The 71,547-nt window shown below is 48.7% G+C and overlaps 1 protein-coding gene across 2 annotated transcripts; it reads right to left on the bottom strand.

The window, feature by feature from the left end:
* Positions 1-31,359: 31,359 nt before the first annotated feature.
* Positions 31,360-63,231, bottom strand: LGI2 (leucine rich repeat LGI family member 2). 2 transcript variants are annotated; one of them, XM_025922107.2, is made up of 8 exons: positions 63,011-63,231; positions 61,016-61,087; positions 59,387-59,458; positions 56,956-57,027; positions 51,495-51,566; positions 50,386-50,555; positions 43,804-43,968; positions 31,360-36,668 (listed from the first exon to the last, which is right to left on the bottom strand). In XM_025922107.2, exons 1-8 carry the CDS (start codon positions 63,214-63,216, stop codon positions 35,851-35,853), a joined length of 1,647 nt encoding a protein of 548 aa, XP_025777892.2. In that variant the 5' UTR covers positions 63,217-63,231; the 3' UTR covers positions 31,360-35,850. The 2 variants fall into 2 exon arrangements, with proteins under 2 accessions (XP_025777892.2, XP_086561439.1); XM_086705313.1 differs by lacking the exon at positions 63,011-63,231 and adding an exon at positions 62,636-62,664.
* Between the last annotated feature and the right edge of the window lie 8,316 nt (positions 63,232-71,547).

The following is a 71,547-nucleotide window of genomic DNA, read 5'->3' as shown; positions in this document are numbered from 1 at the left end:
TGGCTTTGGGACGCTCAGAACACCCGTCTCCTGAAAGTATTACGCAGCCTGAGTATACACATTCACGTGTGGAACGTGTAAACGGACATGCCTTGAACACCCGGCCTTGTTTATACATATGCGTGTTCTATTGTTAACCCTTTGGGGCCACCTGGGTTTGCAGTAGGTGAGGATTCAATGACTTCTAAAGATATCTTTTATTCTGTAGAAAACCATATTCACTGACACCTGTCAGTCTACATCTGTCCAGAAGCACAGAGTGCACACCACCAATTGTGAACATGATGTGATCCGTGCCCTTGGGGCGATCATGATGTGTCCGGGGAAGTTCATCGGTCGTAACCAAGGTACCACTCTGCTGGGGGTGGGGACAGTGCGGGGAGGCTGTGCGTGGAAAAACACATAACTTAAAAGTTGCCGTCCTGGGGCACCCGGGGGGCTCAGTTGGCTAAGCATCTGACTCTTAGATTTCAGCTCGGGTCATAATCTCACGGTCACGAGATCGAGCCCACCAGGAGGCTCTGGGCTGACAGTGTGGAACCTGCTTGGGATCCCCTCTCTCCCTCTCTCTCTGCCCTTCTCCCACTTGTGCTCCTTCTTTCTCAAAATAAATAAATAAACTGAAAAGAAATCTTTCACTGTGACCATTCAAACTTAAAACAAAACATTTACCATCTTAACCATCTTTAAGAGCTCAGTAGTCTTAAGCATATCGATACACTGTCGTGAAACGGATCTCCAGAACTCTTAAATTAAGACTTTTTTACAGAGAGAGACAGAGCATGAACAGGGGAGAGGCAGAGAGAGAGGGAGACACAGAATCTGAAACAGGCTCCAGGCTCTGAGCTGTCAGCACGGAGCCCGACACAGGGCTCGAACCCACGGACCGCAAGATCATAACCTGAGCCGAAGTTGGCCGCTTAACCGACTCAGCCACCCAGGCGCCCCAAGACTTTATTTTTTAAACCACTTTCAGGTTCACAGTAAAAGTCAGGGGATGACACAGAGATTTCCACGTACCCCCGCCCTTGCACACGCACACCTCCCCCGCTCATCCACACCCCCCAGCAGAGTGGTACCTTGGTTACAACTGACGAACTTCCCCTGACACATCATAATGGCCCCCAAGGGCACAGATCACACCGTGTTCACAATTGGTGGTGCGCACTCTGTGGGTCTGGACAGACGTAGAATGACGTGTATCCATTAATGTGGTTTTCTGCAGAATGTTCTCACTGCCCCCAATCCCTGTTTGTTTCACCTCTTCATTCCCCCCCCCCCCCGCCCCACCCCCTCCGGCGCTGTTCATCTTGTAAAACTGAAACTCTACATCCCTCCCCACCTCCCCTCCCCCCAACCCCAGCAACCACCGTTGTTCTTTCTTTCTACGAATCTGACTTTTTTGGATCCCTCATGTAAGTGGAATCATGGAGTGTTTGTCTTTCTGGAAATGACTTTTTATCAGAAGTTTGGATTTGAGAATTTCCGCTGTGCTGCTCTGTGAGAGCCACCCGCCCCTCCGGGAAAAGGCTCAGTGACAGAAGTCATGCCCTTTCCCATTGTCGCCCACTGTCCACCGTCTGTTTGGTCTGGAGGGGACTGGCCAGTGGGTGATGGCTGGGGAAGGGACAAAGAGCCCTTCATAGGGTCTGGTGGGGAGCAGAGCGGATGCTGTGGGGCACGGCTCACTCCAGCGTCCTGTCCTGCTGTCTGGATTCCTAAAGGCGCCGACCCAGTTATCAGCAGCCCTGGAAGGCCCCAGGGCTCCGCGGTGGCCAGGGCAACTCCCTCCAGGCCCGAGAGGCCATGAGACCGACTTCCTCGGGTGGAAAGAAAAGCAGTGGCATACCTAGGTTTCATTTGAAAGCAACTTTTTGAAGAAACAAAGATAAAATTCTTCTCGAACTTCAGTCAAACACCCCCTCCACACACCTTCCCTCCACCTCCCCACAAAACAGAGGAAAACAATCCTTGCTTTAATCTTCCCCCAAGAAGGTGGCAGGAAGCTTAATATACACTCCCGAGGTGGTTCTGAAAAGATTTTAGCACAACTGTCAGACTATTAAGAGGCAAAAACACAAACCTCAGGGTTTTCATGTAGCTCCTGGCAAATCAATTGGATGTACGCTGAGTCATTTCTCCCTTTGCTGAGGTAGAAGCTGAAATAGTTCTGGGGAGATGACGGAAAACCTAGTTAACCCAACTCGACCCCATAACAAGGATTTCTCTGAACTTGCCCCAGGCCTGATGGTCCCAACGCACCCTCTTGGTGACCCTCTATTAACATATGTAAAGACTTTCAAAGTGACTTCTAAAGCTGTCCTGTTTTGTTTAAAGTCTGCAGACAGCCTCCTGACTCCATTCTCCAGCCGAAACTTGCGGGTTTACAGCACTGCCAGCCTGTGAGGACTGAGTCGGATGTAGGCAATCTCAGGCTATTAGTGTGAATTATTTGAGCGACCCGTTGCCTCAGTTACGCCAGGCCTTCACCTCCACTGTTTGGCCCACAGAACATCGTGTTTCTAGGGGCGAGATGGATGCACGGCCAATAAGGGTGTTGTTTAGTATGTGTGATCAAGGGATCCAGGATGGATACAGAAAAGACCAAGGTCAGCTGCCTTGGTGGAAAGTCATGATCCTTTGCCCAGTTTCCGGACCAGAGCCGCATCTCAGACCCAGAACCTCACCGACTGAAGGAGCAGCCAAGTCCTCGTGAAGACAGAGCCTACAATCACCGAGTAGATGTCAGTCCTTCCTGAAAGCATCTATGTCCGTTAATGCAGGTAACTTGGGGAAAGGAGAACCCAGAGATTTCAAGGGCTTTTGGGCACAAGGTCTAGATCGACCCTGACACCCAGAGTCATAAATCAACACTATTAGAGAAGACATATGACGTCGGTAATAAACGGAATCTCGGGGCAGGTCTGTTCCACAGTGGGTCCACTGGGCAATTTCTCTGGTCAAATGTACATAATGTGCATGGACGTACTTAGCGATTGTCAGAGACTTCACATCGGCTTCTTGATCTGTAAACACCAAGTGGAAGCCCCTGAAATTTCAGCAACCCCTCACTCCTGCCACGACGTGACGGTAAAGAATATACACATATTTGACATAAATTTTTATAAACATAAATATCAACCTATTTGCCTGTCGGTCTGTCTAATCTTGTGAGAGGGGAATGGCTAAGATTAGTGCCATCTTCAAAGGCCTAGGTGTAGGTGATGTAGGTGATGGTCCCTATCATCCCTTGGTTCACTTCCCCAGTCTAGCCCCTGCAACAATCAGACGGATCTAGGTGGATGAAAAGGGACCATCACAAACTTGACAAGGTAATAGCCTCAATTTCAGCTAATATACCATATATGATATATTTACTAGAGCAAACTTACATGACCTTGGGAATATGGTAGGTGGCTGTTATTACGGTGGATGTGGTTTTTTCCACACCCATCAAGACGGACGGTCAGAAGCGGTGTGCTTTTGCACAAGATGGACGATGGCATAGTCACAATTTTGCTCTGGAATTATACTCACGGTTTGCCCCCAGACTATCCTGCTTTCTGTCCTCATATAGTCCGAAGGGACCTGGGCTATGTGGACGACCTCAAGAACAACCCATTGGTTTGTTGCATCAGTGATATCATACAAATTGGGCCCAATGAACAAGAAGAATGCTACCGGGAATGGGAGATAAGACCCATAAAGGATCTGGGGTCTGTTACATTGGCGAACTTTACAGCCGTTTAGTAGTTCGAGGCAGGAGGGGACCTCCTACCGCTAAGAAGGAAACGCAAACTTGTTAGGCGTTTGGGTCCCAGAGGCAGCGCGTTTCACGCTTGAGAAAAGTGATGCGATCCAATTCATCAGGTGCGCTGGAAAGCTTCTAGCTTTGAGCGGGGCCCAGAGGACAGAAGGGTTCTGAAGAAGGACTACGCCGTAGCCTAAGCATCCTTGTTGTTCATGCTATGTGACCAAGAAGTCCCATGTCACTAGAGGTATTTGTGCAAGAGAAAGATCTTTGTGGAATCGCTCGTCCTGATAGTAAGGACACGACACAAACCCCTAGAGTTTAGGAAGGAGGCCATGAAGGCAACCACAGAGAACTATAGGCCATTCAAAACACAGCCGCTGGCATATAACTGGGCTTTGGTGGAAACTGAGTTGTGACCACGGGACATCAAGGGACTATATGACTGGAACTGCCTGTCCTAACTGGGAGGTGTCAACCAAGCAATAAAATGAGCAGACCTAGTGACCATCCATGGCAAGACAGCAACGGACCTTGGGGGTCAGACACAAGTGAGGTCAGAGGGTACACGCTTCACAAACGAGTAGCCCAGATCTCATCTCACCTGTTTCACCGATTCTTCTCCTGCAGCGCCCAGCTTGAACCTCGTGGGAAGTTACCTACAACTCTCTGAAAGAGGAGGAATTAGCCCAAGCCCAGGCCACTGCTTCTCTGACTTGATATGTACACGTGGGCCTGAAACGGACCCCTGCTGCAAGACAGCTCCACTTGGCAGTGGCCCTGAAAATGGCGAGAGGAAATCTTCCTTCGGGCAACGTAGCCACTCATCCATTTTTGCACGGAACAGTTAAGAGAGGGAGTCCAGGGAATGCATCTTTTCTTTTCTTTTTATTTTTTTTATTTTTTTTAATGTGTATTTCTGAGACAGAGAGAGACAGAGCATGAGCGGGAGAGGGGCAGAGAGAGAGGGAGACACAGAATCTGGAGGGGCTCCAGGCTCCGAGCTGTCAGCACAGAGCCCGACGCGGGGCTCGAACTCACGAACCACAAGATCATGACCTGAGCCGAAGTCGGACGCTCAAATGACTGAGCCACCCAGGCGCCCCAAAGAGGGAGTCAAGGGAATGCATCCTTTCATGGGCAATGGTGAGTGCCTTAGATCACGGCTGGCCAACTCTGGCACGGGTTGGAGGGGGGGGGACCAAACCCAGCCCCGTGCCTGTTTTATAACAAAGTTTTATTGGAACACGGCCACACCCATTCATTTTCATGTTGTTTGTTAGCACCTCTGTACTACAAGGGTAGAGTTGAGTGCGACAGAGACCATACGTATGGCCTGCAAAGTCTAAAATACATACTCTCTGGCCCTTTAGAGAAAAGGTCAGCTGACTCCCGACTTAGGCAGTTGAGAAGAGGATTGGAAGGGGCAGGATTGGAAGGCAGGGAACAGGAGGGTCTGGGGAAGAAGCATGTGAATGGAGCCCGGAGAGCGGACATAAAGTGCAGCATCTTTGAACAGTTCCTTAAATGTACGGTGGACATTAAACAGCCCCGGGGACCAATGGCTCAGCCATCAGACTGCCAAACTCTGTCCTTGGTCAGACTTCTAGGGATATTGTAATACCTTCAACAGCCCCTTAAAAAAATCCTATAAGAAGATTCAAGTCGAATCAAGTACGTGCTCTGACCACAGTGGAGACAATTTGAAATCAATAGCAGAAGTATCTCTGGAAAATTCCCAAACGTTTGAAACTAAATTACACACTTCTAAATAGCACGGGTCAGAGAAGAAATTAACAGTTACGTCAGAGAAGATTCCGAAGGGAAGGGAACTGAAAACACAACACAGGATTTGTGACGTGTGACTAAAGCAGCTCTCGGGAAGAGATTTCTAGCACTGAGCACAGACGTCAGACAGAAGACAGGTCTCAGATCAACGGTATCAATTTCTACCTTAGGGAACTTGAGAAACAGGAGCCGATTAAACTCGGAGTAACCCAGGACTCCTCCTTCCCCCAAGGGATACATACTGTGTGATTCCATTTATAGAAAACTCTAGAATAGGCCAACTCATCTGAAGTGACAAAAAGCAGATCAGTAGTGACTTGGGGGTGGGGAAGAAGGAAGACGAAGGGGAAATCGTGAAGGGGCACAAGGAAACTTTTGGGGGCCGTAGATCTACTTGTTACCTTGATTGTGGTGCTTGGTTTCATGGGTGTGCCTAGCTGTGAAAATTTATCAAATCGTGCACTGTAAATATACACAGTTTATGCATATGAACTATGCCTCAACAAAACTGTTGAAAAAATTACCAGAGAAAAAAAGCCCTCTTTTGGTTGAGCTTGGAGCTGTGAATATGTAAGCCTGAGGCTACCGGCAGCCAGAGGGGAAATCTTGCTTGAGAGTGAAGCCAACCCCGAAGAGAGTAGAACTGAAAGAAGGCCAGAGAAAGATGGATTCCGGTGATCTGTTGAGCACCTGGATCCAGCTGCACCTGAAGCTACCCCTGGAGTCTTTGTTCACTGAGACAGTACGTGTGTGTGTGTGCATGTGTGTGTGTGTGAGACTAACTCAGTCTGAGCTGAATTTACTCTGTTGCAACTGACGAGTCTGCACAAAACGGTCCACAGTCAGCCAGAGAGGCCCTTCCTAATGGACACACATCTTAGGAGGGATTTGGGAGTGACCGGTGCTGCCTGTCTTAAGGCTGGAAGGCCTCACCCGTCCTCCTGCGGTCCCTGAACCCAGAGGCCCCGGGAGAGGCTTCCATGCCTGTTCGCTGGGCTGTTTCACGGAGAGTCACGGTCAGTTGTGCCTCTGCTCCGGAGGAGTATTTTTAGCGACAAATAGAGTGGTTTGCAAATAAACGCCTGGAACAAATCCTGAGGAGGACAGCGACTGTGTGCAGCCCACTGCCAAACTAGGTCAGCCTCAGGCACAACTACTTCTGACAGTCTGTTCCCGAAGGTGACCCCCAGGTGCCGGCTCTTTGGCCCACCAGTCAGCCATCTGTGGTTTGCGACTCGGACCTGGGAGAGGCCTGGGACGCCGTCCACGGCGGGGGGTGTACTCCCAGCCACCCCAGAACCCAGGGGGATGAAAATCCCTTGAATTCCACCAAGGGTCCCCACGCTGCTTTGCTCTGTCAGCAATTCCAGCAGGTGTCATGTGTTTTTAAGTGGCAGATGTGTGGGGTCCAGAGGGCCAAGCGACCACTTTGGAGCCAGGCAGACCCGAGAAGACCTCCCCGCTCCTCGGCTACACCGGGAGGTGAGTGGCGTCTCTACCTCTTCCTGGCTGACTCATCCTAAGGACTCAGTGCCGTAATTCCCCAGGACTTAGGACGCGCTCGAGCACTGTGACTTTCCCTTTCCTTGTCACTAGATTCTGAGCGTCTCTTGTGTGTGTGAGGGGGGATCATGTCCAGCTCGTTGTAGGCCACCACACCGATGCCTGCACACAGCGAGTGCTCAATAAATGCGTGCTGAATGAGTGTATGACTGAATCACATCTTCTCGTATCGGCCGCATGGCCTCCAGCGGTGCAGTTCTGTGGGGCTCAGGGCCTCCCTGATCCTGAGGGTGTCTACGTCAGCGGTTCCACCCAAAGCTGCCGCGAAGCTTCTCGGAGTCTATGGGGACCTCCATTTGTGTTCCCCGCACCGAGGCCTCCTTGGGGTCAGAGCTGATACCTCAAAGCAGAGACATCGGGGAGTACCTCGGGAGGTAGGTGTACTTTGATCACAGCACTCCCCTGCTTGGAACCTTCCAGTAGCTTTCCCTGGCACTTAGAAGCAACTTCAGACTCCTCAGCAGGATCTTCAGAGCCCTTGTGACCGGACCTCATCTCTCAAATGCCACCGCCTTCAGCGCTGCCTGACTCAGCGTGTCTCAGATACAGTTCTGTCTCCTGCTCTTTCCTCAGTCTAGAACGTTCTGCCGCTGGCTTTGTGTGAAGCTGGCTCCTGCTCTCACTCAGGGCTCAGCTCAGCTACCGCCTCCTCAGAGAGGCCTCCCTGGTGCCCACTGCCCAAGGGGGACCCTCCCTCCATCTCTGACCTCATTAAATAGGCCACCCTCTGAAATTATCTTGTTCCCTCTTGTGCACTTCTTCTTTTTTTTAATGTTTATTTATTTTTGAGAGAGAGACAGACAGAGAGAGACAGAGCGTGAGTGGGGGAGGGGCAGAGAGAGAGGGAGACAACAGACTCCGAGGCAGGCTCCAGGCTCCGAGCCATCAGCACAGAGCCCGATGCAGGGCTCCAACACAGGAACCGTGAGATCATGACCTGAGCCAAAGTCGCACCCTTAACCGTGGGCCACCCGGGCGCCCCTCCTGTTGTGCCCTTCTTGCCTGTCCCTCTCTCCCAAACACAAATGCTTGTCCATTTTACGAGGGGAGGGAAGAGATCCAGTGACAATCCCCCAAGCCCTCTCTGTTCAGCCTGGGCTTCCCTTGGGCTTTTCATACAACCGTTGGGTTATACGAGCAATCAATTACCTTTTCCCTAAAGTCATTTTAGGGTTTTGCAACAGTACCTGGTACGCGAAGGGATCCTGACGGACATGTCTGGGCCCCTCGGGGTCAGGCCAGGGCTCACTGAGCCATCAAAGCAACACGGGGAGTGGGGTGCAGCCGCCTGGCTGGGGCGGTCTGCTGGGCCTGTGTGGAGAGACCTGCGTGTGGAAGGTGTGAGTCTAAGAAGGGGGAGGGGAAGGCTGGGGGAGGGGGGTCATCAGGACACAGTTACCCAAACTGTGCCATCATCTGGCCCATGCTGGTCCTGTGTCCCGCCCAAAAGGATGTCACCAGAAGCATCGCCAACTGTGCCACGCGATTCCCCTAGGCGCCGGGCCACGGGGGGATGGGGAAGTGATGCCTCATTGTGGGGACATCTGGCCTCCATCGGATCACCCCCGAGCAGAGGCCCTGCGCTTCCGGTGACTGCTCTGCAGGCTTCAGTTGACTGAGGACCCTGACCAGAAAAATCTCATTCTTGATCACAGAAACCTCAAGATAGGCACGCAAGATCCACGGGACAGATATCTGTGCCTTCTGTCTGCAGAGCATTCATTATTTCCTTGGTCTTTGGGGGAACTCCTGTGCTCCTGTGCCAGGGGTAGACACGTGACTTAGTACCTGTACGTAGATACCGGGTCAACGATGTGCATCGGCCACACCAGACTGAGGCGATCCCTCTGCACAAGACTTTTGCCATAACTACCAGGAAAGAGGTAGACCTTCTTCTTCCACCGAGAAGATCCAGCTGGCAGGACAGTGATCCTCTTTGCCATCTTGTGGGGAGATCCTGCCTGTGAATGATACCGAGCGTAGACGAAAGCAGAGTGATGAGGCGGAAAACATCAGTTTTTACACTCTGATCCAACCATTCCTGAAACCACACGCGTTCATTTCATAAACCAAAAACTCTCTCCCCTCCCCCACTCTCTCTCTCTCTCTCTGCATTTAAGCCCATTTGCATTAAGTTTCTGCCATTTGTGGCCAAATAAATTCTGAACGATATCATCCGTTAATCAAAAAACATCTGTAGCAACTACTTGATATTGAAGAAGATAAAAAAAGATGATATGAACCCAGATGAAATACTTGTGTGTGTTGAAAGGGCACACAACACTGGAGTGTGGCTCATGTGCCAGTCTCATCATCCCCAAGGGGTAGAAAATAGCTGAACCACTCCTGATAATAACTGTCCCTAAGGTATCATTGACCTGGGGATGACTCTTAGGGAGGGTCTGCCTCTCAGCAATATTGACCGAGTGGTAATGTGCATACGAAAGCCTTTTGGAATGCTAAAGCCCAATGTAAACACAGCAACAAATTATGTTCTAAATCGGTTCTGTCCAACACAGTAGCCACTAGCCACATGAAGCTATCACGCGCTCAAAAGAGGGCGAGTTTAGATTGAAATGTGCCAGAAGTGTAAAATGCACACCAGCTTTCAAAGGCTCAGTATTTTTTTAAATAACGTGGCTCTCACATCAGCGATTTCTGTAATGATTTCCTGCTGAAAGGATGATATTTGTGATATATTGGGTTAAATATAATACATTACCAAAATTAATTTTACCTATTATTTTCCCCTTATTTCAAGTCGATACTAGAAAAATTTGAATCGCACATACGACTCGAATTTGGGCTCATGCCATACATTCATTGGACACCACTAGTCTACATTGTGAGGGTTGGCATGTTGGTGTGGGAGGTCAGTGAGGTCTAGAGCAGTCAGGAAAATCAGACAAACCTCACATCAGGCGATTGGGTTGGGGGTGGGATGCCATTTCGAAATGACCTCTTTTGGTTGCCTCGAATTTGCCCTGTGAATAAAATGGACTGTCTCCCCGTTTCCCATCACACATGCCCCCCACTCTCCACCCACTGCCCTCCACTAGCTTAAATGGGTTCAGCCTTCTATGCACTGTTCACCATGGAAATACTGGCAATCTTTCTGTAAGGTTCTGTTCTCACTGTTTCCTTCCCTGAAATGCCCCACATCCTGAAGGGAGGTCCCCTGGCTTCTCCGATGTAGGAGTGTCTTCAGGATTTCTCGATAGGGTGACTTTTGTGGTCTCCTGGCCCAACATCCAAGCTCCTCCTTCTGAAAATCGTGAGTTTTGTCCTTAGCCTGGGTTACCCCCCAAAAAGAGATCCTGAGACAAGGATTTGGGTGCAGGTGATTTGGGGGAAAAGGGATGCCAAAAAGCACCGTGTGGGAGTAGGGGAGGAGACAAGGAAAAGATGGGTGCCCCTAAAGGATAGATTGATAAGACCACTGTAGGCAACAGGGCTCAGTCCCTTGGGGGACACTTGGAGAAACGGTGTGGAGCACATCTCAATAGTCCCACTGGGGGTGAGTGAGCCGGGATATTTAGTCATTAACTTTTATTTCTTGAAGATGAGGATCAGTCTTGAGAAACTAACTCTCCGGTATGTCCAGCTTGTTGATTACACTACTGAGGACGGAGAATGCCCTCAGGCAGAAAGCTACAAGGAAACTTAAGGAGAGTATACAGGAAACGTCTGCCAGTGACCTTCAGGAAAGGCTGAAACAAGCAAAATGGGCAGAGCGCAGAAGGTGGGTGCTACAAAGAAGACAGAGATGAGAGATGGAGGGAAGGGAGGTCTTAGGTGATATTTCTGATCTGCTCTGCTGGATCAAGACTTACCTGAAGGCTATCTCTAGACTTCTTATTTACCTGTACCTAGAAATTTCACATACCGTTCAATCTGGTTTGAGTTTTCTGTTATTTATAACATAATTATTCCTAACTCATTTCTTTCCTGGCTTTGTTCCTATAACTGGGAATACTGCCTGTGGCTTCAAAACCAGGAAACAGCGCTGACGGGTAAGTCACGCTATCTCGTCCTTCCTGAAACAAGAATGCAATGGTAAGAGAATGAGAGCTACACGAGTTGGGGGCCAAGTTCTTTTTGTGATCCAGTGGCCATTCCAGTGAAGGGGATCTTATAAGGGAACACGTCCAGCTCTCTCTAAACACAGGCCCTGTTCCAAACCAAGTTCTATGTCCAATGCACTGATGTTTATTCCAGAAAACTAAATTCGTACCAAAAATCTTCCCGTGGAAACACAAAGGTTTAAATTTTTCTTTGACACGCCACAGATACTTACAGAGCAATAAATAAAAAAATAAGGAAGTTATTTTTCTATGCAGTATAAGATAATTATTTCCACAAATAATTTATGAAAAACAACCAAGGAGGAACGTAAGCGGGAAAAGAAAGGAAGAAATTTCTCCTGACATTCACATCATTTCACAAAGCTTCATGGATTCGGGAGGACACCCAGGCTCCAGGTAGATTCAGTGTAATGTCTGACACTCCCCCAAAGCCTGCCTCTCTAGTATCCACTTCCAGACCCACCAGCTTGGGTCATTTGGGACGGCTCTGTTTTGCATTTGGGGGTGAGAGGGGAGGCGGGCAGATACGTACACTTCCATACCTGACATGGCCACAAGAGGGAGCTCCCAATGGTTGGCTGTACCTGAAAAGGAATTGTAGTCCAGGCCGTGGAAACTGACAAAGAAAACTTGATTTAAAAGGTGTCTTGTGATAAACCTCAGCATTTTCTTGCTAACATGCCAAGAACAATCACTGAACACTTTCAGTCTGTTCTATGCATCCTCCTGGGATCTGAGCGGCACTGTCCTATTAAATCTAGGTCATTTGATTTCGGGCATCCTTTTATCTTGGGAGCTGCTCCTACATTTTACAAGGTGAATTTTGGAGCAACAATATTAAAGATTCAGAAAGTGGGTAAGGTTAACACGGAGCCCTTGGGCCTGGTAAATTGACAATTGAGCCAGAATAACTATTTACCATTCTAAAGCTCTGATCTTCACTTCACAATTGTTTCTGAAGAATGCCACTATCACCTCCCTTCCCCACACTCGTCTGCGTCTTTTCAACTCCTATCTGAATTGATTCTCTCTCTTTCTCTCGTTCTCTCTCTCTTTTTTATTATTACCATTTTGCCAGGGACTTTGGATCATTACAAGATTGCGGGTAATGACAGAGTATAATTAAGCTTAAAACAGATTTTTCTTTTAGGAGGAGAGAAGAATCCGCTCGAGCTGAGACTCCAGATTGCCTCGGCTGTAATTTGCGTTGCTGTCACAAAGGGGTCCTTTTTCCGCGTGGTGCGCTGTGATGATGAGCAAGGAGCCCAAGTTGAGGGGTGGGTGCCTCTCCCGGCACTCTCTCTGGAGCCGGCAGAATGGACGCCTAAATAGCTGAGTATAGTTCCAGGCTGATTACAGGCCACATCCTGCTATTGTGCCTCATCAGTTGTCATTGTGGAGGCTGCAGTTGCGCTGGGATATTTCTCTTTGTCGCCTGCTCCACGCTCATTTCTAGGACAGGAGTGAGCCCGAGGCCCAAGGTGGGGAGAATTGTTCTTCCCGGGGTGTCAGTGCCTCGCCCCGGGTAGGGCCGGGCAGATCTTTGGAAATGGAAAACGCACTGGCCCTGGCCACGTGCCTGGAGTCTTGGCATCGGTACGACTCCCAGGCTAACGGATAACCTTGAACGAAGAAGGCTGAAGTCACACTCACTGGCTGTGCAAACGTAAGCAACCAGCTTAACTTCTCTGGCCTCGGTTTTCTCATCTGTACAATGGGACTAATAATGCTTACCTATTCCCACGGCAGAGTTGAGGACCAATGAAATGAAGTATGAAGAGCCTGGAGATAGTTACACATATACACATACATGTATATTGACACACATATGTATACACACATCTATATATACATACACACGTGTAATACAGTAGCTTATGTGTGTGTATAGTTTCTTATAAGCCAGGAGATAACACCTGGACTTGACCGTTACTAAATAACAATAAACTTGCATCCAGTGCTCACTATGGGCCAGGCACTGTTCTGAGCACGTTGTGGGTGTTAAAGCAGTGACGGTCCATAGTGGCCCTACCAGCATTCGGCAGAACAGCTCTTCACCCTCTTTGGGACTGTCCCGACCTCGAATGATCGTCAAGGGACTTGCAGGGCCCCCAGCATCTCTACTCACGGAGCACAGCCAGTGCACCCTCACTTAGGACTTTGGACTCTCCTGCACTTTTAAAAACGCCCAGCTGGGAACCAGGTGGGTGGTGTGGACAGAAGCTGGCCACATTGTGGCCGTGGAGTGCTTGGAACGAAGCTCGTCCAAACTGAGACGTGCCATAGGTTTCATAATAACACCCACCGGACCCTGAAGCCTCGGCATGAAAGAAAACCCTGAAGCATCTCATGAACGTTTTTAAATATTGATTACACGATGAAGTGATGACACCTTGAATACATTGTGTTAACGAAGATCTTTAAATTCATTTCACCTGTTTCTTTTTTTTTTTTTTTTTGAGAGAGAGAGCATGCATGAGTGGGGGAGGGGAGAGAGAGAGGGAGAGAGAGAGAATCCCAAGCAGGCTCCACCTCCGGCGCAGAGCTCGATGCAGGGGTCCATCTCGCCACCGCGAGATCACGACCTCAGCCGAAATCAAGAGTCGGACGCTTAACTGACTGAGCCACACCAGGCGCCCCACTTTTTACTTTCTGTAACGTGGCTATGGGAGAATGTCCAAGTCCACCTGAAGCTCGCATCTGTGGTTTCTGTTATATTCCTCTCTGGACGGTGCTGGTGGACAGTGGGGTATTGTCGGAGAGTTTGAAGCCTACCGGTGTTGGAGCTGCTGTGGCCAACACAGCCAGACCCGCCCCGCTGATACCTGCGTCTGTTCCTTCCGTACTAACAAAACCCTGACTTGTGTTTTGGACGGCCTTGTGTCAGAACGCCTTTTCCTTGGTTTCCCACGGAAGCCAGTTCTTGCCAAAAGGGTACACGTGGGAGTCTACTGGATGGGCCCTCTGGGAAAGCCATCGTTAATGTGAGAAAAAATGGGGACTTGGCTGGCATGTGCCTATGGGCCGTGGCTCTTCCCCCGCTTTTCGTACCTGGAATGCAGACGCAATGTCTGGAGATAGAGCAACCTCCTTGGGACCGGAAGGGTTTACAGCCACGCTCTCCGGATGGCTGGGTGGAGGAAAGAGACTGTTGCTTGAGCAGTGTCAGCAGCCCGCCCTGCCCAACCGCCGACTCCCCATGAGTGAGCAGAAGGAACACCTCTTTGGGCTCAGGCCCCCGCGGTTGGGTTTCTGTTACGCGAGTTGAATATGGGCCCGACTGGTCATCATCATTACATTTTGGAGTCAGTGCAGTGGATATTTAGTGCCCTTTCAGTCTGTCCCAGACACGGGAGCATCCTTGCTGTGTTGGGGGAAATGCCAACAGTGAGAGTTGGGCCTCCCCAGCGCAGAACTCAGAAAACACCAATGACGGGGCCCTCCCAGCACGAGACTCTGCCGATCCGACTGACGGAAGGGAGAGTTCACTTCGGAGAAACCCGAGAAGGGGATCACGTAGGGCACCCAACAGCCTTTTTTTTTTTTTTTTTCTTCAACGTTTATTTATTTTTGGGACAGAGAGAGACAGAGCATGAACGGGGGAGGGGCACAGAGAGAGGGAGACACAGAATCGGAAACAGGCTCCAGGCTCCGAGCCATCAGCCCAGAGCCCGACGCGGGGCTCGAACTCCCGGACCGCGAGATCGTGACCTGAGCTGAAGTCGGACGCTTAACCGACTGCGCCACCCAGGCGCCCCCCCAACAGCCTTTTAATGCGCACCTCGTCTCGTTGGCCAGCCCACGTCGGCGGTGTCCGTGGCCTGTGACCCAGAGGACTGAAGCGTGAGCCTGCGACTTGGTGACCGTCCCGTGACTCCACCGTCTCCTGTTAAATTCCAGTCCCCAAGGAAAGACCCTGGGCCTGTAGCTCCTCAGCAGGAGGGGCCCATCTGAGATTAGGCACATCCTTACATTAAGCCCCCGTGACCCGGGCAAAATGCAAGAGAGCCCCTGTGCTCTCCACCCATCTCATTTTCAGAGGCCACCCCGGGGCTGGGCTTTGGGGGTTGAAATTACCGATGAGGAAAGCAGACAGAGACCAGACCTCTGCAGGGAAACATAACAAGTGAGGGTTTGCTCAAATAGGAGTCTCCCGACTCAGACGAAGTATGCTTTCCAGCTCAGGCGTCGGCCTCAGCCTGAGGCCATGTACGTAGAGTCAGAGAGCCCGGATTCAAATCACTGTCCCAACACTTCCTCGCTCAGGCAGGTCACCTAACCTCTGAGACCTTTGGTTTCCTCCTCAGGGCTGGCTTCGTGCTCATGAGACCGGTGTGGTCACATAGGATCCCCCCTGACTTAGAGGGTCCTGGGACTAGTTTCATGCTTTGCTGTTGCCATCTGGAAATTCTCAACTTTTGACCAAGGGGCCCTGCACGTGCCCCTTGAAAACTCACTCTGCCCCGGGCCTCGCACTTTATGTAGCCAGTCCCGCTCCTCTATAAAATGGGACTAATATTTACCCCAGGGGTTTGTGGCGAGAATTAACTGAGAAAACGGCTCTTACGAGCTTAGCCCAGTGTCTGGAAATAGTATGTTCCCAGAAAATGACAGCCGTTATCTGTCAGTGCAGGTGCATTTTCTGGCGCGTCTTCCCCGGCAGGCTAAGCTCCCTCTGCCTCACTCACCTCCACATATTCGGAGCCCGTGTGGGGACAAATCTGACACCCACTGCGGCATCGAGGTGGTTGGAAATCTTAGGCACCAAGAACTCCCAGAAGTGGGATTTTGTTTCCACTCTTTCCAAATATAAAGGCACATTGAACTTCTCTACGACTTTGACGCTGCAGACGGAATTTCCTAGAGGACTTGATGGTGACGAATCCAGGCCATGTGATCAGCCAGAAATACCATGGGCTCACAGAAGCCCTGGGCTGCCTGCCCCTGCTGAGTGACTGACACCTGTCTGCACCGGACAGCACTGAGGTTTGGAGATCAGACAGAGCTCTCTTGAATGCCCCTTAAAGGCCCCAGGGCCTCACCTCTTAGCCCAGCTGCTTCCTTGCAGACCCTGAACAGCTTCACACGTGTGCAACCGGGCACGTTGTATGGGATTCGCCCCGCACCTCCGTCCTCCTGTGTTGGGGGGGGGGGGCAGACATCCTGATGCCATCCTACAGGATGCCCCCCAGAGGCTATGCAACCCAGACGTGGACAGCAGTGAATGCCTGCAAGGCCACCCTTGGCTAATGAGGCATGAGAGTCAAAGCATAAATGCTTGCCTTTCATCCCCTTGACGGGCGGCTCTGAAATACACTTCATGGGGCCACTTGGAAGGACCTAGTGGGACGGGGCACAGCCCCCTGAGCATCAGCAAACTTGTTTCCTCCCCCTGTTCCTCACTCCTGCCCCCTGATAGCAACCCCATGCAAGGAAGGTTTTGTCTGAGGCCCTGGAAAGCCAGGGGAGCCCAGACTGAGACAGTACCCCCCTGACCCTCCTGAAATTCATTTATTCATAACAATCTACCTCTACATGTAGTGAGAGCAATCTAATGCTCTAACTGTATTAAAAAAAATTTTTTTAGGGGCGCCTGGGTGGCGCAGTCGGTTAAGCGTCCGACTTCAGCCAGGTCACGATCTCGCGCTCCGTGAGTTCGAGCCCCGCGTCGGGCTCTGGGCTGATGGCTCAGAGCCTGGAGCCTGTTTCCGATTCTGTGTCTCCCTCTCTCTCTGCCCCTCCCCCGTTCATGCTCTGTCTCTCTCTGTCCCAAAAATAAAATAAACGTTGAAAAAAAAAATTTTTTTTTTAATGTTTATTCATTTTGAGAGAGAGAGAGAGTGAGAGAGAGAGAGCATGAGCAGGGGAGGAGCAGAGAGAGAGAGGGAGACACAGAATCCAAAGCAGACTCCAGGCTCTGAGCTGTCAGCACAGAGCCTGATGTGGGGTTCGAACCCACCAACCATGAGATCACGACCTGAGACAAAGTCGGACGCTTAACCAGCCATGCCACCCAGGCGCCCCTGCCTTAATTGTATTTTAACGGCGAAATTAAAGGAAGTGATCTATATAAAAAATTAAGTATCTTTCACTTTGTATACGTTCAGGCAAAGTCTTACCAGAAGACCCAGGGGGCAGTGTAGATACGGCACCTTTATGTAGATTCACCATGACTGGGACCTGGCACTGAAAACCCGTAGAAGCAGGGTCAGGGGACTCGGCTCTCTGAGTCAGCCCTGCCATTAACCTCCCGTGTCACTTGGGTCCTTTTCTCTGGGCGGCTGTTGTCTCAAGGATAAAATGTGTCATTGAACTGTAGGCTCACTAAGGACCCGTCCTGCTTTACTTCTCTAAGGTTTTCTAATCTGACCTTTTCTGGACACTTGTTTTCTTGTTCTGGCCGCACCCCCCCCCCCCCCCCCCCCACTCTTCCCAGCTGTTAGACCGGCCATCGGCAGCTGAAATAGTAAACTTGGCATTGAGCATCCGTTCCTGCCAGGCACTGACGGAAAGGACAAGGTCTTGTCATTATGGAGTGCGCATCCGGGGAGGAGGTGGGGGAGGGGAAGAGACAGCAAGGAGACAACTGAACGTAGCGTGTGCCAGACCAGTAAGAGCAACGGAGAGGTGTGGAGCAGGCACGGGGTTGAAAAATATGGGTGGAAGCTGGGGAGGGTTGCTAAATAAACACATCCCTTCTGACCTGCATCGGGTAGCGCCATCTATAAAAGGGCAGCGCTTTCTGAACTGGCTCCTGCTTGGAATGCCTGCTGCTTCGGTTGCTCAAGGGCTCGTGGCCGGAAACAATTAGTTATTTTATCATCCTGCATTGTTTCTGCCGGCCAGGAGTTTGGGGAAGGGCTCCGCCAGGTGGTTTTGACTTGGCATCTCTCCAGCAGTACAGCCAGAAGGGGTCTGGAACTGCAGGAGTTGGAGGCTGGGGCGGCTGGGGGCCGTGGGGCATCTCTCTCGACTGTAGGCTCAGGGCTTCTCCGGGGGGTTTCTGTCCGTGGGAGACTCTGAGATCCCTCACGGCACAGAGGCCTCAGTGTGGTCAGACTGCTAACACACTGACACCGAGCTGCAGGTGAGTGTCCCCAAGCAAACCAGACCGAAGTGGAGACACCTTTTGTTTTGTGTTTAATCTTTATTTATTTTTTAGAGAGAGACAGAGACAGAGAGCGAGTGGGGGAGGAACAGAGAGAGAGGGAGACCCAGAATCCGAAGCAGGCTCCAGGCTCCGAGCTGTCAGCACAGAGCCCGACACGGGGCTCGAACTCACAAACCGTGAGATCACGACCTGAGCCAAAGTCGGAAGTTTAACCGACTGAGTCAGCCAGGCTCCCCATGGAGACACCTTTTGTGATGCTCATTCCCTAGGGAGGCCCCACAATTCTTGTCTCCTAACGTTTACACCCTGAGGAATCCCCCCCCAACCCCCGACTCGAGGTTGGCAAGAGCTGTGATCAGATTCCAACCAACAGAATATGACAAGACAAGGGGCCGTCATTCCCATGATTATGTTAACACTGTATGGCAGAGTGTAGGACATTTTCAGATGCAGTGAAGGTCCTTAACCAGTTGCCTTTGAGTTAATCCAAAGGGAGGTGATCCTGAACGGCCCTGACCAAACCATGTGAATCACTTAAGAGAAGGTCTAGACCTTCCCTGATGTGAGAGACCCTGAGACACAGAGACGCTCTGTTCATTGCTCGCCGTTCCGGGCTGAGCTGTGTCCCCTACTCATACAAATTCATGTGTTGGAGTCCTAACCCCTGATACCTCAGAATGTCACTGTTTGGAGACAGGGCCTTTAAAGAGGCGATTTATGATAAAAGGAGACCATCAGAGTGGTCCCTAAATCGATTTAACCGTTGGCCTTATAAAAAGAGGAAATAGGGACACCCAGCGAGACGCCAGGAGCATCTGTGCAGCGAGAGGACCGTCGGGGGACACAAGGCAAGGGAAAGAGAATGGCCAAACCTCAGAAGAAACCAAAGCTATCAACACCTCGATCTCAGCTTCCCAGCTTTTAAGACTGTGAGAAAATGCATTTCTGTCGGATACGCTACCTGGCGTGTGGTGTTTTGTTACGGCAGCCTTAGCAGATGCAAATGCTTGCCTTGGAGAAGCCGGCTGCCGTAAACGCTACCGGCACAAGGAAATGAATTCTGCCAAGAACCTGAGGAGGCGTGGAAGTGCCTCCTTCCCTAGCTGAGCCTCCGGATGAGACCGCCACCCAGCCGTCACCCTGATTCCATTCCCGAGAGACCCTGAGCCGAGAATTCTGCCGTGCCGTGCGCCCGGACTTCTGATCCACAAAACCTGTGAGGTAGTAATAAGTGTTGTGGGAAGCCACTAAGTTTGTGGTCATCCATTACGCAACATGGAATCCAAACCCACCTTTTATGATCCAGCCTTGAAAGTCACAGCACACTCTCTGTTGTCTTTTAGTTGGGTGCCAGGGAGCCATAGGCCCACCCGGGTTCAAATACTGGGACTGGGGGTATGGCTTGCTGTGGCCAAGTTTGGAAAATACACCCTGTGGCACCTGCATAATTGAATTTTAATTCATGGCTCATGCGTTGAAACCGTAGCTTGCTTTCTGCATCTCTGCCATCTTACTTTACACTACACGTCTTCTCCAGTGGGTCCTCACAGGGGCTTCTACTGAGGCTGCTTGAACCCCGCTGAATGATGTCTGTCTGTCCCTTCAAGGAGACACGACACCAACTGGTATCGGAATACCTGTGTATATCGTACAACAGGCTTTTCCAAACACGCTGCCCGCGCTTGATGACTTGATGACATTTTCTCGTGATGCTTGATAGATAGAAACAGTTTCTCATCTGTGTAGATTTTCCTTCACTCCACCTTGGCTGCTCCTAGCGGCTGGATCCATTGGCACAGCCCGGGAAAGCTCGAGCAGAGCGAGCTGACTGGAAGGATGCGCCCTGGCACCGAGTGCGGTGGTCTCCAGAGTAGGCTTTCCATGAGCTAGCCCCCCGTCTCAGGTGCTCCCGGTGAGAAAGGGCCTTGGAGGACATTCAGGCCAACCAGACATCTGGGGCTCAGTTCCCTTCTACAACATCCCCACCTAGTGGACCTGCCAGGGTGCTTCTCCAGTGGGGATAATAATAACTTCCAGTTGCCCCAGGGAAGGAAAGGGCAGGTTCTAGCCCCAAGAAAGAGGCCATTCATCAGCTTGAGTCTCTAAGCTGCTTTCCTTGACCTCTTTAGCAAGACAATAGCCTGGACAGCCAGACAGGGTCAGAAGAAAAGGATTCTCTAAGTTCCCCCGGTGTCATTATGATGTTAGAGTTTGGCTGACTAGATCCTAGAATGTCATCTACAGACAGAGGAGAAAGAAGCCATGGTCTGAGTCCCGGGCAATGAGAAATCCATTCATTCCTTGTACTTTGGGAGATTATGGGAGGAAGAGGAGAGAGGCAGGGGAAGTGGAGGAGCTGGCCAAGGTCCTGGGGGCTGGGGTGTGCTGTGGAGGTCAAAGGGAGGGCCAGGGACTCTGCAGAGCCATGATACATTGCCCCATGCATCCAAGCAGAGGCTGACAGGATCTAGGAGAAGCCTACCCAGTGGCCTCTTCCAAAATGGCGCCAGGTGCCAGACAGTGAGTCTGACAGAGCAGTACTTCCAGCCCCAGGAGATCTCAGTGTTTATGTGCCCTAGAGAGGACACCAGGGGACGCTGAGAGGGCTGGCAGAGTGGCCTGTGGGGGGGGGGGGGGGGAAGAGGCCACCGCAGGTAGGCACCCGCGACTGGGGCAAATGGCCAAGACCCAGTGACGGGCCTGGCCAACACCATCTGATGTATACCGACCGCTCAGTGAATGTGAGGCTTTACTCTGAGCCCTTTCTGTTTGTTATCTCATTTAATCTTTGAATTCATCTTGTGAGGTAGGTACTGTTGTGATCTGAATTTTGCCGATGAGGAAATCACTCAGCAAGATTAGATAGACTTGGTCAGAACTTAGTAGTCCCAAGGCCAGGGAGCAAACCAGGGCAGGGCAGAGGCTGGGGAGTATCTAGAAAATTCTGCATGCATGTGAGGACCCTTCCTGAACCCAACTCCCACTGTCACAAAGACCCTAGAAGTTTTCCTGAAGGGGAAGCCAAGAGGGAAGAAATCTGGAACACTGCATTTTACTTGCCACAGCCTGAGTGATCTAATGAGACTATTGTTGGATTACAATGAAGTTACGGGATTGGCCTACATTTAGTTTACTCATTACCCACCCAGTGGGGTGCGGTCCATAAAAAAATATTAGGTCAATTAGAGACAAACTGCAGAAGCTTAATGTTTTGCATGTCTGAGTGGAATGCAAGTGAATGTATGACTTGAATTCATTTCTTAGCCTGGATTGTATCTAAGGACCTATTTAGTCCGAACTTAAGGGTCAGAAAGTCCTGGGTTTAAATTCCAGCTGAGCTACTCACTTGCTGTTTGACTCTGAACAACCTAACCCTCTAGGGCTTCATCTTCACATGTAAAATGATGACCACAAACATATATGGTTTAAAGCAAAGACCAGGAAACATTTTCTATTAAGAGGCCAGAGAATGACTTTGCAGGTCATAGAATGTCTATGGCAACTATTCACTTCTGCTCCTAACGCACAAAAGCAGCCACAGACAATACTTAAGTGGGTAAGCATGGCTGTGTTCCAATAAAACTGTATTTACAAAAACAGAGTGCCAGATTTGACCCAAGAGGCTTAGTGTACTGACCCCTGGGTTAGAGTATAGGCTGCACGATAGCAAGCAGATCCCCAAATACAGTGTCTTTGTTGAGACAAAAGCTTTTTTCTCACCTCTGTTAGCCGTCTGGAGGTGAGCCACCTTTGGGATCCGGGTGCTTTCCACCCTTTGCTCCTCCCATACCTAAGGAATATTTCAGGAGTGGCAAGGACAAGGCTGGAGGGGCTGGAGCTGAGCAAGCAAGGGGAATAGGGTAGGCGACGAAGTCGGAGAGGTTGTGTGTGTAGGTGTGTGAGAGAGAGACACAGACAGACAGGGGCAGCGAGAGTAGCTTAGGGTCTTGTAGGCTGCTATTGGGGCGTGATGATGGCATCCCGGACTTTTCTTGGAGCCACCTGATCTGAACTACATTTTAACAGGATCCCTTCAGCACTTTGTGGAGAACAGACTGGGGGTAGTCAAGGAGGCAGTGGGAGACCAGTGAGGTCATTGAATTATTGAGGCAAGAGACAACGGTGACAAGGAATGGTTACATTCTGAACATATTTTTTTTTCATGTTTATTTTATTTTTAAGAGAGAGAGAGAGAGTGTGTGCAAGCAGGGGAGGGGCAGAGAGAGGGGGAGACACAGAATTGAAGCAGGCTCCAGCCTCTGAGCTGTCAGCACAGAGTCCAACATGGGGCTCGAACTCACGAAGGGTGAGATCATGACCTGAGCTGAAGTTGGACGCTTAACCGACTGAGCCACCTAGGCGCCCTCTGAACATATTTTTTAAATGGAAATGTGCTTCTTTTTTCCCTCTGGGAAGATTCATGAGTTTATTCAGCTTATCCAAAAGTGACCCTCCCAAAACTTACAAATCACTGGGTAGACCTGACACGTTTGGGATCTGGCCACAGGCCTCAGGGGACCACTTAGTTTCCGCGCCTCCTGTAGCACATGGGTCCACGTGAGCAAGCACCGCATCTGTTTTGTTAGACTCTGAGTCCGTAGTGCTTACTTAGCACAATGCCTGACACATAGCGGGCTCTTAACAAATATTTGTCGAATGAATGAATGAATGAATGAATGAATTTGCCCTAACAAAATGCACACAAATGCAAGAAAGCACATTGTGTGCCAACGAAGCAAGTATTTGTGTTACCTTCCATGCTGATGAGCAGCTTTGCTTCGGGAGCCACCTCCGTGGGAGACAGAGGGAGCAACAGGGCCAAGATGGCAGTGTTCGCACAGCTGGCTCAGGCCAAGTTCAAGGGGCCACAGCTTCACAGGCCTTCCGGTTGTGCTTTAATAAATCACAAAGCCATAGGCTTTTACAGTCTTCAGTACTTGGGACCAAGATGGTCACGCTGCAAATTCCAAGGGGCTACCAGGTTCAAAATCTTCTACTTCGAAGACCCAGCGGAAGCAGGACATTGCCAGGTCTACAACTCTTGGGCAAGACATGCTGCGATGGTTAATTTTATGTGTCACAGGGAACCCAGATATGTGGTTAGACATTATTTCTGGGTGTGTCTGCGAGGGTGCTTCTGAATGACATTTGCATGTGAATCAGTAGACTGGGCAAGGCACTTGCCCTCCCCCATGTTGAGGGGCCCTCATCGCCTTCATTAAGGGCCTAAATAGAACAAAAGAGCGAGCAAGGGAGAAGTCACTCTCTCTGCCGGATGGTCTTAGAGCTGGGACTCTCATCTTCCGTAGCCTTCAGACTCAGACTAGAATTTGGACCACTGGCTTTCCTGATTCTCCCCAGATCTTTGGATTACGGACCTGGGGAATCCTCAGCCTCCATAATTGCATGAACCAATTTCCTATAATAAATCTATCATCTCTCTCTCTCTCTCTCTTTTTCCAATTGCTTCCGTTTCTCTGGAGAACCATGGCTAATACATATGCCATTTCTGGAACGTGGCTTCCCACCTAAAACACAGTGATGTTAGAAGAGGCCTCTAAAGGATTTCGGGCCCACAGGCACCATGTGTCTGGACCCAGGCCTGGTCTCATGTGTCCTGGACAGAAAGTGAGTAGCTGGCTGGTGGTGGGGGACAAGGGGTCCCGATCGGCGGCTACTGATGGATAAGCAACATAGAGAACATGGAGGCCAAAAAACCCACCAGGTCTGGGGAGCCCTCACTGCAGTGAATCACGGAGGACCTGTCCAGCCTCTCATAGTACCCGCCCAGCAAAACAGACGGCCTCGCCCCTCTTGTGTTTGCATCCTCTACTACATACGTATGCTTTACCTTGAATGGTCTTACGGAAAAAACATGGGCTTGGGAGTCAAACATGTCTGGATCAGCACCTGGCACCTACAAAGCTGTGTTGTTCTGTTTTGTTTTGTTTTTGCATTTGTGAATTAGAGAGGGAGAGCAGCACAGCGGGTGAGCATACACTCTCCAGTGCCAGACTGTCCCAGGTTTGAAGCCAGGCTCTTCCACCTACTGGCTGTGTGACTCCAGACGAGTTCCTTAACCTCTCTGTGCCTCTGTTGTTTCATCTGTGAAAGAGGGGTAATGATCGGACCTACCCTGCAGAATCGGAGAGGATAAGATGAAAATAAACCAAATAGGCATAAAGCCCTCAGAAAGTACCCGGCACTCAGCAAGTGCCGCCTGAAGGTTAGATATGATTAGTATTTTCGGTGTAACTTTGGCCAAGTCACATGAGCTGAGTCCCAGCTTCTTCATCTGTAAGAGGATGATAACATTGGCCCTGCCCATTGGTCATGAGGGTTAGATGTAACAATGCATAAGTGATGTAACCTATGCAGGCATAGAAACTAAAGTGACAATGGGGGTCATTCTCCCCAACCACACTTTGTGCGGACAGTACAGTTCAGTGGTTAAAAGTGTGGGTTCTGGGTTGGGGTGGCCAGATTTGGCCAATAAAAATACAGGATGCTCTGTTAAATTTGAATTTCAGGAAAACCAAGGGTAAGTTTTTTTAGCATATGTTCCACGCAATATTTGAAACATTCTTCTTTTTTTTTAAATTTTTTTTTAACGTTTATTTATTTTTGAGATAGAGAGAGACAGAGCATGAACAGGGGAGGAGCAGAGAGAGAGGGAGACACAGAATCTGAAACAGGCTCCAGGCTCTGAGCTGTCAGCACAGAGCCCGACGCGGGGCTTGAACTCACGGACCGTGAGATCATGACCTGAGCTGAAGTCGGACGCTTAACCGACCGAGCCACCCAGGCGCCCCAATATTTGAAACATTCTTATACTTAAAAAAAATGCTTGTTGTTTATCTGAAATTCTAATTTAACTGGGCAGCCTGCATTTGGAACCCCATTCTGAAGGCAAACTTCATTGTGTTTCTATCCCAAGTCTTATTTGCTGTATAAAGTTGAGCAAGTGCCCTACCCGCTCTCAACCATAGTTTCCTGACTTTGCCGGTCTTTAGCTGTGCATCCCAGAGAAGGCCTCAGCCTCTCTGTGCCTCCATTTTTTCATCTGTAAAATGGGGAGATGAATGTGCCTGCCTCATAGAAGAATAATGAGAGGAGGGAGTTAAGCCATATGACACTACCCAGCATGCAACAGATGCTGGCCATCACTCCATCAGTATTATTTCAGTGAAAACAAATTGAGAACTCTTTTAGGGTAGGCGACACGCTGGGTGTTGGGGAAATAGTGGTGACCCACACAGACCCAGTCTCTAAATTGAAGGCTTTCTCCTGCCATGGCCTCCACGACTTTAATGGTTATAGAAATTTCCTATCTTGGGGCGCCTGGGTGGCTCAGTCGGTTAAGCCGCTGACTTCGGCTCACGTCGTGATCTCGCACTCCGTGAGTTCGAGCCCTACATCGGGCTCTGTGCTGACAGCTCGGAGCCTGGAGCCTGCTTCGGATTCTGTGTCTCCTTCTCTCTCTGCCCCTCTGCCTCTCATGCTGTCTCTCTGTCTCTCTCAAAAATAAATAAACATTCAAAAAAATCTAAAAAAAAAAATTTCCTATCTTTAATTTCCTAACAGCCACCAAGCGTTGGTTTGAATTCACTTATGATTCCCTTGCAAATGTCCACTTTTCCATTCCCCTGGGCCATCATGACTATAAATCATTGTCTTGTGATTCCATGCTTAGAAAGAGCCAGGGCTAGAACCTGCTCGTTGGAGGGTTTTACTGGGTTATTTATTGTGACAGAAAATGCAAATGGGTTGGCAGTAAACATAAGGGGAAAAAAGCCACCTCAGCAGTACAGGCAGAACGTAAATGCAGATGGAAACGGTGGGGAGACAGTGGCATTTTTAGTAAGTAGAGCAGATACTCCACTTTGCTGAAGATATGAAATGCCAGAAAATTCTCCTGACTGCCTATGTTACTGAAAGACACTTCAAGTTGACCTGCTTCTTCTTTCGGGACCCCAGAATGACATTACGTTTCGCTGTATTTGGTGCAAAACAGGCTGATGGCAAAAAGGCCGATGGAGTGGCAAATCACACCCTAGAAGGGGATCGTAGGGGAGAACAGAGCTTTGCTGAACTCCATCAACTTCCAGCACCCGCAGACAGGATCCTCTCTTGGGGCTGACAAGTTTCTCTTCTCTACTGGTCTATCTCATACCAGAAAGATCTTTTCCAAGTGGCTGGAAATACATTCCCCTGGTCTCTATGGACGACTTACAAAGAGAGTAAGAAAACAGGGAGCCCTTGTCACCCAGCTCTGCTCATGGATACAGACACATCGCCACGTCCTGAGTTGTCGATGTTAGCAGGGAGAAGACTTCTTTCCTACTCCGGATGTTTCCTGCCACGGAGAGGGAGCCCCAGGAACACAATCATTCTGGCACCAACTCGCACGTTTCCTTCTCTCCACCCGAGACCAGGCGGGATGTCCTAATGGGACCGGTGAGCCAGAAGGAGAGACCGGCGTGCTGAAGTTGAACCTCATCCTCTCCCTCCTGCTCAGCCTGCAAAGAGCAAACGTGTCCCTTGCTCCTCCATTCCATGCACCTGTGGCCAGGTATGTGTGTCTGTTTCAGGGTTCAGTGTTAGCAAACCCACCTGCGTGCACAGAACGAGTCCCAGTCTCCGACGTAAACCTCATCGACAGTAAAGGCGCTATTCTGGCGTTTTATGATTTTTCAATGGGGACAGTTTCCAGACAGAGAAGAGGTCTATTCGAGCTGATGTAACAGAATACCGGAGACTGGGTGGCTTAACAATATTTACTGCTCATGGTTCTGGAGGCTGGGAGTCCAAGATCAAGGTGTTGGCAGGTTTGGTGTCTGGTGGGACCCTCGTCCTAGCTCGCAGGTGGCCACCTTCTCCTACCTCCTCACATGGCTGAGAACCAAGAAGGAGGCCCTATGTCTCCCCCTCTTTTACAGGGGCTCCTAATCTCATTCATGAGGGCTTCGGCCTCATAACCTAATCACCTCCCAAACGCTCCACCTCCAGATACCCTCCCGCTGGGGATTAGGCTGCAACATAGGAATTCTGGGAGAAACAAACATTCAGCCCACAGCAGCTAGGGACAGAGTCATGTCCGATCCTGGGAGTTCACAAAGCTATCTCTGAGGTATCGTGAATGGTCTTCAGTCATCAACATCCTTCTCTAGGTCGGCCACGACCCACAAAACACAGGCCAAAGCCTCACTGTCACGAAGAAAACTTCCTGGGAGTGGTTAAGGAGGTGAAGGCAATTACATTCCTCTTCCGTATTCCATTCCTAGTCAAGACTCTGCTCAGATGCCTTCCACCTAGAAGGCCGTAGAAATGGCACCTGCCCCTTAAACAGTGTGTGAAGGGGGAGAAATGGGGTTGTGTGTGTGTGGTAGGGGGGTATGGTGGGGATGTGTGTGGGGAGGTGTGGGGGGAAAGAGAGTGCACTGGGGTATGGTGTAGTGTGGGGTATGTGTTTATAGCAAGGGGTGCATTGGGGGGTGCGTTGTGTGTGGGGGTACGGGGGTGTGTGTGTGGTGTGTGTATACGTGTATGTGTAGTTGTGCTTATGATGTGAGTCATGGGGGGCGGTGGTATTTGTGTATGTTGGTTCCTAAACTTTCTCAGATCAAGGGCTCATCAGCAATCGTGGTGCTACAAGCCATTAAAAATGGGGTACGGGTCATCAACCACCCAACAGATTATTCCCAAACTAAGCAGCTTAAAGCAACAAACACTCGTGATCTCAGCCTCTACGGGTCGGGAATCCGTGAGGGCCTTAGCGGCACAGGGTTTCTCATGAAAATGTAGTCAGGACGGTGGCCGGGTCTGCAGTCATCTGAAGGCCTGACTGGGGTTGATGTATCTACCTCCACGGTGGTTTGCTCATGTGGTGCTGGCTGATGGCAAGGGGCCTCAGGTCCTTCCGTGTGGGCCTCTTAACAGGCTTCTTAACGTCCTCACAACATGATGCTGGCCTCCCATGGGGAGCTAAGAGAGAGCGAGAAGGAAGCTTCACTGCCTTCTAAGACCTATTCTTGGAAGTTACACACCGACACTTCTGCCACATTCTATTCCTTGGAAATAAGTCCGGAAGTACGGCGTGCGTTCACGGGAGGGAAGTCAGTCTCCACCTCCCAAAGGGGGGGGGGCACCAAAGAATTTGTGAACCTGGGTAACACGGTGCAGAGAAAGAGAAGCAAAGGCAGAAGAATCTTAAAATCTATTGGATGCACTATGGCCGGAATAAAATATATTACTGTTTGAGCATTTAGACCTTTTTTCCCTCCACCCTCTTCCTGGGAAAACCCATGTGGAGAGATGGGACGGAGGCCAGGCAGCGGATGGAGTGGTGGCATATGGGAGGGGTTTTGGAAGACTGGAGAATCAGGAGGGGCCGCCGTGGAATGTGAGCTGCTAGAAAACATCTCCACTGGGGGAGACCGGCCTGAAGCAGCAGCATGCGGAGGGTGATGACCAGGCTTTCCTCTTCGTTCAGGGAAACAAGGAGAGACCAGAACTACTTGTAATTATTCCCTGGTTTGGGGGTTGCTTCATTAAATTCTACATTGCGGTGAGACTGGACCACCTGGGTCTTCTTACTTTCTCAAGCTACATTCACATTCCCCGAGCATTTCCACCGCTACTGTAAAATGGTGAGGAAGCACGATGTTTAAAGCTGCTTAAGTGCTTCTGCATCTTTCTTAAGACGTTTGTATTCTCGGGACCTAGCACAGCACTGTTCACATAGTGTCACGACTCGAATTTTCTCCTGAGGCCCCAACCTTCCTTTCACATGCCCTTCAGCACACAGCACCCTTGAAAGCAAACAGGGAGATGATAGAACTCACTGGGTTGGCGACACAAACTGGGATCTGTCAGCCCTACCACTGGCGATGCCAATTGGGGCTCTGGGTCAGTTCTGGGGATGATGCATGGGCTGGGGTGGGGCATGGAGAACTGGGCAGGCTTCTTGCAAGATGAAAGAACCTGGCTGTATTTTTTCTCTTGGTTTCTAGTAGACATCTGGGGACATACGCAGGAGAGTGCTCTTCAGGGCTCCCCTATAGATTTCCGAAAGTGCTGGGAATTTCGGGGTAGCACTTAAATTACTGTACGCCTCTTCCTGTGTTGCCTTGGCTTGTCGTCTGGCTGAAGGCAGAAGCTGAGATTTAGCAAGAGGCCGCCTGGAGCAGAGGCCAAGAGGTGGGGCTCACCTAAGGCCCTTAGTCTCAGCTCTGCTACCCAATTTGCTGGAAAAAGTCATTTGTGCCAATTAGGCCCTGGTTAGTAAGGGGTTGTCCTGTCTGGGAGGCAGGTAGAGAAGCCAATCGTAAGAACAGGTGATCAATGAAAGTGACACATTGGTCACGCCTCCAATTCTTCTTAGACAGTTAGTCCTCAATTAGCTCTCTGAGAAATACAGAAAGTGAGTGTACTTGCCTTGCTAATGACCGCATGGTCAGGACTGAGCAATTTACACAGCATTTTAGTTCCAAGATTAAATGCACTGAAATATTGGGATTAATGAGCTTCTGACTTGCAGGTTTGGAAAAATTCAGTTCTTTTCTGTACTTCTCCACAAACACAAAACAATGATTCAGTGGTCAAGCAATAGAGAAAAGGCCATTCTCCTCTCTATCCTGGTCAGGGGTACTTGCTCCGGCCTGAAGCAGCCCTTCCTCCTATGAATTTATTATCTGTATTCACAGTACATATTTCACTGGAATGCACTGGGCCTAGGTCAATGGCTTTTTATGGTTAGATACCTATCAGGTAGATACCTGATCACCTGGGTATCCATTCTCTTTGGTTGGTGCTTGTGATGGACACACTCTAAGGTGACCCCCAACCCCATGAGTCCTTTACAATCTCCTTCCTTTGAGGAGTGACTGCAGGACCTATGAACTGCTTCCAACTAATAGAATAGGGCCAAGGTGATGGGATCTCACACCTATTGCTCCTGATGACCTTACAGAAGCTCACAGTTATGTCATGAGAGGATCTATGGGGAAGACCACTGGCATGGAGCTGTGTGTGACTCCCTAGGAGTTGAAAGAGGTCCCCAAGTTGAGAGCCTGAAAAAATATGGGGTCCAGAGACCCGAATGAGCCTGAAAGGAGATGCTTACCCGGCTGAGCCTCCAGATGAGACAACAGTCTGGCTGACACCTTGAGGGCAGCCTCCTGAGACCTGAGCAGGGGATCGAGTTCAGCTGTGCCAGGACTCCTGACCCATGGGGACTGTAAGCTAATGACCATGTTCTGTTTTAAGCCAGTATATTTGTGGTCATTTGTTGCATAGCAATAGAAAATTAATGCAACCCACATGCCATACCAGTAGTTAAATAATTGGTAATCACTACTAACTGTTTCTTTTATTGCACAATTAGCCACACACTGCTTTGTGATGCAGAAACACCAGCCCCGGTGTTGTCACTATAGCTTCCCATGATGATCACTTTTCCTCTTAACTAGCTTTAAGCTCCCTGAGGGCAAGAACTCTGCCCTTGTACTTTTTAAAAAGCCCCACAGTGTATCAAAGTAATTGACCCACAATAAGTACACAGTCATACGTGATTTGAGGTTTTGACCCTTCATTTGTCCAATGAAACCAAATGGGTCTAAAGACACAGACACATGAGGCAAACTTTCACTGCTCACTTGCTGTGTACCGGGTTAGAGCCCAGACATGCAGAAAACAAGACAAAAGTCTTGCCCTCAATTTGTTCATGGTTCCACCCAATCAATGGGATCCCATCTTGTCACCATGCAGAATCAGAGGATGCCCAAAGATCCCCAGAGTTCTTTGTCAATCCGTCAAGATTATGATCGTGCAGATCAGGCAGAGGTGTAGCTGTGAAGTCCTTCAGTGACTTTGTAGTGACTTTTTAGTTTGCAAGTAGAAGCAAAAGTCCCCCTGCAGTACCCATCTTCCATTTAAACAGGGAGTAAGCCACAAAGATAAAATGGGCATGCTCCACCCTTCCACAATAGCCCATCATGCCCTCAAATCTGTGACTCAAGTGGGCATATCCATATTCAAGCAGACCAGAGATCAAAGCCATATTAGGCATGAGCTACTTTTTATTCATAGACTTACAGAATATATCGACTTAGGAGGCATGTTGTTTGTTAACTGTATTTACCAAAAAGAGTTAAATATATATTTAGCCTTAAAATGCATCCATTGTAGCTTGCATACTGCAAAATATGCTTTCATATACATATAAACTATTCTTATTTTACCTAAGTTATGCATCTAAGATACATAAAAATGGTACCGAATGGCATATTGGCTTATTTTATCACAGTTCTTATACATTCCTGATAGTCAAAGGGATTGATTGGGAATGCATAGTCTCCTACCGGAAAAAAAGGTAGATTCTGAAACAAGTAATGGAAGAAGGTAAGGATAAGAGTGCCTCGCTAGGTTTAGATCTCAGTAGCTTTACAATTCAATTCTTATTTCGATTAGCATTACAACTGGCTCTCTTCATTAAAAATTGGCTGTTAATTTGCCTGGTAGTCCCACCCTCTACTTGCCTGGCTGAGGCAAAGAAAATCGTGATGACCTTTTTCCTTCCATCTTACTTCTACTTTCCCCAAAGAGTTTCCTCCACAGCCATCTGCCCTGCTTTTCTGCCCATTCCCTTTAGATTGTCCCAAGTCCGGACCACCTTACTCACTGCGTCCACAATTAGACTTCCGCACTCCACTCCAGGGCTCTCTCTCTTTAACAGAATCTTTGGCCAGTGCCTAATGAAAGAACTCTCTTCCAAAACTACGAGTGAGAGGCTGATACCTCTGTAGAAGAATCAGGAAGCCTGCTAACGGCATATGCAAATAGACTCCCCTCCTGCAGACCTTCATCTCTCTTTCATTCTACCCCCGGTCAGAGAAATTTCCATCGTGAGTGTTCCTGGCAACCAAACCTCCAGCATCCCACGCTGATTTCTTTCCTAAAAATACACAGCCTCTCACTCCACGGGGAAGAAAAATGCAACACCGGCATTTCCAGCATGCTCCCCGAAGGCTGATTATGACCCGGAGCAATTCATCATCACTCGTGCCTTTGAGTTTTTAGTTTTTCCCTCATAGAATTCTTCTTGTGTATCTTGTGGACATTGTGACAAGAACCAAATGTGTCTCGACCTCAACATCCCCACCGGAGCTGTGGAGGGAGGGGAAGAGAGGGTAGAGAAGCAGCCGTGCCAGCTAGAAACCCTCTTTAGAAGGGACAATTATCGGAAACTTCTGGAAGACTTTCAAGAGTGGGGCCTTGCATGTAATAGCAGTTCCGTAGCATTGAATTGTTAAATGGACCAGTTGATTAAATGGTGTCTATTCAGCATTATTCTCCTTCTGGCTATGCATATTTTGCTATATTTTTAAAATGTTATCTCAAGGTGCTGCTATATTCTGAATCACGATAAAAAGTCTTTATTTGGAAGGCATGTCAGACTGTCACAAAGAAAACACAAAGCCTGCTGTTGAGGGGGAAACCTCCGCCTCGGCCACTCACTACTGGATAACCTTGAGCAGGCAACTGACTTCGATTTTTGCACCTACTTCCTTCCCTCTGAAATGAGCATCCTGCCCGCCAATGAGCTGAAGAACTATTTATTAAACAAATGAGCTGGACACAGATGTACACTGAAAACATATAAAGCTTTGCTGAAATGCAGGGTGGTCTTATTATCCGCTGCCCGAGGACACAGAGCCATTCGCGCCTAAGGCTTGTTTTTAGTCTTCATGAGAGATCTGTTCCTGATCCCATGCTTTAAGGCTATGTGGCGTGGCCACTTGGCCACCTGGAGGGACTCAGCCTAGCCACAGAGACTGTAAAGAAGAAACAAGCTGACAAGATGGGAACCAATGGGGGATGGGAAGGCATGGACAAGAACAGCCCCGCCTACAACGATCTTCACAGGGGACGGTCCCACGTATCTCTCTGCTTTGGGTTTCTGGTGTTGTTGGTTTGTTTTTCTCGTCTTACGTTATTACTGGGGGAAAAAAAAGCTTCTTGCAGAAATTGTTTAAAACTCAAGGGATGCCTGGGAGGGAGCAGTGGGATTAATGAAGCAAAGCTTCCACCGACTTGCGCCAAGAACATCTATGCTCCTTCAGCAAGTCGGCCAGAACAAATAGCTACTCCCTCAGCACGGAGACTCTTGTAGGCTGCAGACTCTGATCTGGTCTCATTTTGTCAGAAGGAAAAGAAAAGAGAAGCTGGTTGTGGCTGCGGGGATTGCCCACCCTCTCGCCTTCACCCAGCCCCCAGTTCCCTCAACCTGCCTTCGACCTGCCAGCGTCTCACCTGGACTCAGCAAGAGCCCCTCTCCCCGCCCCGTAGCTGGGAAGCTGGTGCCTTGCTCGGGAGAGGCAGCCCTGGGAAGAGGTGTCCCGACTGCCTTCTCCACAAGCGGCGGCAATCGGGAGCGTCATCTCGACCTGGCACAAACGCGGGGACCGTCTGAATGTCCCCTACATTGTTTGCCAAGTGCCTGTGTTTCCGCCTGGGCTTGTCGGAAGGTTCCATGTGCCAGAAAGAATTGTTTGCCCCTCCTCACCGCCGGAGAAATGCCAGAGCTGCCCCACTTTCGGCCTCCGATGTGGGGATCGGGGCATCTGTAGTCAATTCGAGTAAACCAGGAAGGCAAAAGAACGCATGCGGAAGAGTGACTTTGCACTTAAAAAAAATGAAAACAAACTGCTTTTCTCCTGTGGGTTGGTGCTTAGTAGGAAAGTTTCAAGCAGCAATCTGCCGTGTGCGGCTGACCTCCTTCATTAAAACCCCCGGTGTCCTAGGCTGAAAGCCCTCAGCCTGCAGTCCCAGAATGGACCCAGGAGTGCTGTTGCAACACCGATGCTATTTATTGCCTTCATCTGCATTGCTTAAACACCAGAAACAACAACGCATTCACATTTGTAGCGAAACATCTACCTACTCGTGACTTGGCAAACAATCGTGAAAAAATAACACTGCAGTACAGCATGATTGTGCTGATTTCAGGGCGACAAGAGACGTGGTCGAGTTGCTCTTTCAGAGCCACTCCCCAAATCCACTTCACATCCTCTGAAGAGAACCAAGCTAATCGGGCAGCGCATGCTCTGGGAACCTTCCACAAAACCAGGGCCCATGGGCTTCCCAGTAATCCACACCAGAGAAGCCCATTTTGACATAGGTGCTCTGGCCCCCTGGGTGCAGGCCTGGCGTGTGGGGCTCCGTGTGTCTGGCTGCAAAGCCGGTCCCTGCTGATCGGCCTGAGACCCTCAGCCTACTGGGGATGAGCCCCTGCCAGTACATGGCCCCCGTGTCAGCGTCTGAGCCCCAGGGGGCTTTTCTGTGCTACGCTCCCGGGACAGGAAGGGGCATTAGCGGCATGAGCACCCTGGGTGCTGCCATCTGGTGCCTCAGCCTCTCTGGGAGGGCTGTACTTGCAGCAGCAACATTAGCAAATCAACAAAGCGGGACATCGTATGAGTAGGGAGGTAGGCAGGTGGGCAGCTGGTAGGTTGGTACTCAATGATTTCTAAGAGTAAGTTGCCCAGAGGGCAAAGCCATGCACAGATCAAAGGGCCACCTCTAGGTTTTCAAAGTCCACCGAGACTTGTGAAAAGTCCTCTTTTGATTCCATAAAATCTTGCTTCAGAAATTCTACCAAATGCTCATCAGGCGGAAATACCTGTTCTATTGCTTTGAAGGATGGGATGAAAAGCACCATTCAGTCTTTGGCCTGTCTGCTGGTTACCCACAAACTCAAAAGAATGGGTTCAGGGAAGCAGCTGGGTCAGGGAGAGCATCTAACAAGCGGTATTGCTCTGGCCGCCCCGGGGGCTGGCTTTGAACCACAAGGAAAAGGGGAAATGCCTTTGTCTCACTCATGGGCCTACAGCCCGCGCTGGGCCTAGATATGCATCAGCAGAGTATTCTCTTTGTGGTAAAGGAAGCAACGTCCAACATTATTTTGTTAACACACCCATGATGTGCGTCTACGTGAGCCAATGAAATAGCCAACGTTCTGCTATTAAGGGGGATTCAGGAAACTGAAATGGCTCAAAATAGCATTGCTGAGTGTTACCAGATTTTTAAACGAATCATCAGCAAATCTTTTCAGCTGACTTTGGCTTTAAGAGTTCTTACCAAAAGGATTGCTAAAATGGAATGAGAAGGGCCCATAGTTTGGTCTTTGTTTGTTTGTTTATTTCGTTATAAGAGCTATCCCATCTTATCCAACTTTCTCCTTCCTCATTAAAAAAAAAAAAAAAAGCACGTTACTGTCCTAGATGGTTAAGAGCTAATGCTGTACTCTTTTCTCAGTGACAACAGGCTTTAAGATGTCTTTTTAAATGGGAGAACGGACACGTCATGCAATTAGCCAATAAATGCAATCCCTGATTAAAATGTGAGTTCTAAAATTTTGAAAACTTCTAACTATTCCCCCAGTGCGGTTTTAATTTCAGAGCTCTGAACTTGGCTTCTTTTTGCATTTGCTTCTTGGTCGCTCTCCTGTGAGAGCCAGGGCTACATGTCTTTTAAATTCACCAATCACACCTTCACAAACTTAAGTCAACGACTATATGTTCAAAAATCTTTGTTTTCCCTTTGAAACTGGATGCAAAAAAGAAATCTCTCCTGTCGGTGGAGACAGCCGTGAAGGAACGAGGCGCTTGCACATAAATCTCCTTAAATTTTGTGAATAGCTGCTTTTCCTTATCCCACTGATATATCTGGGAGAACGTATAGTCACTCCCCAGGGCCAGGTAGTGGTTATCTTTAAAAGAAAAGGGCTGCAGGGTCATGGCCCCCCGGGATGGAAGAGCCTGGATCTCCACAAACCGCTTACTATTCCACTTCATGACCCTGGAGTCCCCGATGAAGCGGGTGAGGGAAAGGTAGAGGGCATTCTGCATTCTAAAGCTTTTCACGGCCAGTACGTCCTCCATGTTGGGGATATCACTGTGGGGGACAAACTTCTTAGAGCTTTTATTCCACTGGAGGATGATGGGGACCTGGGAGCGGCTGGACAGAATCAGATGCGATTTCCCGTCTATGTCCACAAACTCCGCATCCGTGTCCCTGAACCACTCGTGCAGAGACTGGTAGGAGTAGAATCCTTTGCTGTTCCATTTATACACTGTGGACAGCCCAGCTTTCGAGCTGTCTGCGATGACGAAGAACGTCTCGTCCTCGATCTGAAACAACTCGATGTCGTTGGGCTTGGAAATGCGGGAGACTTCGATGTCTTGGAATTTGACAAACTTGGTCCAGCTCTCGTCGTATTTGTAAATGTGGGAGCCGCCGAAGAGCTGGGCCACCACCACGAAAACCTGGTCGTCAATGAGGATGGCCTTGCAGCCCACAATGGACTGACCTGTGCCCCGGGAGAAACGAGAGGGGATTAGGGCACCGCGGTTAAAAACGCTCCTCCACAGCGAAAATGGGGCCCTTGTGAACTGTAAAATGGGGAGAGATGTAAAGAAATGGAAGGAATGGAAAACCGGACAGCCGACGTGCAGAACGGTGTGGCGGTTTCTCAAAACACTGAACACAGAATTACCATGGGACCCAGCAATTTCACTTCTGGGTCCAGAGCGAGGTCTCTAAGAGATTTGCACAACCGTGTTCGTAGCCGCGTTATTCACAACAGCCAAAAGCCAGAAGCAACCCAAGCGTCCACTGATGGATGAACGGATAACCAAATTGTAGTACGTACACACAATAGAACATTGTTCCACCTTAAAAAGGAAGGAAATTCTGACACATGACACATGACAATATGGATGACCGTTGAGGGCATTATCCTACGTGAAATAAAGACAGTCACAAAAAGATAAATAACCTATGATTCTACTTATATGAGATCCCTAAAGTAGTCAGACTCATAGAGACAGAAAATAGGACGGTGGTGGCCAGGGGCTGAGAAAGAGGGGAGAGAGGAGAGTTAGTGTTTAATGGACACAGAGTTTTAGTTTTTTCAAGATGGAAAGAGTTCCAGAGATTGTCTAACCAGCATGGTGAACGGCACTTAATGCTACTGAACGGTACACGTAAAAGTGGTTAAGATGGTAAGTTTTATGTTAATGCATATTTTCCCACAGTTAAAAAAATTTTTTTTAATTTTTTTTTAATGTTTATTTATTTTTGAGACAGAGAGAGACAGAGCATGAACGGGGGAGGGTCAGAGAGAGAGGGAGACACAGAATCTGAAACAGGCTCCAGGCTCTGGGCTGTCAGCACAGAGCCCGACGCGGGGCGCGAACTCACGGACCGCGAGATCATGACCTGAGCCAAAGTCAGACGCTTAACCGACTGAGCCACCCAGGCGCTTCCAGTTAAAAAAATTTCTTAAACTTAAAAAAATATATATGTGTCTCCACAGAAACAAGTGCTGATCACCTGGTGTCTTTCGAGGCAGGAGCACAATTCAGGAAAACCACAAACACCAAATGAACTGTCTTCATGCTATTCAAAAACGTATTCCCCAACTCCATAGAGCAGGATGAAACAAATGGGAAGTTGGGGAGGGAGGATAAAAAGGTAGGAGTCAGGTCTCAGAGACATGAGGAAAGGACTGTCACAAGGGCTCTTTGAAGACACTTGGCCTCTTCTGATTTCTAGAGCCAAAGGAAGCTGAATGCTGGCGGAACAGTGTTAAACCCTGTGGCTGTAAGCAGGTGGCCCAGGATGTGAAATGCAGCACGTGTAAGCTTTCTGACCTTGTGCCCGTTGACTCTCTGTGCTCAGGCTCCTCGTCTGTAAAATGACGATGCTATTACCCCTGACCCGACAGGGTTAGTAAAGACTAAATGAGAAATTCATGGTTGGTGTTGTTAGAACAGAGCACCCCTAAACAGGAAGTGGTCAATGATTAGTAGCTATCATTACTGGATTATTGAATACAGGGTCTCGATAATCAAAAGATGTAACCCCTTTAAAGTCGCCCATAGCAGGCACTGCAAAAACACCTGTAGAATGATCACTGACCTGAATGATCTAGCTCGGGCAGCACAAAGCCAGAACTTTGCTGCAAAAGGGGACCTCTCCTGTCCGGACCACCTCCTACCATTTTCTCCCCCACCCAGACCCCCGAGCCTTCTCCCAAGTTCCTCCCTCCAGCCAGCAAGCAATAGGACCACTCACATCCATCTAGGTCATCTGATTAAAAGTCATTTCTTTCCCCTAATTTTCTAGGCAATTGGGGCCAAAGTGAATTTGGTCTGTAAATTACAAGGATAATTATCCAATTTCTGTCCTTAGTATCAACTTTGGGGGCAGACGGTGGGTGGATTTTTGAGGGATATTTACTTTTCCTGGTCCCTTTCCTCCGTTTCAAACTAATTATTCCTTTTCCCCCCGGAGTATAAAAGTTTTCAATGTTCATCAAAGCAAATTTTGAAAATAACGGGTAACCATTAAAAAGTGTGTACTATTGAGCAGGCACTATACTAAGTACTTTACATGTATTTATTCATTTCATGCTTACGACAACCTTATGAGACCAGTATTATCATCATCATCATCCCCATTTTATAAGGGGAAAAGTGAGGCACAGAGAAGTTAAGTAACTTATACAAGGCCACACAGCGAGTATGTGATAGAGCCGGGGACCTAAATCCAGGTAGTCTGGCTCGAGTCTACACTCAACTACCAACATACCAAAAAGCACAAAGAGGAAAACCAACATCACTCGTACTGCAAATGCTGAAATAACACTTCGTATCTTGATAAATTTCTTTAATCGTTAATCTGTGCACATACCCAAATTCAAAATTTAAAAATAAATTTCGGCTCCAGGGCACCTGGGTGGCTCAGTCGGTTGAGCAACTGACTCTTGATCTCAGCTCAGGTCAGAACCTCACAGCTGATGGGTTTGAGCCCCGCATCAGGCTCTACACTTACAGAGCAGAACCTGCTTGGATTCTCTCTCTGCCCCTCCCCAACTCACACTCCCTCTCTCTCTCACTCAAAATAAATAAATAAACTTAAAAACATAAATGTGGGTTCAAACATTTTTTTAAATTAAAACTAAAAATAAATTTGGGCTTATAGGATACGTGGGCTTTTTATAGTCTACTTTTTTTTGACTCGACTGCTATGATGTAAACGTTTTCCCCTGTTATTGCACCTTCTAGAACTTGAAGCTTTAATATTATATGGTATTCCATCGCATGGGTGTATCCTATTTTTAACAAATCCCCTATTGTTGGACATTGCAGTTATTTCTAGTTTTTCATTATTGTACGTAACATGCTTCCTTGTAGTCTTTTTTGAAAACCATCTGGCGGTATTCTTAAATGCAGGCATTGCCGTGCTAAATGTTGGGCACGCTTTTTTTTTTTTTTTTAATTTTTTTTTTTTTCAACGTTTATTTATTTTTGGGACAGAGAGAGACAGAGCATGAACGGGGGAGAGGCAGAGAGAGAGGGAGACACAGAATCGGAAACAGGCTCCAGGCTCTGAGCCATCAGGCCGGAGCCTGACGCGGGGGCTTGAACTCACAGACCGCGAGATCGTGACCTGGCTGAAGTCGGGCGCTTAACCGACTGCGCCACCCAGGCGCCCCAACGTTGGGCACGCTTTTAAGGCTTCTGGATTTAAACTACTGAACTGCTCTTCGGAAGCCGCCTGACTCCACCCTGACAACACCAACAGAGTGTGTACTCCTGCTCCCCTTCCTGAGTGGCCTACCTATGGAGGTCCCTGCGACCCAGAAGTGTCCCACAGGCCTGCCAGTCTGTCTCAGCTGCGGGGCGCTGTGAGAGAGACAGAAAGAATTCCTTTCTTGGAGATGTTCCAGAACACCTCTGTCCAGGCGAACACTTTTAGCCTATAGAACTGTGAGTAGAGGCAGAAATCACCGTGCGTGTGTGTGTGTGTGTGTGTCTTAGCGTAGGGGAGAGAGTAGAGCCTAGAAATCAAAAGGCAAACAAAATAAACCAAAGACAGGAGAGCTGAGAAGAGATGTAGAGAGAAAAAGGAGACGTAAAGTGTGAAATCTTGGGGTGAGCGTCACAGTGGGTTTCCTTCTCCTCCCAGCAGCAGCAGATCCATGGCTGAAGCCGTCCCTCCCGCGCATGCGCATCACGATCTGCAAAGGGGGACGCAGGTGCCCCTCCCAGTCCTCAGGGCCCCCGTCTGGCCAGGCATGGATTGAGGAGACCGTGCCCAGCCCTCGCAGACTCTGGGATCACTCCGTGATCAGACAAGATGACAAATTACATGCATGGCCCGTGAGGGGAAAACGAGTCCGTGTTTCCCTTGGTCTTGTTCAAGGCAAGCGGCTGCAGGGTGGTGGGGAGGAAGCATTCCAGAGGCCACAGCAAGTATATTTGTCATGTGCCCGGCTCATGAGCACTTAGGGCTCTCCTTCACGCCAGGCCGCGCTCAGGGAACCACACTCCTTCCTGCACCGAGGGATCCAGGCTGTTTCTGGAATCACCCTCTTCCCCTGCTCCCTCGGTCATTCTACGCTGGCCCCTCCTTTCCTATGCTGATGAAAGTTATGGAGAAGTTTTAGCTGAAGTGAAAGAATTAGGCTCTGGAAGGGGGGAGGAGGGCTGCCCCTTTTTTTATCCCCAGGTGACAAAACTAATATTCGCTGAGGACCTACTACGTGCCCGTCTGCCCCGGGCCCCAGTCAATTCTCGTGGGTCCAATCCGACGATGATCCCATTTTACAGATGAAAGGGGCTCTTGGAACCAAACTAACTTTGCCAAGGTCACTAGCTGGAAAGATCTGGAGCCAGTTTCATCGAAAACCTGCCTGATGTTGGAGCTCACAAGTTTAACTACCTCACTGTTGTAACCCGTTTCTCAGGCTTGGCTGTGAAGAGGATGTAGGTGGGCTTTGTGTGGGGCTGCCCAGCGCTCATTAGATTGAGAGCGAGGGGCTGAGGAGTCCCCAGAAACTAAAAAGGCCCCACCTTGGCTCTCACCTTGGCCACACCCACTCCGACCTCACTGAATGCTTCCCACCCACCGCTGCCCCAACCCACGCCCCGGCCCAGGCCATCAGCACCTGCTCGGATTCCTGCAACAGCTTCTCAACCAGTCTCTCTGCTTCTACCTTGGTCCCCTGTCCCTGCCACAGGCTACTCACAGCCCAGCCCCCTGTGCCGGGCACCTGCCTCATCCTGGGCAGCCCTGCCGACCTCTGCACGAAGCTGTGCACTCAGATTAAAAACCCAACTCCTTCCTCTAACCTGTTAGGTTCCTCTAACCTGTCCTTGTCTGCGGCAGCTTTCCCTCTGGATCATTTTGTTCAGGCCAGAATGGCCCCCCGGATGACCCCAACAGGAAAGGTACCCTCCTGCCTCCGGACCTTTGCACTTGCCGTGGCCTCTGGAATGCTTCCTCCCCACACTGTCCACATGGACCAACCCCTCATGTCCCACCCGTCTTCTCCACGAGGCTTTTACCAGTCTAAAACGTCAACCCTCCCATGGCCGGTTCTTCAAAACTTCCATCCCCACCTTCCTTTCCCTTCTTAGTGTGTTGCCATCTGCTGTGTTATCTGTATCATAATTATTTGCCTTTCTTTTTATCTCTCGCTCCCATGACAGTACAAACCCGTTGGGGGTGGAGGTATTCATCTGGCCTGTTCACTGCTGTGGCCCCAGCACCTACATCATGCCTAGCTCAGAGTAAGTGCTCAAGAAATCATTGTGGACAAATGAATGAATGAATGAATGAATAACTTGACGACTGTCGGGATGCAACCAGCTGCAGACTGTCAGAAGGGCAAGTGGAGGGCCGTGCTGTCCCTTCCTACCCAGGTCAACCTGACAGAGGAAAGGGGTGAGATGCATCAGTGACAGGCCCTGAGCTCTGCCCCCAAAGTGATTCAACATGCCTGAGCCCTGCTCTCTTTGTCTGCAAAGGTGTGAGAAGGAAGCCGGCACTGAGAGCTGCTTGCTCTGTGCCTGGCACTCCTTGAATCCGCACAAATATCCATATAAAGTACCTGTGTTGCCCGTTTTACAGATGCGGAAACTGAGCCTCAGAAGCCACAGCCACTTCTTAGTACCTGGCGGGGTCAGGAGTACAAGCCACGTGCATCCGTTTTCAAAACCTGAGCTCCTTATCATCTGTCCGCCGCCTCTCTATTGAAAGGGGCTTTGGTCCTCCCCCTGCGGGCAGGCAACCCGCACTAATACCTCAAGGGGCTGCAGCCAGCTTCCAATGAGATACACCAGCGCCTGGCACCTCACGGGCCCGCGACCAGCCTTGGCAACAAGCCCTGGTGTGGAACCCCCTGCACAAAGCACGGGGGCCAGCTCTCATCCCTCACCTATCCTCCAAGTCTGCAAAAAGAGGGAAGCAAAAAGCATGTGGATAGCAGCCCCCACCCCTCCACCTCCTTTTTGCCTCGAACATGGACTCTGGGTTCCTCGGTACACCTGCAGCGCTCTGTGCTGAGTGTGCACTTGAAGCCAGAGGGGCTGTTCTCGGGATTGTGAACTCAGCACTAGGAAGCCAGGTGGCCCAATAGCAGAGGCTCATCTGACATGGCATCTTCTGAGCTTACGGAGGTGCTCGCGTGTCTCACAGACCTCTCAGTGCTGCAGAAATTAGGCTCATTAGCGTCTCTGTTCTTGGAGGGGGGGGAACGGCACTCTCTCCGCCTCCCTACACCTGCTGCAAAACCGCGCTGCACCCGAGAGATTCCTAGGAGTCTCCTAATCTGGAATTTCTACCTGATATGCTTCTCTGGCTGCAGCAGCAAAACACTGCTCTAACTCCAAATCGGGAACCACTAAGGGCAAGCCTCTTACAGGGTAACAGGCCACCGTGGTGCTGTTTATAAAGTCAGTGTTATTATCAGATTGCACTTGATAAACAAGACGTCTCTAAAAGATGATTTTGACTTTACCCAGTATTTACAAAGCAAGTAGCCCGTTTTTAGCAGCGCTAAGACAATGGGTTCCTGACAGCGTTGAAAGAGGCATTAACTAGGTCTCAACCCAAAGGCACGAATTTAGACAGCCATTTATTCTTACTGTGTTTGTATTTGTGAGAAGGAAGCAGCGACCACCAGGATCTGGCAAGTGTGGGCATGTGTGTGCATGCATGCATGTGCACGTGTACGCGTGAGAACGTGCGTGTTAGCATATTCGTTAACAATCAGCTTAACCAAAGTCGAAGGTATCACTGGGCTGCTGAAAAGCTGTTGAAGTCTTAGGCTGCCACAAGTGATCAGGATTAAGGGATTCTCTGGTGACTTCTCACCACGACCGGAAAATCCCTCCTACAACACGCGACCCATCACCTCTCCGTTTGGAAAGAATCAGCAACAATAAATAAGACCACCACCCTAAGTTTCTGTTCTCACCAATAACTGACCAAGTCGAGAAAGAATCAGAGAGACGAGGGCGGGCTGGAATGTGTTCCGCGACTCTCACCAAGTCAGAGAGCCCAGCTTTTCCTTCCTGGGGAGGACAGAATGCTTCTTCGCCCACCAGCCACAATGAAACGAGGGGGATACATTGACCAAAGCCACAACATACCTGTGATATTGTCATAGCTCCGGAAGTTCATTTCGATATGGTCCCACTCCAGCACCATGCAGTTCTCCATGCTGGGCTGAGCGATGGCCACGTACACGTCGTTCTTGGAGTTGAATGTATCCACTGAAACCGACTGGTAAGGCAAAGTCTGATGAACGACAAAATCTGGGAATGGGTAGTTAAAAAAAAAAAGTCTCTATGAGATCCCTTGTGGGAATTATCATCCACCATCACCCTTCTACCCTTTTCCATCATTGGACGTGAAGAGGACCAGGAAGGAGGGAGGACCGGAGAGAAGCAACACACACCTCACAGCGTGCTTCATTCTGGTTGATTCCAGAAGGCTTCTCTGCCTTGTACAGGATGATGAATGCACAGCTTCTACATTCTCTTCTCTGAGACAAATAGCTCACCGTTTGGCTACAGGATCTCAAAGTTTTACACAAATTTCGGTGAGACCTGGCTTTCAAAACCACAAAAGACCACCCCATAGCAACATTCCAGAAATGATCATGCAAATTACTCCGGGAAGAGAGCTGCAGTGGTCACACCGGTTTGGGAAATGCTGTCTTTCTAAGCCTTCTTGGACCGGCCTGGTAGCAAAAAACCTGTTTCATTTTGTTTGTGTGGAGTTTTTCAAGCTTACCTGCCAAGGCGATTGTGTATAACCCTGTTATATTCCCACGCTGTGCCTTACTCCTGGGGGGAAACACCCCCACTCCAGGTTCAAAACCAAAAGTAAACTCCCCAGGGCCTCCTGGGTGGCTCAGTCGGTTAAGTGTCTGACTTCTGCTCAGTCACGAGCTCATGGTTCATGAGTTCGAGCCCCGCAGTGGGTTGTGCTGATAGCTCAGAGCCTGGAGCCTGCTTCAGATTCTGTGTCTCCCTCTCTCTATGCCCCTCCCCTGCTCATGCTCTGTTCCTCTCTCTCAAAAATAAAATAAACATTAAAAAAATTCTTTTAAAGTAAACTGCCCGAAGGGCACACTGCAGTTTCGGAAACCACACCAAAGGCTCTGATACAGTGTCAGAAATTTACAAAGCCCACAGTGCAGGGAAGTTAACCAGTATGTTCACCAGTTACTGGACTCGGTGCCGTAAGAAGTGGCCATGCCTGAGATCTGGACAGTGTTCTGCAGCTCAACGAGCAATTACTACAGATCTGTTAGATTTTCAAGCCACACAGAACTGTCTTATTTGACCACGTGTTGTATTCTTACATTTAGCGCTAACACTCCTCATCCCTTTTGCTCCCCTGAGCTACCACTGACTCACTGTGTTATCTTGGTAAGGATGTACAAGTTTCCCAAGGAACGGGGTGAGTTTGCCCCAGGACACAAGGACAGTGAGCGTGTGGGGAAGCCAGAGAAGAAACGAAGAAGAAATTTAAAAACAAACAAACACACACCAAAACACTAATAAAGTTTAAGGTAAGTGATTTCTTCTGCTAGAGATGTTTCAATGTGTGCTGCTTTTTGGCAGGCTAAATGCACCCTGGTAAAAAGATGGTGGACGTCTGGCTAAGGGAAGTCTTTCCTATGAGAAAACCCTGGCGTTGACCATCTCCTCCCCACCCATCCTTAGCCCCGCCTGCACAAGCCCCAACTCTTCTGCAAAGCCTTCCTGGAGCCAATACCCAGGACTCTTTCCTAACTCACTGGATTCATATTAGGCACTGCCGTTTAAATCTTATTCTTCACGATGACTGAATCTCCAGCATAGCGACTTCGGCGTTGGATTTGGAGAAATGGGGAAGATCTTACAGCCCCGGGCCATTTTACAAGGCCAGACGCTGAAGCTCAGAGAGCGCATGCGCCTGGCCAGGGCCACACAGCCAGTGTCCTGTGCCTCCTGAACCAAGGGCTTTGTGAGGTCAGGCCTGGGTCCGACCCTCCCGGGAACCTCCCACGGCACAAGCCTACGGCAGCCACTTCAGAAATAACTCTGACTCGGAAGCCTCTTGAAAGAGGTCAAATGAGAAAGGCTGTAAGGGGGTAGGCCACTCAACAGTGAGCAAAGGCAGGAAGTGCAGACGGGGCAGAGGCAGGAAAGGGAGGGAGAGACGCTGAGCTGAGCGAGTATTGAGGTGGGAAGAGTGGAGCAGGGCTGAGCAGAGCAGGTAACAGGGGCGGGGGAGACGGGGGCAGGGCTGAGGCAGTGAGGGCAGCAGGAGGCACAGGGACGAGTGCCTAGAGTCAGACCCCCTGAATCCACTTCCCGCATTTGAGACTCTGGGCTGTGTGCTTGCCCCTACAAGGCCTCAGTTTCCTTATGTGCAATATGGGGGCAGGGATTCTTACCTGCCAAGCTTGATGGCAGGGACACACTGACAGTGTCGGTAGAAAGGCCCATCTCAGGGCTCGGCACATAGTGGGTGCTTCATCAACACGGAATCGAGGTCTGAGAAAGGACAGTCTACCTCCTCTGTCCTAGCCCCCACTGGGCTGTGTCTTGAGGAAGTGTCCATTTTAATGGTGTCTAAGATAACATGGCAGAGCTGTGACTCCACGGCCTTGCTGAGTGACCTTGGGGAAGTTATTTAACCTCCTCATTGTATGTTATCATTCGTACTCACTTAGAGTTGTGCGTACCACAAAGTGAGTGCGCAATACCTATTAACTTTTGGAGGTGTCCCTATCCCCATTCTGAGTGTACGGGAGGTGCATAATAAATGCTTCCCTGGCTTAGAAGTGTGGGAGGGCTGGCCTTGCCCGCCCCATGGCCCGCTCTGAAAACTGTGTGGGGAAGAAGTTGGGGGTCATCGTGTGATGCACACAGGTGCAGGGAGAAGGGGGAGAATCAGAAAGGAGGCCGCCTTTGCACCCTGACGGCAAGAAGCGGCCGACGGAGAGTGGGGACAAGTGTCAGCAGTGGATGCCCTCATCCGGAGTGGAGCATCCGGACGAACTGAGGCTTTAGGTTCCTGCCTGTCTTTGTAGCTCTGCGACCTGGAGCAAGAAACCTGAGCCTCAGGGTCCGCATCAGTAAAAGGAGGGTAACACCTATTTCATGAAGTTGCGGTAGAGACTAAGAGAGCCTAAGTGTGAGCACGGAGCCTCCTACAGAGTGAGCCCTGGGGAGTTTTACGCAGTAGCTCCGTGGGCGAGCCTCGTATACTGTGTAACAGTGACCCCGGAACCCCTGGGAAGAATGACAATGGCTGCTAGCCCCACCCCTCTGTCAACCCCCACCCCCACCCCCGCCCCAGATAGCAGCATCGCTGCAGCAAACAGTAAAGGCGCACAAAACTCAACCTGCAGATGTCTGGAGAAAGGGAATTGGCGGCAGTTACCGTCTGCTCCAGCAAAGGGCTCCAAGAACACCGCGCCATGCTCTCCATTACCAGGCAGACACATCCGGCTTCTCGCCCGCCTTCTGCTAACGTAAGCCCCGAAGGCTCCCAACACTCCTGCCCTGCCCGTAACCCGCGTCCCCCACCCGCACCCCCGAGTCTCAGAAACACCAGCATTCGCTGAAAACCGCAGGCTGTTTAAAGGGCAGACCCAAAAGTTTCCGTTTTTCATTAAAAAAATCCCAGAGAGAAAGAGAGCTGCCAAAATTAGACAGCATTTTACAAATCTAGCTTTTTAACGGTTCTATTTTCATTTGTTTTCCCAAAACATTGGTTTCATAATATTTTCTATATGCTGACTATCTGGCACCACACAGACTGTTAAATCATTGCAATTATAAATCTGATTCTTAATAGGAGAGTCCTTCTCCCCCTTACCTACGCAACACCCCCCCCCCACAAAAAAAAAGGAGGAGGAGGCAGAAGAGAAGGAGGAAGGAAAAGGAAGAAATGTCTGAAAGAAAATGATTGATGACTATGTGTAGGGGTGGAGGGCGGGCTCGAGGAATTTTAAGATCTTCTCCCATCCCCATTTTAATTCGTCTTTCATGAACGGCAAAAGCACATTCGTTATGCAAAGCTCTCCAACAATACACATACTGATATGACATCAATTTGCTGGTGGTAAAGTCTTCATGGCATTCTCTGCAAAACGTGCTGCCACTCCCATTCACATTGGATTGAGTTCATGATGTCAGTGGGATTCTCACAATTTAGGCCTTGCTCCCACTGGAATCAACAGATTTTTACATAGCTATTTATAGCCCTTGCAGAAAATAAATTATACATGATGCTGATCCTATTGGGAGAGAAACTGCACATTAATGCATTATTTCTCTTTGCTTTTCATCAGCCCAGAAATAGGGAAGCTAACAGGACAATTAGGATGCAAAATTCACTCCAAGGAATTTAGTGAATTATCCTCCTAACATGGGGAATCATGAATAGGTAACAGGGATTTTTGAGGCGGTTAAAAATAGACTTGAAGCAGAGGGTTATGGAAAGACTGTGATTAATCTAGAAGCTGAAACAGTCCGGCGGTGGTTCTGCCATGTTCATTACACCCAGGTGCCAGAACACAATGGTAACAGTATCTTCCTCTCCTTCCTCCACCTGAAGAATTTACTCCTTTCCTGAAAATCTGAGCTAAGAGAAAAAGCAATGCCCTCAGACGATGTGCTTCTTCCCTAAAATGCAGTGAGGATGCCATAATAGTACCAGGACTCTCAGATTTGGCTTTCCTTCCATCTGCCATCATCCTTGCACATTTCCCTTCCAGCCTTGAATAAAGCACCAAAGAATGAGCCTTGATATGAGCAGGAGATAGGAACCAAAAAACCCCCAAACAAAACAAAACAAAAAACCTCAGAATGTATTGACTTAGTCCTTACAAGGCACAAGGCAGGGACTATCCCTGGGGGTGGACACAACTTGGTTCCGCCATTTTTTCTTGATGGAGAAAACTATAAGCAAAAGCTCATTTGTTCATGAGTCTCAAAGGGATAAGACAGTAGCAAAGACAGAATCATCACTTCCCTGTTACCAGGGAGGACTGCCGACTATCTAAATCTTAGTAGGAAGCTTTTTAGCAAAGGCAAATATATATATGAGAGAGGATGCCCTAAAATGTGTTAGGGGGCTCATGCTGCATCATGGGTTCTGGGTTTAGGACCAAGGTTGGTTCCAAGCCCCGTCTATTCCTATGACAATTCTCAGAGCCCAGATCATTTCCATAACCGTCCCCAAGGCTCTAAGGTCAGAAATGATGTTCTCTCATATAAATTATTCCCTGTCCCCAGATCCTCGATACCCATGCTATTCCTCCCAGAGACTGGCAGAGTTTTCAGGCAGGTGTGAAGAGAACAATGGGAAAGCTGCTCACTTCACCTGGGGGTTCAGAGAACTCGCCAGAAAAACTGGAGAAGAGGCGAAAAGGAGCCCCGGTGAGCTGTAGTTTGGCATTTCACACCAAATGGCCTTGAATGCCACCTTTTGGTGCAAATGTCATTGACTATGACCTCTGATTTATTGCACTGCTCTACAATATAATAAATAACCTGCTAGTGGCCTCAGCTGGCAAAGGGCACCTGCCAATTACACAGCTGAATAGGCTCCTGTTCAACGACGGAAGACAAGGGCATCCCACAAGACTTGCGGTTTTCTTTCAAAAACACGTGAACTTGTAAAGTTCCTTATTTACAGAGATATCTGGAAACAGTTTTTACTTTATGAGTTCTTGTTTGTTTATTTGTTTGGAGGGCAGCAGTAGGGCTGGCCTAAACGTCACATTTTGTTCTCGGAGGGTTTTTTTTGCCTCTGAGTTTCTGTAACTATTTTCTGAGTTCTCATTCCTGCTGTTCCCACTGACATGCCTCGAGGCTTTGTAGATATCAACTCTCAGCCTAAATGTTTATTTTTGTAAGTTTGGTAAGCAGGTTTCATACTGTGGATTGATCTGTTTTCCTTTATAATCTGGTTTCAGAAGCTGGAGAAGACTCCACCTAAGCCTTTCATACGGAGGCACTCACCTGCTCTCTACAAGGTGTGACACTGGAGGCAGTTAGTATTTTAATTTTATCTCATAACCTGTAAAATGTATACATGGAAACCCCGAGGCAGGTCCTGGAAAAGTGCAAAATCAAACTTCCTTTACATTTTTCCTCAATGTGGGTTTTTTTCTTTAGATAACTACTTGTTCAAGTCTATTTCCATTTTGCCATTGGTTACAACACAGCCAGTTACCTCTTTTTTACAGGGAACTACGAAAGCAATGTGTGGACTTTAAAGTCTCATATTTATTAGCTGCACGTTCAGTAAACTTCCTATTATTCAATCAAGGGAACAGTGAAAACAGTCAATCAAGACAGCAGGAATGTGGCCCTCTCTGCACGGACTTTCCGTGAAACCTCATTTGCAAATGTTCTTATGCCCAACTTGCCAGTTCATAGTTTGGCCCTTAAAAAAAAAAAAAAAAAAAACCTTCAGAGAAATTTGAATTTTGTAAAGAATCACAATTCAAGCCAGGGCACTTAACAAAAAATCCTCCTGAACTGTTGAGATGTTTTCCTGACCACATCAGTTCATTTCCTTTAGAACGCTTAAATGTCACCTAAAATAATTTGGATAGAAAACGTTTACACCCACTTTTCTCTGGTTCCTGTGGATGATAGAAACGAAACACAAAGGGATTCCTCTCAGTAAGAGTCTTTCACGAGAGCGGTTCTGAATACCTGTGGTTGTGCATTCGTAGTCGAAGCTCGGCACATCATTTAGCGTTTTTTCCTGATATTCGGGGGGACCGATGCACAGGACGTCAGACACCGTGGAATTCGTCATCTTCAACCACAGATACAACCACTTGGCTTTGCAGTCACATTCAAATTTATTGCCCCTTAAGTCTCTAAAATCCAAAACAAAACACAAACACATACCTGGAGAAATGGACATGCCTGAAATGTTTCAGCAGGAATACGATGATTTAACATCCTGATCTATTTCATACCCCCCCCAAAAAAAGAGAAATTAAAAGAATGTTGTATTTAATGCATCCTATTTCTTGTGCGCATCACTGACTTTACTTAATGATCTTCAGTGCCCATGATTTTAACTGTAACTTACAGAGAGCTCTCGGAGCTGACATACCACTATTTCTCCAAACTCTCCTGAAACGGTCACCATGCCAGGCTGGAAATGGGGGAGGGTAGACAGAAGAACGTTCCCCCCTCCCCCCACAGATGCAGACTCTCACAAAGCCAGGACATTACAGGAAGGTAGCGTTCACGAACACAATCGAAACATTAAGATCTTGTGGAACAACGTCCGGTAAGAAGTGCCAAACACTAGAAGATACAGCAGAGGGATACGCTACCTTGGAAAAGGAAACCTCACGCCTGGCGAGCTTAATTTGCCAATGACCTAACGCTACTAAGTGTATTCCAACATGGCAAGACCTAACACAATACCAACTATATATTGTTTCCCACCATGCACTCTTTGTCACTGATTTCTTTTTTTTAAATGTTTATTTATTTTGAGAGAGAGACAGAGACAGAGACAGAGGGAAAATGCATGGGGGAGGGACAGAGAGACAGAGGAAGAGAGAATCCCAAGCGGACTCCACGCTCCTTTCAGGGGCTTGAGCTCATGACCACATGCAGGACGTGAGCCTCCATGAAGAGTCAAATGCTCAACTGACGGAGCCACCTGGGCGCCCCTGTCACGAATTTCTGACTGCAACATAAAAGAAATGCAGTGAGGGGGAGAGGGGGCATTAAAGACATGGTTAACTTGGACACAATGACACGTGATTAACTTGGACACAAGCATTTTCCTTACTCACAGTTCAATCAGAGAGTCTAAATCACTGAAGACATCCCTTGGGAGTGCTTTTATGTGGTTATTGGCCAGAGAACTAGAATAAGAAAATCATATGTTAATGTGGTTATTATCCTCAGGCCCTGTCGCTCCAAAGCCCCTGAAACAAAGCTAATGCTTTAAAACAGAGCTCTCTCTAAACCTCTTCAGCACAACATGGCTCAATTTCTGGCTTTGCTCATTGATACTGAGATAAAGAAATAAGTTTTGTGACACAAAGACAGCATGATAGATGCTGGAGTACAATGTACTTTTTGCTTTGTTTTTAAAAGAAGCTCTTTGGGGCGCCTGGGTGGCGCAGTCGGTTAAGCGTCCGACTTCAGCCAGGTCACGATCTCGCGGTCCGTGAGTTCGAGCCCCACGTCGGGCTCTGGGCTGATGGCTCAGAGCCTGGAGCCTGTTTCCGATTCTGTGTCTCCCTCTCTCTCTGCACCTCGCCCGTTCATGCTCTGTCTCTCTCTGTCCCAAAAATAAATAAACGTTGAAAAAAAAATTAAAAAAAAAAAAAAAAAAAAAGCTCTTTATATATACATTTGTCAAATGTTGGATGGCATCTTATATTTCTCAGAATAAAAGCCAAAGTCCCTTTGATGTCATGCAAGACTATTGTCTATAGTTACCCCCACTCCCACTTAACTGTGAGACTGGATCTCTGACTACTCGAATACCCACGCTGGCCCCTTTGCTATTCAAATGGATAAGGCACTCTCCCACCCTGAGGCCCCTGAACTTGTGATTCATCTGCCTGAACGATCTTCCTGTGGGTACCCACACAGATCACGCCATCATCCCTTTTAGGTCTGTCCTCACTGATCACCACTTCCCTGACCTCTACCAGCTCCCTTCCCTGCTCGGTTGACCTTCACCGCACGACTGTCGCTTCGTGTACCACATATTTTAATTCTCTGTTTATGGCTGTGTATTCTCCCCAGACATAAGCAACACGAGGGCAGAGATTGTGTTTGTCCACATCTGTATCACGGCATCCAAGCAGTGCCTGGCACATAGTAGGTACTCAGGAAGCCTTTACTGAGTGAGTGAATGAATGAATGAATGAAGCACTGAGGTGAGAATGATCAAAGAAAAGATGTACAGTCTTGTCCAAGAAGTTTCCTCGCAATCCATCTACGCAAATTCTATTACTTGTGAGTCTAAGAAAGGATTCAGTAAATACTCTTTTGCACAAAGACTCTCAGCTCTAACCCCATGATAATATAAAATTTCAACGGACTACAGTGTTTAGGGAGCAACCGATTGTGATCGGTTTCTTCTCTCATTAGCGAAGGTTGACCAGAAAGCATTTTGCATTGCTCTTAGTTTTGAAGATCTAAAATGTCCTAGTCTGTTCCTCATCTCCAGGAAGAATGACTACCATCAACGCTTTTTCTGATGATTCAGGATCATGCAGTGCCCTGTCATCATCCTGCTGAAGATGAATGTCCGTGGTGCTGGGCTGTTGACGTAGAAAGATGCTGGGTGTTGAAAAGATGTACATCGAGCCTGTGCTTCTCCCCAGGGCATCGTGCTCTAACGTGAGTCAGCCAAGAGACTGATGCCTGCTTTTGTTTTCTTTTATTTATTTATTTTTTTTTAATTTCTTTTTCAACGTTTATTTATTTTTGGGACAGAGAGAGACAGAGCATGAACGGGCGAGGGGCAGAGAGAGAGGGAGACACAGAATCGGAAACAGGCTCCAGGCTCTGAGCCATCAGCCCAGAGCCCGACGCGGGGCTCGAACTCACGGACCGCGAGATCGTGACCTGGCTGAAGTCGGACGCTTAACCGACTGCGCCACCCAGGCGCCCCACTTTTGTTTTCTTTTATTCACGTGAGTGCAAACAGCAAGACATATAAATGATAAACACGTACGCGATTCAGCACCAACCCCTTTAAAACATATATATGAAATTAGCCTTGTGTGCATCACAGTGACCCAGCGGCTCGCAGAGAAAGCTTCGAGCCCATGTGTAACCCAAACATTCTTGCTGCAATATACCAAGAGAATATGGGGAAACCTGAACATTTCACAATTATGTCCCTTCCTGCCTACGTAACCACAAATGGATTAAAATGCAATTTCATGTATTATTTTACCTTTCTTTCCTACATGATTTAGGGGTACATTTCTAAAGATGTTGGAAAACAGGCTGAATAGATAATCAGGCTGAACATTGTCGGGCAGTAGCTTTCTGAAATTAAAAAAAAAAAGAAGGTGCTTGTTTTGCTTTTTTACTGGCTGATGGTCACTTTTTCTGGAAAGCCCCAAAAATTCTTTTAGCTAATTAAAGGTGAATTATTTAGCTAGACATTTTTAGCTAATTGAAATGTACTGTACCCAAGTGATAAGAATATATGGCAAGTTCGAAGCCCAAAAATGTAGAATGTTTAGCAACCTTTCCAAGCATTCAATTTCAGAAAGCCAAATTATTTAGATGGACTATCCACTCCAGTCACACTAAGTGCATACCATCTCCCTTTCCATTTCATTTTGCCTACAAATTTATGGCACTTACTTCATTTCTGAAACTACTTAACAGCAACCTGTCCCCTGGGCTTTGCAGGACTGCTGAAAAATAAATGTCCTAGATCTTAGTTACAGATTGGTACTGCTTCTTCAATGCTTTGAAACCTGATCTATGTTTCTTGAGAACAAGAAGGTGAGTCTGTAGGTGCTGGAAAAACTCATAAAAAGATACAAACCAGATACTTAAGCAAATTCCATCTAGTGACTTCCTTGAGCATAGGAGTGAGTTTTGGAGAAGCGGTGTGCAAACCTCCTTGCTTTAGAAGTTGACAAAAACTGGGGGCAGGTGGGAGGACTGGTCCATTCTTTCAACAAAGTATTAAATGCTTTAACTCCTACCTACGTCTCCAACCTACGGAGTCAGCTTTAGAAGTCACCTGACTTGCCCAGAGGCAGAGTATATGTGGAAAATCCAGCTCAGTAAGGAACCCATTGATCAACCAGGGAATCACACCAGGGATCGACCAGGGATGTGCTGCTAGCTTTCAGCCCTGTGCTAGACGCTGGGAGAAGAGCAGGGCTAATGAAAGATCTGCGTGGGCCCTGTCCTCAGGGAGCTTTCAATGCAGCTGGGGAGATAAAACTGACATCACGAAACAGTACCAACCAGTACGGCCAGGGCTACTTACAGGGTTGGGTATGTGCAACCAAGAAGGAGGTTACAGAGGGGAGATCAAGAACGGCTCCGTGGGGGAGAGAGAACTTAATCTGGACTTTGAAGGAAGAGCAGATTACAGGAGGTCTAAGGTAGAAAATACAACATCCTAGGCAATGGACAGGATGTGAGCAAAAGCCCAGGAATGGGATGGGTTGGGTGCACACCGGGGTCCACGGAGAGATCAGTGTTCTGAGGACATTTCAGGACATGAGGTTGGAGAGCTGGGGAGTGCCAGGCTCCATAGGCTTGACTGTAGAATGGCAGCATGCACTGGGACGGGCACCTGAATGCATCAGAAGTACGCCGGACCCAAGCAAAGGGCTCTTCGTCACACAGAATAGAAGGTGCCTCTCAACACACATGCACACATTTTATACACATGTGGTTGCGTGCACAAATAACCACTGCGTGCGCACAGTTACGTGCACACGCAGCATGTACACCCATCTACCCGCATAGAAGTCCGTGCATCTCTGAGCAAACCTGTGCCAAGATCTGCAAATACACGTGCACATTGCTGCATGGTCACGCCTGTTTTCAGACCAAGGACCCGTAGTCAATGGGTCAAAGGAAAGCTGACACCTGGGCTAACTCAGTCACGTGGCTTTTTGCTTACGTTCGTGATCTGGCCAGAGCTTCTGCTCGAAAGCAAAGCCTCTCATTCCTGACTTCTGGGAACCAGATCAATCTGGTCACAGCTGTTCCTCTCCAGACACCCACAGCTGTCTTCTTAGCAGACCCTGTCTGGCCACTCAAACTGCCAAGGGTACTCAGCAGTCCATGGAGAAAATGGAGACTTCTTAATGAGTGCAGGGGGGCCGTGCTGTTGCTGTTGACCATGATAATGACGGCAGCTCCAAGCACACTTTGCACGTTTACTACGGCTAATGGGCTGGATGCTTTGCAAGCGAGCATTAACCCACTCTATGCAGCAATCCCGTGGGGTCAGTATAATCACCCCCACCTCCAGGATGAAGAAACTGTGGTCCACAAAGGCTAGGCAACGTTAATAAATGGTGGCCTTGAGATTTGGACCCAAGTCTATGTGACTCCAAATCCATGACCTGAACCTCTACAGGAATGTGGGGATTTGGTGTCTGGGTTCCATCTGAAAACAAAACAAAACAACAGCAGCAACAACAAAATGAGGCTTTTACAGAAAGAAGGAAAACCTGGGGCAATAATGACAACATGAGGCTGACACTCTCCAGGATCGGTGGTGCCGATCCAGACGTTTGGACCTCCTGCACTCCTCCCTTATCCGCTTACTTTAGGAGGTTTATTTAACTCAGACAGGGCTTCTGCTTGGTAGGATTCCAGAATCAAGTGCTCGTCGAGCCTGCTGACTGACACCTTTGCCTGTATCAGGGCTTGCGGTAAATGATCATCTCTTTCGATGTGTTTCGGTCAGGGTTGCACCTGCTGAAGGCACTATCACCCCTGCCCAACACCCCTATTCAGAATCTTCCTAATCTCCCAATTTTCTTTTTATCACAGAGATGAGACATGTTATCTTACTCAATCACAAAGTATCTATCATGCACACAGGACCTGATTCCTGGCTAATAAATGGTTCTTACCAAGAAAACGACTATTTTTACATTTTCATGAACACAGCTGCAATTTTTTTCCAGTTTTCTAAACATGCCAAGTATGTGTACTTGCCTCATTCTGATATGGCAATTCAAATCAATTTGTGTTTAACTTTTTTTCCTCCAGAAAGCTATTAAAGAAGCCAGAGAGCTTAGCTTAAGCTGCAGATTAATCCAACATAAAAGAAAAAGCTATTTGCATTCAAATTAGAGGAACCACAAAAACGTCTCTATTCCATTTCATCCAAATTTTGATCCTGCATTCATTCTTCAGTGAGTTAACTGAAGCCTCAGTTCCCAAATCTGTAAAATGGAGATTCACAAAGGTAACGAAGAGAAGGCTCACCAGGCACGCAGGCACACAGCAGGTGTGTTATACGTGATAGTGTCCTTCCTACCTTCTTCATCACTGGACAGAGGGCCCTCGCGGCTCCTCGTTTCACATGCTGTCATGTGGCCCATAACGGCAATTCAGGGTAACGGAAAAGATAATTAAGCTGAGTGCATGAGTAACCACACTGGACTGCTGTCTGATCAACAATACAAAACACTTCGGGCAACCTGGAACTTAGTTTCCTTGAGAGAATGTTACAATATGGACAAAACAGTCAAGAAAGAACAAGCATCTCGCAACACGTTTCATAGGACTTACAGGTGAGTCAGGTCACGAAGGCCACGAAAGGCATTTCTTGAAATGGTTTCTATCTTGTTCCCTTCAATGAACCTAAAGAGAACAGCAGTATCATTCCACCAAATTTTCTCCACTTAATCTCTCTAAACGATATTCAAAATGAATTCTTTTTTAAGTGGAGTACGTTCACTTTTATTATTTTTTTAATGTTTATTTATTCTAGAGTGAGAAAGAATGTGTGAGTGGAGAGCGGGGAGGGGCAGAGAGAGAGAGGGAGACACAGAATCTGAAGCAGGCTTCAGGCTAGCAGCACAGAGCTGGACGTGGGGCTCGAACTCGTGAACCAAGAGAGCGTGACCTGAGCCGAAGTCGGATGCTTAACTGACTGCGCCACCCAGCTGCCCCCAAAACAAATTCTAAAAGCACTTATGAATTTAAAACATTCATCTCTGAAAAACACAAATAAATAAATAAAAGTAAATAAAACATTCATGTTTTATAAATAAATAAATAGATAAATAAATAAATAAATAAATAAAGCAATCCTTCTCTGAAGGATTAGGTCAGCTACACCAGATTCCAAGTGGGAGCCAGGTTTGTGTGCAAGAATGCGTCCACACGAGTGTGTGTCCTACGCTCGTTCCGGAAGCAGCATGGAAGTCCTCACATTCAGAGCTGGCAACATGGCTGGGGGGGTGGGGGGAGACATCTTGGGGGGAAAGATGAGAAAAAAGCCCAATACAAAGGCAAGAAATTCTTCCATCTCTGCAAGGCTGGAAAGCTTCCAGACATTCTCCCCACTCAAACCCTCTTAGAGTTTACAGCGCCTGGCTATTAACACTCTTGTTAATATCCTTGTCTCTTGAGGGGAGCCCATTGTTTTACGTCTCTGCGTTAAAATTTTTGCTGGGGGAGAATTCCAGTAAGCTCGGCTTCAGGCAAACTCGAGTTCAGCATGTCCCATACAGCCTAATCTCTGAGCAAATGGGTAACAAGGCAGGAATTCTCTCAAGATCTCTAAGCCACTAGGAAATAGGAAACATAATGAAGTTGAGGATGGGCCAAACTTCTTGCTCTGTGCTAAAATGGCTTAGGGCTTGCACACAGGCCCTTGCAATAATAACCCGGACTGTGCTTTGAAGTCTTCATGGGAAATACATAAAGCGAATGCACTGTGACTATTCCCTAGGACCACAGAGAACTAAATTTCAGTTTATGGCATCCCATTACATCAAATGTAAGAGGGTCTTTGATGAGATGGTCCAAGGGAGAGGCTTTGCAACACGATGCCATTAGTTGGTAAAATAGTTCTTGATTCTTATACTGACCTTTATTTGATGTCTTATTTGTTTTAAATCAGGGGTCTCTTGAGTACGAGAATTCGGTATAGGCTGATAAGCGGACTTCCCCCTCAGTAACCTTGGCAGTAAGATGAACTGCTCACAAGAGAAAACTGAGAGCTTTACATGTGCTACCCCCATCAGCTGTTCAAGTGCTTTGACAGAACGTAGTTAGGCTTAGCACTTCAGTCATAACCCGCTTTCCATATTCTGTATACTATCAGGCTGCTATGAAAGTTTACATATCATGTGTATTCTGGAGAAAGAATTCCTTCAGAGACACCTTTCCTAAGGACATAAAATCAGCAGAGTTTTCTTAGACCCACAATGCGTTTAGAATTCAAACATCTACCTGTTAACCTCAGATAAGAAAGCGGAGACCAGCCTTTAAAAATCCCTCTGAATGCTGAATAAGGAAATCCCATCTGATAGCAGGACTAATATTATTACAAAGCTACAAAAGGCAAGGATGGAAGCATTTAAAAGGCGAAAAGACATGAAAGGGGGGAAAGGCAAATCAGAAAAGAAACCGGGAAACAAAATCACAACAAGGGCAAAGCTCTCTGCCAGGGGGAACAACCTGCACGTCCAAAAAGAAAACAAAACCTCTTCTTTTAAAGAGGAAAAAAATACAATTAGACTCTCATCAGCAGCTCATGGGAGATACTGCGAAAGGGAAATAGGATAGCCAAATTCAAAACGTGAAGTTATATCCCCATATAGGGAGACTTTATTTAAAAATAAATAACCCTCAGAAGCCTTCAGCTTTATTTCTGGCCGATCAGCAAATCCATGCCTAGTTATGAGAGGTAAAAATATCCAACGCAATTTCCAATTGTGCTTAGTCCATGCCAAATTAAATGTCAGCAGAGAATGAGTGAATATCTTTCCTCCTTTGTTTGCTTTCACCCACTTTGTCTCCAACCTCCTCCTGTCCCAGCATGTTTATACACAAGTAAACTATAAAAGGTCAGGGCTGAAAAGAGAGTGGGGTGTCCTCCATTTTGTCCGCCCCTAAGCTCTCTAAGAGATGCTGTTCCTGCTTGGACAGCAATAGAATGATTCGATGGACATACCCAACGCTCAGCAAACAGACAAAGCCCAAAACTTACAGGTATTCGAGATGAAACAGTCCAGCAAAAGCATCATCCCGGATGGCTGTAAATGAGTTAGAATTCAGCAATCTGAAAACACAGAACAGATTTCAATGCAGAGATTTATACCTGGAACCACACAGTGAAGCCCCTTTCTGTTTTCTTTCGCCACATTCTGATCCACGGCAAAAACGGGCTCTTTGCAGCCCAAGCCTGGCTCCATAGGTGCACAGCCCAACTCGCAGATGCCGGCAGGCAATCGCAAGTGGAGTCCTTTTGGCTAGATTTTTGGGTCACCCCACTGCTCCACCCCACCCCCCGTGGGTCTCAGTAAATTCTCTCAAAACATGCCAACGCTCAGCACAACTAAATGGCCAGCCAATGCTTTGCCATGCCTGAGCCACCATGGAATCAGAGATCTAAAAGGACCTAACCCAACTCTGTTTTCAGAGAAATGTGTGCCCAGAGAAGTGACTTGACCAAAGTCACACAGCTGAGACCACAAAAATTAAAACTGAAAAAACTAAAACTCCTTTCTACCATATTATACATTCCCATGAGAAATAAAAAAAAAAAAAAAAAAAAAAAAGTTTAAGAAATCTTCAGAAGTCTCTTTATCAGCACATAGTTTCCTATTAGTCACCACGTAAGCTTCTTTGGTAAAAGTTCACAGAATCTATATCGTCACCACTTGAGTCTATTTGGTGAAATGCCTGAAATTGTGTCTCCCGCATATGGAAAGTATATTTTAATAGAACCACAATTTCCAAAAAGTGACAGCTTTTAAAATGTTAAGTACGAGGTCAGAAGCAGGTCCATAATATTTCAAGAACAGAACTATCCACGTTAACTTTATTTAGGATGAGAAGTGATCCATCCCTCACATGTTTTCTGGAATACGTTGCTTGATTTTAACATCCTCTCAAATTTAAGAAACAGAATAAACAGAACGAGCTATGTGCTCATGACTTTGCCTATCACTGACTTGCTTTTGAAAACTGCTTTTTGGACATTTCTTTTCATCAGCAAACAATAACGGGACTGGGATGCCAGGCATGACATGAGCTCTCGCCAAGAGTGGCTGGATACAGAGCAGTTACAAGTGTGGGTTAGAAAGCGGCTGGGATTTTGGACAAGTTACTTAACTCCTCTGAGCCTTAATTTTCTCATCTGTCAAATGGGGAGCTAAAAATACTCTCTTTGTAGGGCTGATCAGATGATCAGATAACATTTTCCATATAAATGGATAGTATGCTGCCTGATAGCTTATATCCTCAGTCAATGAAAAATACTTCTATTTCCAGAGCCAACAGCGAGAGTGTAAAAGGCAGGTTTTCTTTTAAAGTGAGGTGTTTGGAAAACGCTTCATTTAGGTGAAATTTGGGTCATCATTCAATGTCATCACGTCTCCTGTTGCCAAACACGGGTGTTGGGATCTATGATAAGTCCTGGAGGAAAACATGGGCCAAAAGGAGACACTGAGCAAAGAGCCTGAGATTCAGTCAGGTGGGGACACCACAGGGGAAGCTAACACTGAGATTTATTGGGGGTATTTAAGGAAGGACTGATACCAAAGGGGCAGGGATGGTTCCTCCCAGGTCTATACCTCCGGGGGCCCCATTTTCAGAGAGAACATCCCATACTCACAGCAGCTGCAGGGAAGGCAGGTGGGAAAACATTCGGTCCTTGATTTCGGAAAACGTTCCATTTACCAGGCTCCTGCGGGCAAAAGAGAAGCAAAACAAGGCCTAGGTCTCTTTCAGAAGTGATCGCAGGATGGGCAACCGGCCATATTCTCCACCTGTATTTCAAACTCCTCCACTCAAAAATGAGGCTTAAAATCGTCAACCAGCGGGGGCTTCTCAGGGATAGAAATGAGAAGAGTCAAGCCATTTTCCAACGAACTGGATCAATATGAAAACTAGTCTGAATAATAGAAGCCTTTACCATCAGTCTAGCTCCTTCCACAGACATTATCTCAGCAAGTTTAAATCAATCCCCTCCCTTCCTTCTCTGAACTACAGGAGGCCCTGGCTGAAAATGGATAATTACTTCACCTCTGCCCAGGATTCTGTTTGTGTAGACACAGCATTAACGTTGGCCGGGGAAACTCCGGGGAAGGTTTAAGCATTCCCCTTGGGAACACATCTCTGAAAGACACTCAGAGCACCTCTGGTTAAATGCACTGTGAAAGCCTTGGGGAAAAACCCAAGAGACACCTGAACTGGAATGTGCGGTAGGAGGCAATGCCATCTGCCAGACATAATGGTCAAGGCGGGGGCAAGCGGCTTGACTGTTTGTGCCACCAGGTCCCCTATCCTTTCTGGCCACAGCAGGACCTCAATACATTATTTCAACATTACTTCAGTTAACATGCAGAGCAATTAAGCAGCTGCCGTTCTAAAGCATTTAACAAGGGGAATTCTAATTTCTGGAATCCTCCCTGTCACTTGACTTAGCAACATTAGGAATCAAAAAGGCTCTCGGTTCCTGCTGGCCAGACCCTCCGGAGTTTCTGTAAATGCAAATGAGAATCCCTTCAGCCCTGCACCTTGCCTGGGGTGGGAGGCAGGGGAGTGCAGTAAGAAGGACATGAAGAACTTCACCCCCGGGACTCCCTGCCTCTGTGTTTGGGTGGGCATCACCCCAGCACCTTGGCCTGGAAGGAGGAAGTTCTTTCCGCAGGAAACCTTTCCCAGCAGTAAAGATATAGCCCAACAGCCCCTTCCACTGTCAATGGGACCTGGCTGTGGGGCTTTCGGGGCTGTGTGAGGGCAGGTTGGAGGCATCACTTAGCAGGTGAAGAAATAAGGTGGGGCCCTTCCCGTTAATTCCTCCAAGGCTGAAAAAGCGGCCAACTTAATGTGTGCTAGGGAAGAGGGGGCAAGAAGCCCTTGTGAACTCAGGGCAAGAAATCTTCCGGCACTTGGCCACTGGCCTGGGTGCCCTAGGCTCTGCCCAGCGAAGTGCTCCCCTCTTCAGGGCCTCATGAGGTGGCCCCCCACTTCCTGAGGCTGCATGCCTGTGCTCGGGTCCCTCCGGACCTGCGGTGTGGACCGGTCGGGAGGAGGCCACGGTGTAAACCACCGCCCCAGGCGCGAGGTGGGACAGTGAGGCCTCATCGCTCCCCTGTTTACACTCACTCCAGTCAGGCTCGCTCCCCTGTTTACACTCACTCCAGTCAGGCTCGGGGGCACATTCCTGCCCCTACACAACCACCCCTCCCCCCTCCACATGCTCTCAAACTTTAACGCACCCCAGAATCACCTGGGACGCCACATGCAGACTCCAAGTGGAGCCAAGGTTCCACTCCTGAGACCCTGCTTCATTCAACGCGGGCCCGGAAATCTGCATTGGCACGAGCTCCCCCAGGTGGGTCTGATGCAGCTGGCCCGCGGGCCACACTTTAAGAAACACTGCCACAGGGGGCTGGGCTGGGCTCCCAGGCTCTGGGTCTCGGGCTCCCTCCACCCTCCCCTGGGCCCGAGACTCCACCCACGTCCCACAGCGCGCCCCCACCCAAGCGCGGAGAAAGAGGCCGGGAAGCGGGGTCGCGGTCGCGCTGTCCCAGCGCCGGAGGCAACTCCCCGGCGGCGGCGGGCGCAGGGTGGGGCGGGGACTGGAGGGGTCCCACTCACTCACAGGGAGCTGATGTCGCCCGGCACGATCCTGGGCACCCAGGAAGAGCCCACGCAGATGATGGACTCCTTGGTACAGCTGCAAGTGGCGGGGCAGCGCGCCAGCCGCCTCACCTGCGCGCCCGGCGGGATCAGGCACGCGGCGCTCAGCAGCAGCAGCAGCCCCGGCGCCCCGCCGCCGCCGCCGCCGCCGCCCCGCCGCAGCGCCATGCCGGGTCCCCGCCGCCCGCTCCCCGCCCCGGCGCCCACCGCCGCGGCCGCCGCCGCCGCCGCCGCGCCGCGCGCTCGGACCCTGCGCCGCTGCAGACGCGGGCGCCGCTCGCTGCTCCGCCGCCGCCGCTGCTGGCGAGGACGAGGGCGCCGCGGGTGTGGGAGGCCGAGCCGCAGCCGAGCAGCATGCTGGCCGCCACCCCCACTCGCGCCCCCCCACCCGAGCCCGGGCTCGCTGGGCGGCCGCCGCCGCTGCGCCCGCCGCACTCGCGCCCGCCTGACATCAGCACTCGCGCCCGCAGCCCGCTCTGGCCAATGAATAATGCGGGGCGGGTGCCCGCCCCCGCCGCGCCCCGCCCGGACCCTCCCGACCCTCCCCGGTAGCCGCGGGCCCGGGGAAAAGTTGGGTGACCTTGGGGGAGGGGCCGCCCTGGCCGGAGACGGCCCCCCCCTCTCCTCCCCCGGGGGCCCGACTGAGCGGCGGGGGCTCACATCCCCCACCCCACCCCCGCTGCTGTCCCTCCTAGGGCTCCAAATGATTTGGGGGAGGCACTGGGCTTCTTTCAGCTGGGACAAAGTGTGAGGCCAAAAAAACAAAAAAAAAAAAACACCCTAGGACCTGGGGAACTGGCTTCATTGCTGGGTGCTTTGAAGAGCACAGAATTTTGAGCAGCCTTTATTAATTTTTAAGAGAAGAAATGAAGTGAATGCTACCATGGAGTTCGGCCGGGATGATTTTGCTCGTCTTTCGCGGCGGGGGCACTGGGGTCGGGCGCGCGTTCCGCAGCATCCGGGGAGGGGGCGGGGGGACTGAAGCCCGCCACCTTTCCCTGGGGAAGGCACGTAGAGCAGAAAAGCTGCTACAGCAGTGCACGCCCCTTGCTGCTCGGCGGCGGCCTGCCTCCTGCTTGCTGCACAGATACATGCCTCCCAAAGTTTTCCCTCGCTCAGCGTGCTTGCTCACTGGCACCGCAACCACCCCAATTAAAGGACAGAGATGAGTAGAGATTGGGGGCCTGACACATCCTAGGCACTGTGCATTTCATCCCCTAACTGTTTGAGGCTGGTCCCATTCATATCCCCAATTCACTGATGAGGAAACTGAGACCCGGGTAACATCAGTAAATGGCTGCTGGTGAAGTAAATGGCTGGGCAGGGATGGGATTCAGAGCCAGGATGGGGACTGGGACCCAGGCTCTACTGAGCCCCTCTTCTACTCAGCACGTTTGATACGCTGAGCTTGAATCTTACCACAAGGTGATGTGACCTGGGGAGATAAAATGGCTAAAGCAGAACCAAAATAATGGTGAATCGCCCAAACTGCTCAGGGTAGGGAATCAAGGGCACCATCACCAGGCTACTAACCAAGGAACATAGTTTCGTATGTTCAGATATATCCAGAAAAGGCAGCACCCAATGCAAAAGGTTATTACTGTTGGAATCGTCAGTTATTGATTCCTCAGCAAACATTTTGAGCACAAACTGGGCTGGCCACTGTGGAAGGGGACAAGAGGACAGGCCGTAGGGATCCTCAGGGAGCTTGAAGTCATGCTGGGTGGATAGCCCTAAAGAAGTAACTCCACATGGAACACGGGGGTTACAGACTCACCAAGAGAGGTTCAGGAATTGAAAGCAAGTTTGTTATAGATAACTTCATGGAAGGAGCTGGGCATTCCATTGAAGGGCACTATCCAGCACCAGCATCCATGTCAATCAGTCTACATTCATCATCACTGAATTCCCACATCTACTCTGAGAAGTGGGTCTTTCCCACTTACAGATGGGAAAACTGAGTTCAGAGATGTTCTTCTCTTGTTCAAGGTCACACAGGACCCAGCCATGAGGATCCTCCTCCAGAAAGGGCTGCTGCGTCAGGCCCTCATTGCCATATTGGAAGGCATTACAGATGCTTTGCTCAGCAAGGCCCAGTGCTAGGGGCTGAGGACACAGACCTCTAGGGAAGGCAACAGGCACATGGACCCACAACCATGGACGTTTGTCCTGCATACCTGAAAGACGTCAGCCCTGGGAGGCACGGACTACTGCTTTATGGAGAGGAGTGGGGAGGCTTTTGTAGTGCAGTGCCTTCCTGCTGCCCCAGGAAAAGAAACTTTGGTTCTCAGTTGTGTGGAGTGGAGTGAGGAGGAAGGGTAGAGAAGGTCAACCCTCTGTTCCCAGAACTAGACAGGTTTGGGTTAGCATCCCAGCCTGCCACTCTCCAACTGTAACCGTGGGCAACTTACACTTTCTCTAAGCCTCGATTTCTTCACCTGTAAATTGGGAGCTGGTTGTTTCCACTTGGGGGAGTTAATTGTGATCAAGAATGTGAAGCACCCTATGCCACACAGAAGGTCCTGGGTGTTTGTTCAGAGGTCAATGTGATACTGTGGGCAGGGCAAATCTCAGCAAAACCCTGGGACTGGAAGGGAGAGATGGGAGCAAAGAGGGCCTGTAAAAGGAGGTGAATTTTCCTAACTTTCGTGCCTCTGTTTTAATGAACACAGTCTAGCACAGGGGTTCTCAACCAGCGGTGACACTTGGCAATGTCTGGAGACATTTTGGGTTGTCACAGTGGGGTGGATATGTAATGAGCAGAGGCCAGAGATACTACTAAACATCCTGCAATGCACAACAAAGAATGATTCAGACCAAAATGCTGCTGGTGCCAAGGTGGAGACACCCTTCCCTAATGTCCTGGAAAGACTCTGGGCATGAGCAAGTCCCGAAATACAGATTCTAGGCCTGCTTTACCACTCGTAAGCGAGCCTTTTGGTCATGTCGCTCCTGTCTCCAGCCTCTATTTCTTCATCTCTAAAATGGGGGCAATGAGACCTTCCCCTCTCTTTCCTAAGTGAATGTGACATATCATCATTATTACTGTCCTTCCTCTCCCCTCACCTGGAAAACTAGAAAGTTCCTGGTAGGAAGAGTGCAGAGAGAAGATTCGGGTAGCATAGCTGGCAGGATTGGAATTTGTTTCAGCTCTGTTAGAGACACCAAGTGAGAGCCTGTATATTACAAGGTGCAGTTTATAAATTAAGATATAAAAAAGGAAATGCAGATGACTTTGGTTTCGTTCCAAGATCTTCAGCAGTTAAATAAAAATCTTAATAGACAATCAGAGAGACACAATCTGTTTCCAGGAAATAGCAAGAGTTTTTCAAAATGTAAAAACCTTTGTTCAGGTGGACACTCACTTCATCCGTGTCTCCACGACGCGAGCAGGCATTCCTACAGCGGCTGAAATGGTGCCGGCTGGAATGTCAGGTGTAGGCCGCTCAGAGCATTGTTCATTCATTCCCTTTCTCATTTGACCACCTGTCAGTTCATTTGGTCAATATTGATTGAGAGCCCACTGCGTGCTGAGTTGGAGTGAGGCATGAAGTGGGAGAAAGGCCAAGAATGCTTCCTAGGTTTTAGCCTAAGCCAGTAGTGGATGGAGGCACCATTTCTTGAGGTGAGAAAGTCGAGAAGAGAATTTGGCCAGGAGAGTGATGTCAGCAGTTTGGTATTGGAGATGTTGACCCCGAAATGTCCAGGAGGCACTCACATGTGGCTGAGCTGGCAGCTCAGTGACCAGTGGGGATGGCAAGGAAATGATGGGGGCGGGGGGGGGGGTTGGCGGTGGATGGGATGGAACGTCGATTCTACCTCAGTAAGCCCTCAGTGTAATGTCAGCTGATTGAATGAATGAATGAGTGAATGAGTGACATTTTGGACATACAGACATTAAAGAGAAAATATCCCTCAGGTACGATCAGCAAGGACCACCGGAAAGCCTACAGAAGAGCGTGAATCTAAGAATATTGCAGTTTGGGGATCTATTTTTAGACCCCAGATAATCTTCAAATCCTAAGCCAAACTGTAAATCTTGCGGGAATCTCAGAGACCTCACCACGCTTCTAATCCCCCTCCCCTATTTCCAACCAAACTTCACCCCCACCCCAGCTGGTCTTCTTACCAGACCTGTAAGCTTTAGGAAGGCTTCACTGATGTCAAACACTTCTGGCTCTGAGGCTTGCTGTGACAACTGAAGGAAAATCATTCATCCAAACCTCAAAAGCACTTGGTTTGAGTGGTTACACATTAGATTCCCTGGAGTAAAAACATTTTTTTAAAGGCTTGTCTATTTTTTTTTTTTTAATCAAAGAGTCTGCCAATCCCTCCTTGACCACATCACCCCAATATGCCAATCTTGTGGTTGGCTGCTGGTCAAAACGCACATGCCATTTCTGCCTCCCATCATTTCCGTTCTTCATAAACTCATTGGGTGTTACAAGTCCTGAATTCATTCCAAAGTTGCGTCCAGATTGGCCTCTTGAATTCAGTCGTGCTCTCGAAGGGCTACCTGTGGGTATCTCATGCTGTTTCCTAAGTCAGCTGAAAGGGCCTCAAGACCCTGGCCGTGGTTTCCGGTGACCCTCGCCACCTCCTGTCCACCACCTGGGTACTGACACGTCTGGGATATTGCTCACCCAGCATCAGCTTGCCCCTTCTCATGACAACAGGTCACAGTTTTGCATTGAAGGGAATGACTCCTTCTCACCGTTCAACCCATGTGGCTTCCTCGATGAATACTTTCATTTCCCTTTGCACATCTCAAGACTAGAGCTTTCCCTAGCATTCCATTCTCCCAACCTCAGTGACTGGCTTAGCGATAAACACGTCCCCCAGCTGGAGCAGTCAGGGCTTTTGCTTGACATACTGAGAAGTAGTCTTGCTTTCCCACTGGCCTAGGAGTTGTGGTCATGTGAGCCCGAGAACCTGCATATCCTGAGAAAGGCGTCCACCTGGGAGAGAGATAGCGAGGGCATCGTTTGGGCCTTGGATCAAGCCATCCCATTCAGCTCTTCAGTGACATGGGACCATAAATCCTCTATCTGCCTAACTAGTCAAGGTATGGGTTTTGCTCTATTGCAATCAAATGAGTCTTAACTACTCCATTCAGATGTAGGGCAACACGGACCCACTCTTAGACGAAACTGTGAAGCAGGTAAAACTCAGGGTCCCCAGGTGTGGCCCTCAAGGCCCTTTTCCCTCACTCCCAAACTTTGCGGTGTCCCTTTTCTTTCCCTTTTCGAGGAAAATGTTTAATTTCTGCACTTTGGGGGTCATTTTTTCTTCTTGATCGATACTGCCAGAATTTTGTCTATTTTATTAGTTTTCTCAAGGAACCAAATTACGCCTTTGTCAATCTTCACTACTCCATCTTTGTTTTCTTCATCATTACTATATGCTTTTATCTTCATCATCTGTTTTCTTTTTCTTTTCTTGCGAAATGTGCTTTCTTAAAAAAGGTGATCAGTTGAAGTAACTTTATTTTACAAGTCATTCTATTCTACAAGAGTCACTCGTGATGGCTAACTTTACGTGCTAACGTGAATGGGCCACGAGATGCTCAAATAATTGGTGAACTATTATTTCTGGGTATGTCTCTGTGAAGGTGTTTCAGGAAGAAATTAGCATGAGGACTGGTTGACTGGGTAAAGATCACCCTCGCCAAGGCGGGTGGGCATTGTCTAATCAGTTGGGGGCCTGAATGAAACAAAAAGGGGGAGGAAGGGTGAATTCAGACGTTGTCTCCTCTGTTTCTCAGGCTTGTGGACTCGAACTGGGATTCACACCAGTGTGCCTATGCCCCCCTCCCCACTCCCCTGTTCCCCACCCCCGAGTCTCCGGCCTTCAGACTATGCTGAATTAAACTAACAGTTTTCCTAGGTCTCCAGCTTCTAGACAGCAGATCATGGGACTCTCCAGCCTCCAACCCTGTGTCAGCCCATTCCTATAATAAATCTTCTCACATGTATCTTATTGGTTCTGTTTCTCTGGAGAATGCTGACTAATACATCTCTTTATTTATATTTACAAGACAAACTGCCTTAAGCTATGTTCCTAGTTTCAGGAGCCTGTGCCCATCTTTCAGTTGGATTGAGCTGATTAGAAGCACATCTGTGAGTCACAGACAGTGGGTCCATGAATGAAGTCAATCCCCTAAGACAAGGACAGTTTTCTGTATAACAAACTTTTGCAATCTCAAATTTATAAGTCAATATGATAATTTTATGGGAAATCTCTTTGCTCTTCTTACCAAACAGACTTAGAAATTCTACTTTAAGAGAACAAGCTACCAAATGAGTACAGACTTAACCAAAATGTATAATAATGGGTCTGTAAATATCCTCTAAGCTCTACTGTTATCTATAAACAATAGTTAACTCAACGTTTTGTATTCTCAGAAGATACATCCTTTCAAGACTCCTGCTGTTGAAGCCTATGGCCTCTGATCTCAACTGAATTTTAATCAAGGCAAAATTAAAGATACTTGGGGCTTATAATTTTTCCACTCTATAGCATCTCAGTTATTCTGTGGTCTTATGCCTCTCTGCTCAACCAACCCTGTCCCACATCAAAATAGGTTCTGAAGGAAGTATCTGAAATGCATCCACAGTCAATCCCAGTGGCCGTTTATTCATTGGACTGCCAATCCCAGGGACCTTTGTGTTTGAACACAGCTCTTGGGCATAAGCTAAACGTCAAAGGGGAAAATTTGAGACAGGAGAAATCAGAAAATGGAGGGGTGCCTGGGTGGCTCAGTCGGTTGAGCATCCGACTTCGGCTCAGGTCATGATCTCGCCCTTCGTGAGTTCGAGCCCCGCATCAGGCTTTTTGCTGATGCCTCAGAGCCTGGAGCCTGCTTCGGATTCTGTGTCTGCCTCTCTTTCTGCCCCTCCCCTGCTCATGCTCTGTCTCTCTCTGTCTCTAAAAGATAAATAAACGTTAAAACAAATTTTTTAAGTAAATAAAATGTTAAAAAAAAAAAAAAAACAACCTGCTAGTACCTCAGAAGTGTCTTGGTTCTTCCCCAACACTTTCTTTCCATAGCCCCAAGAAACAGAATCCGTGCATTTGTCTGAAAGCTGGGAAGACTAGTTGGTCGGTGAATATTTACTGTGTGGCTCCCATGGAGCGGGGCACCATGCTGGACTCTGGGAATACAATGGTAGACCAGGCAGCTGTGGTCCAGCTGTGGATACCTGCTCCCATTGGCCCGCCCTGTGCATGCGCAAATGGAGGTCAACATCCTGTGCACGCGGATTAGCTGCCCCTCCCGCCCCCCCCCCCCAGGGGATGGGGCAGAATCTCAGGAGCCTAGCCAGGGGGCAAGAGGGTGGTAACTCCAAGCCTTTTTCCCTCCCCTCGTACTCGCCTTACACCAGGAAAAGGCCAGAGCCAGCACTATGGAAGACGTCAGAGCTTAGACTTTATGTGGCTCCTAAAGACTGCTAATTCAGTAGGAGAGTGGGTGATCCATCACTTAAGGAAGGGAAAAGGGTGTGCCCACTGGTCTGAATGCTCACACCCAAGAGCCCTTATTTCAGGAAGAGGGCAGTTGTAAACCCTGAGTTTGTCCTCAGTGGGCCATCTTGGTTCATGTCAAACAAAGGCTCGCCTGAAACAAAGTCCTGGAAGGGTTTCTATCTCAAGCATCCCTGTGGGATCTTCACCCTCCCCAGCAAGAGAGGGAAAGTGGCTCCGCAGGGTGCAATGATGAGGCCTGAGGTCTATATGGCGGTTTCACAGTTAACAAGGTCTTTTCACGTCCATCAGCTCCATTGCAGCCGCCTGATAGCCCTGGAACAGAAGACATTTTCAGAGAGAGAAACTGAGGCATCGACAAGGCAACCACTGTCCACGTGTCAAAAACTGTCGTGGACAGAATTGTCCTACTGCATCCCAATTCTGCTGGGGGCAGTTGAGGTCAGGGTTTGGGGTGAGTTGGAAAGCAACATATCAATGCTTTCCAGAAGATTCTAGAAAGCAGAAGCTCTGTCATTCCTCCCCTCTATCTTGCCCAAGTTATCTGAAAACGGATCCTTCTTTTCCCTTATCCACTGTTGGTGGAAATATAAAGTGGTACAGCCATGATGGAAAACAGTATGGAGGTTCCTCAAAAACTTAGAAATAGAACCACCGTAGGATCCAGGAGTCCCACGAGTGGGTACATATTCAGAGGAAATGGAATCAGAATCTCCAAGAAATATCTGCAAGCCCACATTCACTGCAATATTATTCACAATAGCCAACATATGGAAACCACCTAAGTGTCCGTCGATGAAGGCTTATCTCTCATGTTGGACTATTGTCCAAAAGCAGTGTTAAATATGACCATTCCTCAAGCCTTCAAGAGTGAGTCTACCCACCTACGCATACGTGACCTTGAAGATGAATCTCTCCAAATAATCCCAGAAGAACCAGCTGAGTGCAAAAGGGCGACTGGCAGAATGAAGGTCCTCTGCAAAAGTCCCCTTGCTACAAAGGAGGCCTGGCTAC

This window comes from Puma concolor, chromosome B1 (genome assembly GCF_028749965.1).
Source record: "Puma concolor isolate L17-30 chromosome B1, mPumCon1.1.hap2, whole genome shotgun sequence".
Lineage (NCBI taxonomy): Eukaryota > Metazoa > Chordata > Mammalia > Carnivora > Felidae > Puma > Puma concolor.
This window is presented reverse-complemented; position numbering and strand designations above follow the sequence as displayed.

Excerpts from the sequence above, each read along its gene's own strand:
- LGI2 (XM_025922107.2), bottom strand. The coding sequence starts at position 63,216 with ATGGCGCTGCGGCGGGGCGGCGGCGGCGGCGGCGGCGGGGCGCCGGGG. Across the intron at positions 43,969-50,385 it reads CTACGAATGCACAACCACAG|ATTTTGTCGTTCATCAGACT; the intron begins GTATTCAGAACC and ends ACCCATTCCCAG. Across the intron at positions 36,669-43,803 it reads GAGCTATGACAATATCACAG|GTCAGTCCATTGTGGGCTGC; the intron begins GTATGTTGTGGC and ends CCCGGGGCACAG.